Source organism: Prionailurus bengalensis, chromosome D4 (genome assembly GCF_016509475.1).
Source record: "Prionailurus bengalensis isolate Pbe53 chromosome D4, Fcat_Pben_1.1_paternal_pri, whole genome shotgun sequence".
Lineage (NCBI taxonomy): Eukaryota > Metazoa > Chordata > Mammalia > Carnivora > Felidae > Prionailurus > Prionailurus bengalensis.
The window spans coordinates 52,466,074-52,538,162 of record NC_057359.1 but is presented as its reverse complement, the minus strand read 5'-3'; positions in this window follow the sequence as shown (position 1 = coordinate 52,538,162).

The window sequence follows — 72,089 nt, the reverse complement described above, 5'->3', positions numbered from 1 at the left end:
AAATAAAAAGAGGTTGTAACTCTTTGTTGCTAGCATATAAAAATACAGGCAATTTGTCTATTCTTTCCAATGTTTAATTTATTGGTACTTTTCATAATATTCACTTAAATAATTTTTAGTGACACCAGGTCATACAGTGATAGCATGTTTCAATTTTCTTGTTAAAAATTTGTACAGAGATATCAATTTTGTTAGTCTTTTCAAAGAATAACTTCTACCTTGGTAATTTTCTTTATCATGTATTTTCTCTATTTTAAGAACTTTTACACTTAGGTCTTTAGGATTACATTTTTTCTACTTTTTTTTTTTGAGTCTCATTTGTTGCATTTTTAAAATAACTTTTTGAGCTAAATGTCAATAATCATAATTTTCAGGACACTCTTTACTTAAATATGTATGAATCTCTTCCTCCAAACACAAATTTAGCTTTTTTCCGCAAGCTTTGGTATGTGGCATTTTAGTTTTAAATTCAGCTCAAAAATATTTTTTTTTAATTTTACAATATGATCTCTTATTGACCTATGAGTGATTTAAAATTATCCTTTCTAACTTTTAAACACATAGAGATTTTCTACTTACCTTTTTAAAATTTAGTTTTCTGCTCTATTGTACTGGGGTCAAAGAACATATTAATATCATTCTATCCTCTGAAACTTCTGCACATTTAATTTATATCCCAGCATATGGTTCACTTTTGAAAATATTCCAGGTGCACTTGAAAATGTGCAAATGCATCCATAGAATTAGGTGCAGTGTTCTCTATCTGTCAAGAAGCTTGATTTAAATAATCATCATGTTTCTTGTTTAAAACATTTTACGGAGAAGCATAAAACCAAACAAACAGAATACTGTGATTCTCAAGTTATATTTAACTTCTAGCTATCCCTTCTTCCTAGAATGCCTTCTTTTACATACATTTACCTAAAAGTTCCTAGTCTTTTCAAGCCTAGCTTATATGCTATCTTCTCTAGGAGGTTTTCATGCTTCCCTAACTGGAAGGACTCTTCATTTTCCAAAATCTGTAGGGCTTAATTCTTAGCTCCATCTAATATTGCAGACATTTATGTATGTATTTTCTTCACATGTTAGATTATAGCTTCCTGAAAGTCTGGAGGGGGAGGAATTCATGTTTAATTCCCAGAAATCTTTGCCTTGACTTCTTGCCTCAAAAAGCTTTTTATGGTAGAGTCAAGGGATAAAATAACAAAGACTCAATGTCTAAAATGAAGATCAATAATTCTACTTAAAAGTTTTAGTCAATTTTTATAGTCTAATCTTCCTTTGTACTTCTTATCTTGAATAATTATTATCTTTCTCATTTAGAAACTAGACTTATTTTTTGAATTTCTCTCTTGCCTTAATAAGATATAGTTGTGTAACTCAAACCCTGAAGCTACTGGATTCTTTCAAAACCAATGTGTTTTAGTTGAATGACAAAGAATTGCCAGCAAAAATGAACTAGAGAATATTGAAAAGGTCACACAGCTTTAGCACATAAACATGTATATAAGCTCTCAATGCTCCAATATTTTATTAGTGACTTTAAAGACTTAATGAGAAAAGAAAATGAATACAGATGAATGTATTACCGTGAAGAAGTTTGGGAGTGCAGTGGAGACCAACAGAGCAGAGGAATCAAACCTGGTAACACATAATTACAGGAGTTCACACCTGAGTTTTTGATCCAGGAAATGTTTTAAATTGAAAGCCTCACTATCTACAATTAGATAAAGCCTATTGCTGAAAAATAGGATACATTAGTGAAAATGCTAACATTAAAATCTGCCCTTTTCAAACTTTTTGAATCATTGGGGAATATTAAATGAAAATTGTTCTGCATACAAGTAAAATGCACATCAACTCAATAATTCATTTCATAATTAACTTAATGAAGTAGTTAGGAATATTGAAGTCCTTATTTGATTCCATTATTCTTTCTCATCTCCTAAAATTTGAATAGGTATAGTGAAATTTTGAATTCCATCCAACTTTTTGGCTAGAAGTAGTGTTTAGAATCCCAATTATGCCATGGAGCTTTTATAGTACCTCACACTGAATATTCTGTCATTAATTCTGTGGTATAAAAGTACAACCTTATGTGCTTTTTATCTATGAAAAGTGTACAAGAGCAGACAAAGCTTTAGCCAACCCATACTTAACTTCATCTCACCAAGGTTCAACTCTATTGGAGTTCAACCAAGGAAAACTTTCGTCAAGATTATGATGTTAAAATTTCAGGGTCCCAAGTCTGATAATCCAAATGAGAAAATCTGCAAAGTGAAGTTGATCAGACAAAACACTAACAATGAGAAATGAATACTTTAAGGAACAATAGCAACATATGTGGACAGACTACAACGCTGGGAAACACTGGACTAATGCATATAAATAGCACTCCTGCTCCAAAAAAAGACTTGAATTCACAAGTAGAGAAAAAGAAAACATCACATAATTTAATCAACTGCAACAATTGTTGAAAAGAGTAAAAATAAAGCTCTTTCTGTGTGTATAACCATGTGTATAAAATCACGCTCTAAGATGTGCAAATTAAAATTGACTTGTTTTCCTCCCCAAGTTATAATTTTTATTTCATGTTCACAAAGTATGTATTAAGAACTGAAGATACTATGTGTACTGAGCAGTGGTGAATAAAATGTTTCATTTATTTATTCAACCGGAAAATCCTAAGATTTGTTTAGCACTTACTATGGATCTGACACTACCTTTGTTTCTGTAGCTAGATACAAAGACGCTCAAAGTAAAACTTGTCTTCCTGTAACACAAAAGACATATTTTAATTGAAAGCACTAACAATCTACTACATATACATTCTGTAGTTTTTTGGTTTTTTTTTTAATTTTTTTTTTCCAACGTTTATTTATTTTTGGGATAGAGAGAGACAGAGCATGAACGGGGGAGGGGCAGAGAGAGAGGGAGACACAGAATCAGAAACAGGCTCCAGGCTCTGAGCCATCAGCCCAGAGCCCGACGCGGGGCTCGAACTCACAGACCGCGAGATCGTGACCTGGCTGAAGACGGACGCTTAACCGACTGCGCCACCCAGGCGCCCCCATTCTGTAGTTTTAAACATAAAACAAATGGTCCCAAATTTACATGCTTGTCTATTTTTTTTTTCTCAAAATGCACATTGGAGTGTTTTGCATTAAGAATAGAATCTACGAAAAGAAATACTAAAATAATCATTATACTTTCTTTCAAAATATTTGCTTCCCAACTATTATTAAAATGCTCCTATCAGTGTCTCCGTAAACAACAGCACAGAAATTTATTTTATAATCAAGGGCTACAAAAACTTTTTTTTTTTTAATCTAAGAGGACACGGAGCTCAGAGACTTCACCATCAAAATTACTATTATGCTGGACTTTTCTCCTTATCAGTCTTTTTTTCCTCTGTATTAGTGATTTTCAACTTCTCTTCTTTGAATCTGTTAAAATTCACCTCAATTATGTTGTGGCACAAACCAGGCAGTTATTTAGAAAATAAGAAAATCATGAAATACTATGGAAGTACTATAATGGAGGTGTGAGGGGGGTCCTGTGAGAGCCTAGTGGAAATAGTCATGCCCCTTTCCCTCCCAGAAAAGAAGTTTCTGGGAATGCTATAATGTAGTTAGGTAAGTGGGTAATTGGACAAAAGCTTTGAGAAGGGTAGAAATGGCAAAGGTTCACAGAATGAATGTTATGAATGCTAAGCAAATTATATAAAAGCAATGGTCTGCCTTCTGATAAGAGGTGAAAAGTGACTTAGTAACAATTATTGCATATGATAGGACATTTCAAATGGAACACATGACATGTGTACAACACATTCACTCTGTAATTTCAGGCCTAGATCCAAAATAATATGATTATGAAAAATAACAAATATGCCTGATTGTACTTTAATAAACTGAGATGTTTAATTTATAAAAATATTTATGCTATTTTAATATTGTTAGTTACAATGAAGTTTTAACAATTTATTATTTCGCCACATGCAAAGAGATTGTTCAACTATATGTGAGTCCTAGATTATGCCACTATGGAAATCCTATTTATCTAAGGCAACCAAAGTTTGTGGTAGTTATTAGCTAATTAAGACCTGCAACGACACAAAGAAGGTACAGTTGACTTTACTAACCAACAATTGCAATTGAATGTTTAAATGATTGGTGAATGATTTCTGTCTTGAATCAAAACCCAGCCCAATTCTGTTTGCTACAAATTTGAAATGGGTATAGTATTTGTTATCTTTCTTTCCATATATGAATTTGTAATACATAAAAATTAATGTGAGTAAAGGCTCTATTCAAAATGCATATAATCAGAAAACTCAAACCACTTAAAATATTGGCATATATGGTAGATCTAGTGGTAGATCCAGAACAAATGTTAAGGCAATTTACTAAAGATAATTTCTTGGAAAGTTTCTACCCTAATCTGAAGAAAGACGTGTATTGACTGACATCTAAAGTGATCACCCATGTTCACATCAATAAATTCGATCCCAAAGATCCTTCTGAATCATTACAGCAGTCTAGAATTATTTTAAGATGCTGTGGTGTAGAATAAATATGAACCTTTAATTTCGTGTTTAAGTAGATATTCCACAACTGGCTATATACCTGGGATAACTGTCTATGCCGATAAATCTTACTTTCCTATTTATGAAACTAGATTAACTTATTAGAGAAAATTAAAGTAAAATATTTGGCACAGAACATTTTATTATTAATTTTTACTTTTATTTAATATTGTACTGTATTTTATGCTAATTGTAATGGGTAAGCCAAATAGAGCAAAAACCTATTCAAAAAATATGCTAAAATATGTCCAGATAAAATTCAAAACATATTGCCTAATAAACAGTAGCTAATAGAATAACCCCCCAAATCTAAAGACTTAATTAAATAGTTTATTTCTTGCTCAGATAAATTCTGTGTGTTCATGATCAGCAAATAATTTTCTTCTGAGGAAATACACATGTATCCAGCATCCCTACATCTTAAGGCTTTTCTATTCGTTATGATTGCAGGAATGAAAAAAGAGCAAGAAGACCAAACACAGAATGCCTGGGATCAGACCACTTCAGTTCACCTTCCAGAGTAGAACAAAGTTATGTGACCTTACCTAGCTGCAAGGAAGTCTGAAAAACTGGGAAATTTAATTTAGCCCAGGAAGAAGTAGAAAATAATTTAGGGAAAATCTAGCACCTTCTGCTAAATTATTAAATACCTAACAAATATATTTTAGGCATTTGATAACAATGGAGATGTCAAGACGGATAAAATTGTTCTATGCTAAAGTTGGTTGGAAGAGAATAACAGACAAACAATTCTCAAGCAATGGTATAAGTAGCCACTTGTGTGTTAAATTTTGTCATATAACAGAGGAAATAATCACTACATCAAAGTAGTCATTGTTTCACTACGAATAAGACAATCCTTATAACTGATCTTTAAAGTTAAAAAAGCAAGAGATTTAAAAACAGACAAAAATAAGGAAAAGTATAGAATATTTCCAGAAAACATGAGGTTCAAAATCATTAGCTACTTTGGGGTACAATGTTGAATATAAACTAACCTTCACATCTGAAAGAGATCAAGGACAAAGGATAGATCAGCAGAATCCATGCTTGCTATAATTATGTGATTGTACTTTATACTATGAATAATAGGGCTCTATTAATGAAGTTTATAACGATAGTGACATGATCAAGAATCTTAAAAAAACATTAACACTAGTCATTAGAGGAAATCGAAGGAAGGCAGACAAAGTAAGAAGTCATCCTAACAGTTCACTTGTCAAGTACTAAGGGCCTAAATGAAGTGATTGGCAGTACTAGTGAACTCAAAAGGAGGATTCAAAATATAATGAGTTCAAATCAACATATTCAGCTGATTGGTTGGAGGAAGAAATACTGGAAAAAATTTCAGCCCGAACTTTCAGTTGACCAAACTAATTAATTTATCAAAAAACCATCTTCCTTACCTAGTGTAGACAAAGGAAAGGTTACCATTAATATTTAAATATTTCCTATTTTACGTTATTAACTTATACTTTGATTCATTATCAAATTTATATTGCTTCTTACAAACTGTTTATTAAATCTTAAATTTATAATTAGTGTATTGTTTACCTGAAAATACAAAGGCATTTTTAATAAATATTTTATTCTTTTGACATAGGTTCATTTTTAAGATAAATAAGAATTAACACTGAAATAAATGTTCCTTTTGTAGTATCAAAACATAAAGAGAAAATGTTTTAAGAATTATTAATTTCATTGCAGGATTTTAAGTATCTACATATTTTATATCACTAGCTCTTTCCCTACCAGCCAGCTGAATTTGCTATCTGGCCACAACATGGATATAATGTATAATTTCCTCATAAGGTTTCAGTCTAATATTGCATTTTCTTTTTTTTGAATTTATATTGTTATGCTGCCACTTAGAGTATTTCATACTCTTTCTTTTTGTGGTAATAAATTAGAGGCTAAAAAATGAGTTTAAGTGCTGAGGAACCAATTTTAGATAAAAGATTATTTAAAGCAGTACATGGTTTTATGTATCTAAAATATTAATGGCATGACAGCTAAAAACTGAATAAATTAGCCTAAAAGATAAAGAATATTTAAAGGTCCAAAATAGTGAGTTACACTCATCCAATACCATGTCATCTCTGAATAAAGGGGCAATACTAGGTGTTTGCTGCACTGGTTTCCAAATGGCTCCTTTTAAAATATTATTGAGAAATGCTAGCTACTTATGACTGTTTCATATTGAGAATATAGCTCAACCTATCAGAACATCTAAGGAATCATTTAGCTTTGTTTTACTACAAATTTCTGAACATAAATAGCCACACCACTTGATTAACCCAAGATACATAAAACACACTCTGGGAAACATTAACCTAACAAGGTATCAGTGCTTAATTTTTATAAGAAACTTGTTCTCATTCTTATGTCATTTCTAATCCTACTGCCTGACATTTCAGTGGGTAAAAACGTCTGCAGTGTCTGAATTCACTGAAACTCTTACTTTTTCTCTCATCTTTTCTATTATTCTCCCAACACACACTGATTTAATAGTTTATTGTTAGGCCCTCAATAGAAAATTATCTTCATCACTTCTCTCTGCTTTAAGTTTTCTATATTTACACATTTATCTAGTCAAAAACAGGACAAAGGAGGTGGAGAAGAAAAGACTCTAAGAGGAGAAGGAAGAGGAAAGAGAGAAAGGAAGAGAAGGTGAGGAGACAGAGCAAAGTAGTAAGAGGAGGAGGAAGAGGAAAAAGAATGAGAAAGTCTTCAAAGTAACAATGGCTATCAGAAATGAAGAAAATAAATCTCTAACTCTAAGAATGTTACCTAAAGGAACAGACATAAAGTTAAGTTCTGTCAATACTAGATGTGGAAAGAGATACCAGGGTATAACAAAAACAAAGGAAGAGCTTCGCAGATTGATGGTTTTTCATGTAGTAAAGGAAGAAAGAAAACATATATATGTGTGTGTGTATATATATATATATATATATATATATATATATATGTGTGTGTGTGTGTGTGTGTGTATACATATATATGTGTGTATACACACACACACACACACACATATATATATATATATATATATATATATATATATATATTAGAAAAGTATGTAATATTATCAGAAATGCTGTTGGATTTGGCAATTTGACCCGTAGAATGTCATTAAATACCTTGGTAAGAACAGATCCAGTAACAAAATGCCATCAATTTAAATGCAGAAAAATATAAAAAGAATTATATAACATGGTAAAGCAGGATTTATTCCAGAAATACAAAGTTAGTTTTGCAGTCAAAATAAATAAATGTAATACACTACAGCAATAGATTGCAAAAGAAAAAAATACATAATTATTTTAATCGATGAAAATCAGGCATTTGAAATATTTCAGCACCTCTTTGTGACTCAAAAAAGCCAAACAAAATGCCAACAAAGTAGCAACAGAAGGGAATTTCCTCAACAGTATAAAGGGTACTTATGAAAACCCATATCTAATGTAATACTTTGTGCTGAAAAATTGTTTTGTTTTTTTTTTAACATTCAGAGCAAAACAAGGATGTCTGCCACTGCTGCTTCTATACAACCTTTCAGTGGACATTCTAGTTAAAGAGGTTGAAAAGAAAATTGAAAGCATCTAGATTAGTGGAGAAAATATATAAAAGAATCTTTTTTGGTAAACTATATAATCTTGCAAAGAGAAAATCCTGAGGAATGCACACACAAATACTGAAATAATAAACTACTTCAGCAAGGTTACAGAACACAAAATAAATAGACATCTTTGTATCCATACATATAAAAGGCTCTCAAAATTCCACTACAGTAAAACAAAAACAATTCAATTAGAAAATGATCAAAGAGGGACCACTGGGAAGGTAGAGTGGGAAGACCCTAAGACTGCCTAGTCCCACAGACTAGATGACACTCCCATCAGCCTAAGTTACCCAGAAAATGACTTCAAAACTGGCACAACAAACTCTACAACTCAAGGTAGAGAAGAGGTCATATAAAAGAAGGTAGGAAGGTAGACATGCAATCTGGGAGTGAAGGGGACCATGGTTTTCCAATATGGGGAGTGAGCTGGGAATTTAGACTATCAAACCAGTGAGGGTGCATGGGGAGGATGAATTCCTTGAACATTTGGCTTTGAAAGCAAGAGAAGCTGAATTTGTCAGTTCTTCAACCAGTGGGACTTAAAGCTTGGTATTTGAAAAATCAGCAGGCTGGGCTCTATGAGAGCCCAGAGGGCTTTAGGAAGCTGAGTCCCCACCCTTAAAGAGACAGCACAAAGAACAGCCAGTAGAGATACAGCTTAGAAGCAGTAATTTGAAAAATGTCTAGGGCATATAGGATGGAGAGTTATTTACTCATCTCAAAGGTGGCCTTGGAGAGGCAGGGATAAGAGAGTCCCCTCCAGGAACAGAAGAGCTACAGGCACAATTTTCCTCCCAACCCATCAACATAAACACACAATCATCTGTGGGAACTCATTCCATTGCCACACTCACTACCTAACTGGCTGACACCAAGCCCCGCACCCTTTGCTCTTCACTGGATCCACCCTTCCAAGTCAGGTTTGCCTCAGTTCTGGGGCTGCAGGTCCCATCACCTAGAAGACCAGTCCAAACCCCTACCAAGACTTCATCTCTTGACCAGGGGCCTCAGTTCTGGTAGTGATGGCAACAGGCCTCATTCTGTAAGCCTACCAGTGTGTACCTTGTTAAGATGCACCCTACCTGGTCAAGGATCAAACACTGTCTACAACATATAAAGAAAGCCTCTGCAGATGATTGTAATGAAGGAGGAAATGGCCAGAACACAATAGCAGGGCATATACAACACATGTATGAGGCATTTCCTGAGGCACCAATTACTAGGAAATGGGGGACATTGCATTGTAGGGCAGTATAGGACCTCTTCATAAAGCCATTGCCTTCAAGAGCAGGAGACATAGTTAACTTTCCTAATATACAGAAGCAGATACAGAGAGGTAGACAAAATGGGAAGACAGAGGAATAAGTCCCATATGAAAGAACAAGACACAATCACTTCAAGAGACCTAAGTACAACAGATATAAATGATACGCCTTGTAGAGAATTGAAAGTAATGATCATAAAAACACTCACTGGACTTAAGAATGGAGGGACATCAGTGAGAACCTTAACAAAGAGATTAAAAAAAAACAGAGATGAAGAACACAAATAAAATTAAAAATAGACTTGATGAAGTAAATGGAAGACTAGAGGAAGCAGAGGAATGAATTAATGACCTGAAAGACAGAGTAATGGAAAGTAATCAAGCTGAACAAGTGATAGACTTAGGGAACTCAGTGATTCCATCAAAAGTAACAACATTTGCATTATAGGTATCCAAGAAGATAAACACAAGGGGGCAGAAAATGTATTTGAAGATATAATAGCTGAAAGTTTCCCTAATCTGGGAATTTTTACCCAGAAATATCTATTTATCCACATGCAGGAGGTACAGAAATCTCCCAAAAAAATCAACCCAAGGAGGTCCAGACGAAGACACATAGTAATGAAAATGTCACAAGTAGTGATAAAGAAATAAATTATAAAATCAGCAAAAGTAAAGAAGACAGTTACATACAAGGGAAACCCATAAGCTTCTCAGCTGCTTTTTTAGCAGAAATTTTGCAGTCCAGAAACAGGGGCATAATATACACCAAGTGCTGAAAGGAAAAATCTGCAGCTGAGAATACTCTGTTAACAAGCAAGGCTACCATTCAGAATAGAAATAGAGACAATTTCTCAGGCAAATAAAAACTAAAGGAATTAATGACCACTAAACCAGCCCTCCAAGAAATATTAAAATGGACTCTGAGTGGTAGAGAAATATTGAAGAGGACTCTGAGTGGAAAGAAAAAATCCTAAGTGAGAATACTAAAAGTAGGAAACACAAAAGCAATAAAAATAAATGTATATGTAAAAACCAGTCAAGAGATTCACAAAATAAAAGGCTGCAAAATATGGCAACACATACCTAAAATGTTTGGGAGGGGGGAAGGAGTAAAGAATAGGTGTAAACTTAAGTGACCATCAACTTCATATGGACTGCTATGTGCACAAGATGTTATATACAACCCTACTTGTAATTGCAAATCAAATCAGTAATAGATATGTAAAGAATAAGCAAAAGGAACTCAAGTATATCACTAAAGAAAACCAAGAAAGAAATCAAGAAATGATCAGAGAAAAACCATAAAAAGAACCACAAAACAAGTAACAAAATGGCAGTAAATACATATACATCAATAATCACTTTGAATGTAAATCAACTAAATAATCTAATAAAAAACATAAGGTGACAGAGTGCTTAACAAAAGGCCCACTGATATGCTCCCTACAAGAGATTCATTTCACACCTAAAGACTTCTATAGTGTGGGGCGCCTGGGTGGCACAGTCGGTTAGGCTTCCGACTTCAGCCAGGTCACGATCTCACGGTCCGTGAGTTCGAGCCCCACGTCGGGCTCTGGGCTGATGGCTCAGAGCCTGGAGCCTGTTTCCGATTCTGTGTTTCCCTCTCTCTCTGCCCCTCCCCCGTTCATGCTCTGTCTCTCTCTGTCCCAAAAATAAATAAACGTTGAAAAAAAAATTTTAAAAAAAAAGACTTCTATAGTGAAGTGATGGAGAAATACTTATCATGCAAATATGATGGTGTAAAGAAAGCCAGGGTAACCATACTTTTACTGGACAAAACAGACTTTAAAACAAAGACCGAACAAGAGACGAAGATCACTATATGATAATAAAGGGTAATATCCGACAACAAGATATAACAATTGTAAAAATTTATGCACCCAATATGGGAGTACCCCAAACCATAAAACAGTTAATAATAAACATAAAGCAACTAATTGATAGTAATACAATAATAAGAGGGGACTTTAACACTCCACTTACATCAATGGGCAAATCGTGCAAAGAGAAAATCAACTAAGAAACAGTGGTATGAAGGACAAACTGGACAAGATAGATTTAACAGATATATCCAGAACATACCATCCTAAAACACCAGAATACAATTGTTTTTAAGTGCATGTAGACATTCTCCAGAGTAAATTACACATCAGGCCACAAAGCAAGTCTCAACAAATTCAAAAAGATAAATGTCCTACCATGTATCTTTTCTAATCACAACACTATGAAACTAGAAATTAACCACAAGAAAATATCTAGAAAGAGCACAAATACATGGAGACTAAATAACATGCTACTAAACAATGAGTAGGTCAAGCAAGTAATCAAGAAGAAATAAAAAAATTACATGGAAACCAATGAAAATAAAAACACAATGGTCCAAAATCTTTGGGATGCAGCAAGCACAGTTCTGAGAGGGAAGTTTTCCCTCAGTACAGATCTACATCAAGAAGCAAGAAAAACCTCCAACAACCTAATCTTACACCTAAAGGAGCTATAAAAAGAAAAGGGACACGTGGCTGGCTCAGTCAGTTAAGCACCCAACTTTTGATTTTGGCTCAGGTCATGATCCCAGGGTGGTGGGATCAAACTGCACATCAGGTTACACGCTGAGCATGGAGTCTGCTTAAAATCCTCTCTTCTTCCCTATGCTCCTCTCCCTCGCGCGCGCGCTCTCTCTCTCTCTCTCTAAAAAGAAAATGGTAAAAAAGAACAAAACGAACCTATAACCAGAAGAAGGAAGGAAATAATAAAGATTAGAGAAGAAATGATATAGTAACAACAACAACAACAACAACAACAAAATAGAACAGTTTGATGAAACCAAGAGCTAGTTCTTTGAAAAGATTAACAAAATCGAGAAATCTCTAGCCAGACTCATCAAGAGAGGGAGAGAGAGAGAGAGACAGAGACAGAGAGAGAGAACTCCAAGTCACAAATGAAAGAGGAGAAATAACACCACAGAAATACAAAGCATTGTAAGAGAATATTATGATAAATTATATGCCATTTGATGATCTGGTAGAAATGGCTACATTCCTAGAACGTATAAACTACCAAAACTGAAGCAGAAAGAAATAGAAAAATTTCAACAGGCCAATTAACAGCAATGAACTTGAACCAGTAATCAAAACACAAACTTAAGTCCAGAACCATACAGATTCACAGGTTAATTCTACCAAACATTTAAAGAAGAAAAATGCCTATTCCTCTTGAAATATTCAAAAAATAGAAGAGAAAGAAAAACTTCCAAATTCATTCTGAGACCAGTATAAAGACAACACACAAAAAAAGACACCACAAAAAAAGAGAACTACAGACCAATATCTCTGATGGACATGGATGCAAAAATCTTCAACAAAATACTAGCAAGGCAAATCAAAAAATACATTTAAAAAATCATCCATGATGATCAAGTGAGATATGCTCCTGGGATGCACGAGTGACTCATTATTTTCCAGTGTATCAATGTGACATATCACATCAATAAGAGAAAAGATAAGAACAATATGATCATTTCAATAGATGCAGAGAAAGCATTTGAAAAAAATACAACATTCATTCATGATAAAACCCCCAACAAGGTGGGCCCAACATAATAAAGGCCATGTATGAAAAATCCAGAGCAAACATCATACTCAGTACAGAAAAACTGAGGGCTTTTTCCTAAGCTCAGGAACAAAACAAAGATGTCCACTCTCACTACTTTTATTCAACATAGTTCCGAAAGTCCTAGCCACAGCAATCAGACAAGAAAAAGGAATAAAGGGCATCCAGATTAGTAAAGAAGATGGAAAACATTCACCATCTACAGATGACATGACTCTATAAAGAAAACCCAAATGACTCTACCAAAAATACTACTAGAACTGATAAATTAATCAGTAAAGTTGCAGGATACAAAATCAATGTACAGAAATATGTTGCATTCGTATACCCTAATAATGAAGTAACAGAGAAATTAAGAAAACAATCCTATTTATGATTGCACCAAAAAAAACCCTATGAAAAACTTAACCAATGAAATGAAAGGCCTGTACTCTGAAAAATATAAAACTTTGATGAAAGAAACTGAATATGACACACAAAAAAATAGAAAGACATCCCATGCTCATGAATTGGTACAGCAAATATTGTTAAAATGTCTATACTATCCAAAGCAAACTACACATTTAATTCAATCTTTATCAAAATACCAACATTTTTCACAGAACTGGAACAAACAATCCTAAAATTTGTATGGGACCACAAAAGACCCTGAATAGTCAAAACAATCTTGAAAAAGAAAAACAAATCTGGAAGTTAACAATGCCTGATTTCAGATTGTATTACACATGTGGTGATCAGAACAGTATATACTGGCACAAAAGTAGACACATAGATCAATGGAACAGAACACCTAGAAATAAACTCCATCTATATGGTCAACTATTCTTTGACAAAGCAGGAAAGAATACCTAATGAATGAAAGACAGTCTCAACAACAAATGTTTTTGGGAACACTGGACAGTTGTAAGCAAAATAATGAAACTGGACCACTTTTTACACCATACAGAAAAATAAACTAAAAATTATTAAAGACCTAAATTTGAGATTTGAAACCATAAAGATCCTAGAAGACAGGCAGTAACTTTCCTGACATTGGCTTTAGAGACGTTTTTGTAGATATGTCTCCCAAGGCAAAGTAAACAAAAGCAAAAATAAACTATTGGGACTACATTAAAGTAAAAACCTTCTGCACAGCAAAGGAAACCATCAGGAAAACTAAAAAGCAACCTGTTGAATGGGAGATGATATTGGCAAATTACATATTTGATAAAGGGTTAGTAATCAAAATATATAAAGAACTGAGAACTCAATACTAAAAAAACAAAAAGCTAAACTGAAAAGTGGGCAGAAGACATGAACAGTCATTTCTCCAAAAAAGATATATTGATAGTCAAGATACACATGGAAAGATTCTCAACATCACTCATCAGGGAAGTGCAAATCAAATCTACAACGAGATATGGCTCAAATAAACCACACATGCAACATAAGTGTTGCCAAAGATGTGGAGAACAAGGAACACTTATATACTGTTGGTGGGAAGCAAACTGGTGCAACCTTTGTGAAAACCAGTATGGAGTTTTCTCAAAAAAATTAAAAATAGAGCTATTCTATGATCTGGTAACTGCACAACTGAATATTTACCCCCAAAATACAAAAACAGTAATTCAAAGGAAGACATTCACCCACATGTTTATAGCAGTATTACTGACAATAGCCAAATAATATGGAAGCAGCCCAAGTGTTTATCAATAGATGAATGGATAAAGAAGAGGTACTACACACACACACACACACACACAGAGAGAGAGAGAGAGAGAGAGAGAGAGAGAGAGAGAGAGAGTGAGAGAGAGAGAGAGAGGGAGGGAGGGAGGGAGGGACAGGGGCAATTATTTATCAATAAAAAATAATGAAATCTTGTCATTTGCCACAACATAGATGGAGCTAGAGAATATCATGTTAAACAAAATAAGTCAGAGAAACACAAATATCTTATATTTCACTCATGTGGAGTTTAAGAAACAAAACAAATGGAAAAAGGTAGGGGGGAGACGGAAAGATACAAAGCAGGAAACAGACACCTAACTACAGAGAACAAACTGATGGTTACCACAATGGAGAGGTGTGGGGGATGGAGAAATAGGAAGTGTGGATTAAAGAGTACACTCATGATGAGCACTGAATAATATATATAGAATTGTTGAATCACTATATTATGCACCTGAAACTATCATACCATATGTTAATTATACTAGAATTAAAATAAAAAACTTAAAATTATTTTTTAAAGTTTTTAAAATTATTTTGAGAGACAGAGAGTGTGAGTGGGGGGGGCACCTCAGTGGGGGGGGTGGCAGGTAGAGAGAGAATCTCAAGCAAGCTCTGCACTGCCAGCATGGAGCCTACCACAGGGCTCGAACTCACAAACTGAGATCATGACCTGAGCTAAAAGCAAGAGTCAGATACTTAACTGAATGAGCCCCCCAGGTGCCTCTAATATTATTTTTTAAAAATAAAAATTATTTCAGAACCAAGAAAAAAGAAAATGGGCAAGTACATGAAAAGACAGTGCATTGAAGAGCATATATAGGTGGCAAAGAGAGCACATGACAAGATATCCTGTATCATTACCCATCAGGAAAACGTAAATCAGAACCAAACTGAGAAGCACATCAAACTTATATGAATGTTCAGAGTGAAAAAGATGGGATAAGGGATAATAGCAAGTTTTGGAGAGGATGTGGAGAAATTGGAACACTTATACACTCCTGGTGGTAGCGTAAAATGATACAGCTGCTTTCAAAAATAATGTCAGGTCCTTAAAATGTTTAACATTAAGTTGCCATACGATGCAACATTTCCACTTTTACATACATACCCCATATAAATGAAACATGTCTGTATAGTAACATGTACATAAGTGTTCATTGCAGCATTATTCATAATAGCCAAAGCGGAAAAAATTCAATTACTCATCAAATTATGAAAGGTTGAACAAAATGTACATCCATTATAGTATACCCATACAATGGAATGTTATTTGGCCAGCCACATGTAAAAAGTTAAGAAGTACTGATATATGCAACAACATGAATGAACTTTGAAATTATTACCCAGAATGGAAGAAGCCAGGCAGAACTGACTGTGTATCATATGATTCCTTTTATATGAAATATCCAGAATAGGGGAATCTATAGTGAGAAAGTAAATTTGTGTTGCCTAAGCTAGGCAACTGTGGGTTGGTGGTGTGGAAATGTAAATGCTGCCCACTATTGAATATGGGGTTACTTTCAGGGGTGATGAATATGTTTTGGAAATAGAATAGTGATAGGTGAAAAACTACAAATATAATGAAACTATTTAATTGTTTACTGTAAATGGGTGGATTGTATGGTAGGTGAATTATATGGCGATATCAAGTTGTTAAAAAATAATAGTTCCAGTAGATTAAAACAGGCTATGAAGTATATAATAAGAGATGATATGGAGAAACCGTCTATTGAAGGCATCAAGCTCTGTCATATTTCACTGAAAATTACCTGCCCATTTTTCTTTTCTCCAAATTCTACACTTTCACACCAAGTGATAATGGCAGTGGTTATGAGTAATTTGCTAGGGCAAACAGTCCCATACCATGTTCTCCATGGATTTTTATGCTGGCTACTCTAAAATTATGCCAATTTCTAGCATAGAAGTACTTGCAAACTTTAATTTTGAAATGTCTTTAGGAATGACTCACCTTTTCCCAAGTTTAATGTATTTGGGCCCTGATAAAATTACAGACCCACAGTGCAGCTATTTTACATTTGAAAAACTCTCTAGCAGGTGTGTCTTTCTCATTTTCAATTGTCTACTTAACTGTCTGCTCAGAATGCAGTAAGTAGCACATTTAGTATACTCAGGTTTTATTTTGCTGAGTAATTTGCTTGTTTTATCTCTATTTGAGATACTCCTAGTAAGTTATGTATTGAAAAAATGTCTATGAACCAAATTATCTTTTTCAACTTATTTCCATGGTACCTTTGGGATTGTGTTCCTACAGGAAATCTTTTGTGGCTGGTACCTATCAACTTCCAGCTCACACTAAAAACAATACTCTCTAGAATGAGGCCATGCCTATCACCCACAGTCAGGACATTTTGTTGAGGGGACTGGATTGCTGATGAATTTCTCAGAATCTTCAAAAGGAATAAGTATTTAGCACAATGTTACAGCACACAGGATTTAACATCAGAAAGATCCGTGTTCAAATTATAGGTCCAATGAAAAATAGCCAAGGCAAATAAACAGCCTGTCTATTGACAGATGAAGAGTGTGGGGTGTACACACACACACACACACACACACACACACACACACACACACAGGAATACTATCTAGTCATAAACAATAAGGAAATCTTCCCATCTGCAACAACATGGATGGACATTAGGGCATTATGCTAAGTCAAACAGATGAGACAGTGAAATACACTTGTGGTCTGGTCTCACTTAAAAGCAGAAACTAAAAACCAAATTCATTAAAAAAAATTGAAAGATCAGATTTGTGGTTACCAGGGGTAGGGATGGGGTATGAGGGAATTGAATAAAGGTGATCAAAAGATACAACTTCCAGGTATAAATAAGTACTAGGGATACAATGTATAATACGATAGTCATAGCTATCACTAATATATGTTATATTTGAAATGTGCTAAGAGAGTAAATCCTAAAAGTTCTCATTACAGGGAAAAATAATTTTTGCCAACATATAAATAAGTGAATTAATAAATATACTTTCCAGCACAAGAGCCTATGTCTTGCTCCTCATTGGAAGAGTCCAGCACATTTTGCCTTGGTAGCAGTATATACTAAATAAGAACAACAATCTGGAGTCAGCCAGACCTGGGTTCCAGTCCTAGATTTCTCACTGATGGTTTAAGTAAGATGATCACCTTGAACTTCAAACTCTTCATCTACAGTAACAGAGGTAATTATTGTCCCCCATTCATACAGTTATTGAAAAGGCTCAATGAAGTAAATTATATAAAGTTCTGAGACATATGCCTGACAAACATCATTAAATGATCATAGCTATTTTTATTACACTTGCAGCTATAGCAAATTCAGACACAGTCTTTTGTGGACCCACATCTAGGTTTATGAAGATGGAACTACGTCTATTCCATACCTGAGAATACCGAGAATTTGGTTCAGGTAGAAGGTCATTTATCTAACTCACTCAGGAACACCATTTAATTTTTTCTAAAAAAATCAAAGGCACAAAATACACCCCTGCTTTTTGTTATTTATTTCTGATGACTAGTCTTTCTGGACCTGACCCAAATTGTTTTTAGCATGCAGATTATGTGACACACTCTTAGTATTTGAAAGTAGCATATACTCTTTACAATCTGTATCAGATACAGAAGTCTTCATTTTCCCAGAGGCCACAGCTACCATTCCACTCCTATTACAAAGGTACTTTCCACTGCTTCTCAGTGGAAAGCAGTGATGCCAAGTAATGATAGCTTTTGTATGACGGCCATTTTTTTTTCCCTAGTAAATTTCTCTTCTTGCCCTCCAGATAGCACACTATCTGTTGCAATACATGTGGTTTTCATATGTTTTTTTCCTACCCAATACTAAAAGCTTTTATATCTTTTCTATCAAATATGAGCCAGTCAGGATGCCTGACAAATGAATCCACTTCATATAGCTCCATCAACCAACTAAATATGTCAACAGAATGTATTAGATCTAACATACCATCAAAAATGTTCAATTCTTTGCCTGATCCAGCTATACTCCAGATGTTCCTAATCATCACTCCCGGGCTCAGTCCTGCCAGGCTGTGGAGTGGATGATATTTACAGCTCTCCCTCATAACAGGGAGATTATGGTAATTTTCTAATTTACAACAGCATATCATAAGTATTCAAAACATAATTTTAAACAAACAATGCCTAGGCATTTATACTCTCTTAACCAACTCCTACAGTGATCTTTCAGATGGGGCTATAGCCAGTCCTTTGGTCTGTATCACAAGTTCCTAGATTTGCTGATAGGTCCTGGTCTCAATGCCTACCCACCCCGTCTGTCCAATAATAAGGAACAAACTTGTTGTCTTTACTGTAAACCATTTGTCTGCCCTCTATCATTAGAAATATTTTCATATTTAAGATATGTTTTAGGGTAAGACTCCTATTTGTGCTTGATTGACCATGGACCTTTCTATATCATTGATACCAGTTCTCCTTTCCCTCCCCCAGAAAACATCACTATTAGTTTGATGGTAAGTGGAATACAATTCCTTTAAGCACTTAATAAATTTTATCAATTTTAGGTGCAGCCTTTGTTTGTCCTTTTATCACTTTTCTCCTTGATATGATGGAATTATTCTGAATTAATTTCTGAAAAATTAGTTCTAAAAATATTACAACCATGGGAATTATTAATATTCAGAGACGATGTTTCTTTTTCTTTGTTTTCTGAGATATTTTAAAGAGTGTTAATTCTTCATAATGTGACTATTATGTGTATTTTTTTTCCATATTGTGAAACTGCTAAGATTCTCAGCATCTTAAAAAGGCACTGCAATCTGGGAACAAATAGAAGGCTTATTGCACTGCTATGTGGCTACTGGGTGCTCATTAAATATTAGTTGATGTTTGAAAAGTTAAGTGGAATGTAATTGCTTTCTGCATAAGGAGACTGCAAAGTAGAACTCTGGCCATGCTGGAAGCTGAAGGAAGTGATTTTAAAAATCAAGAATAAGGCCTCCCTTATTTTATTATTTTGGTACCTTGGATGTTATAAAATGTCATAGAGAGTAATTATGATTGTGACATACCACAATATTTTTTCTGGAAACTGGATGTTTTGACAAATATAGATCTTATTCAAAACTGAAAAGCTTTTTTTTTTTAAATACTCTGATGACTTTCATTTTGTATTAATTTTTTGGGATAGGAGTAAGGTTACCAATAATGATTAATCTATATTCTATAAAATTCTATGTTAGCAAATCTGTATTTCAAGTGAATCTTGACTCCAAAGTGACTTGCCTCTATAATAATTTATCTTAGATTGGTGACTGAAATTCACTCACCATTGACCCAGTGTTCATGCCCTCATTTTTCCTTAGAAACATGGTAACTACTAGAATACACACTAATGACATACAAAGCACAATTATATCCACCTATACACTGCTGATATTTACATAACTATCAGTCTAATACAATTCTTTTAAGTACTTAACAAATTTTGTCAATTTTAGGTGCAGCCATTGTCCTTTTATTACTTTTATCTACAAGGACTACAGGAACTTTTTGACATCCTTCATTCTCAGGTTGGGATTCAGTAAGAAAGGAATGCCTGGAATGGAGTTAAAATATTATCCCTAATCTGTCTTCTCAGCAGAAGCAGGTTGCAGCTCTGAAAATGTTGTACATCTTTGTGATGAATGGGTATTTTCTCGCTGTTAGGATCCATGTTTTAGATGTGCTTCTCATATCATACTTGGTAGACGTGTTGTTCACATCTTCTGTTTTTCCTAATTTTAGTGTAATGTTCAGAGAAAATAGTGATGTAGGTGGTACTCTGGGCATTTATTTTCCGCATTTGATCTACTATTGGTTTCTGCCCATTTCCAAGCTCTGTTGTTCAGATATCCTCTAAATTTTCTTTGTTGTTTGCAGCTGTGATGATTTCTCTTGATTTCAAATGATAACCTGTCTGATTCAGACTTTGGAACCAAGAATGCATTGTAGATAAGAGACTTGCAGTCTCTGGAAGAAATGTAAGCTTGTTCATCTGCTTTTACTGAAAATCCCGTTATCATTTATGGATAGACAGCTGGGTGACCATGACTTTCAGTTAATAAGAGCAAATTAAATTACACTCTATGATAACCAGGATTAAAAAGCTGATTGAAAGCAAGTTTGGGGGAATCTTTGCTGTTCTCATGATACATTAGAATGATGGGCAAATGTAATTCAAGAAATGCTGCATAGGGTGGCTCTAAGGGAATTAAATAATTTAAAGGAAAAAAATGACAAAAATGAATCCCTAAAATATGTCTTTACATAGGTTGAAACAAGGGATAATATATAACTTTAAAAATCTGTTATCACTAGCAGCACCAGCAATCTAGTAGATAATAATTAAGTTATTATTTTATAGGTTGCCAAACTGCAATGACAATTGAATTTACTGACTCTCCAGATCTCTTCTGTCAAAGTCAGGACATGGATTTTAAAAATGTGGGCTCTACGAAGAGAAATATAGGCACACAGGAAACTTCCAAAGTCAGGATTTCCCCAAAACCTCAGCTCTCCCTGAGTCTCCTCTGTCAGCTAAAACAGACTCTTCTTCACCTATTTGATAAGTTTGTTTGTCATTTTAATGCTTTATAGAATGCTCAAATGAGGCACTTGCTTTTCAAGATAAGGTCAATTCTCACACACTCAACTCCTTAGTAACGGAATTATAATTAGAAAAATACTCCCCCTTATACCACAGATAAATAATAAAGTAAAGCCTGGAGAGACAGGCTTTAAGAAAAACACACCTCTGAAAATCTTATCTAGATAATAAGCATAAAATGTAGAATGAAAAATAAAATTAGTAATAAAAGTGATTTTCTAAAGAAGGAAAGCATTACATCAGGTTGAATACGCTTATAGTGCATTCATACACATCCACATATTCTGGATACAACATGCCAGTTTGAGCAGATAGGGTCAGTTCTAATACTTTATTTTACTTTTTAAAAATTGATTTGCTGGCGGGTCTTCTCTTTGAAGTTAAAATGTTAAAATCTCATACAAATGCTTTATTTTGAAAAATGGAAATTCAGACATGGCTATGACTAACAACAATACGACATCCAAGAATATTTTCCTTTCCACATGTCTTTAACATGCATGGACATGAGAGGAGCATTTGCATGTCTAAGAAGTGCTTCTGAGGTTGTTCACTTTAGTGTAGTCATATTGACAAGATATACTACAGAAGAAATCATGATAAGTGTATATTAGGTGTCCACCCACCCCCAAAGTAATGTATTTTAAGTCACAGAAATAAGAACAAGGAAGGCTTAATTAACACAACAGGGTGCAGGGTAGTACAAAATTATTTGATCCATGAGAAATGATTTCTTTCTTGCATATTACTTGACTATGGGATACTCAGGAGTAAACATAGATGCATCCCATTGATGTTCTATTTCCCATTTCCCAGAATTGAATCAATTCTAAATTCTATAGCCCCTTTAACAAAGTAGAAGTTGGGTATACTTAAGGAAAACCAATACAGCATCCATATATTTGGTGTATTTTTATACCAACGGTATGTCCAAATATTTTATAAAGTTACTTATGGATTTAGATTATTGAATGCTTGCCAAAGTAAACACTATAATCTAGAGACCTAAACTGTTTCTCTATTATTTTCCAGTAAGCATGGGAATTTATGAAGACTAGGTCATCAACAGAGCCCAACATGAACCCACCTCCCCATACCTCCTGTGGAACATCCAAATTATCCATTGTTTATTAAGTTATTTAGTATATACTATTGTAGCAATCATTAGCACCTAGGCACAACATTGCATGGGTTCTCTGATACTTAGAGCAGTGGTTATTATGGTAGGAAGGACCATGTAGAAATCTTTGGTACTTCTCTTTCCTAACTCTTTCCTTGTACATCAAAAGCTAACACATGACTAGAAGATAATTTAAGAAACTAATGCCACTATCAAAGACTTACATAGGAAAGTAACTTTATCATTTCGTATTTTGCTCATTAACTTAACTGATACCCAAACATATGGTGTATAACTATTGACCTGGGGAATGTTTCCCCCCTTCCCTCCAATTTAATGGAAAACACCAGAAGCTGTCTTGTTTATTTTAGCAGGAATTACAAGATATTTACCATCTTGCTTCTAGGGTGTCAGTTCTGTACCATATTGTAGACTGCAGGGGCTTTAACTGTCTTACCATCTAGACAGCATTATGCTGGTCTTCTACATTGACGATTTAATGCTATAAGAATGCAAAATATAAATACTGTAGAGGCTTTGGTAAGACATTTGTATGATGAAGACAGAGATAAAGTCTTCAAATATCAATGAGACATTTAAATAACAAAAGAAATAATGAGAAGGATATATTATTGTCATAGAACAAAATAAGAATCCATGAATCCAAATAGATATAAATAAATGGTAGACAACAAACGCTTCTTCCTTACAGTCAATTCCTGACTAATAAATATAGAAGAAATGATAGAACTAGAAAACTACCATTTGGTGCTCATCTTATTATTAGTTGTTTCAGACAAGAATCACCATAACCTAAAATTAGTGCCCTAAAATATGAGAAAAAATATTTCTAACCTATCTCTAAAAGATACTTATTAATTGGGATGGAAAATATAGTATAAAAGTCTGGCCAACAATACTTTAATCAAGTGATCAAATTAACATCACAATTAATGGCAAAAGTTGAGGTCAAGTGCCTCCCTCCTATGATGATTTCTTCCAAAAATCCACACCTAAAATTCTAATCCCCATGAAAATCAGGTGAACATAAATTAAGGAATAGTCTAGAAAATAAATACCCGGAACTCTTCCAAAATATGTTAAAGTCATGAGAGAAACAAAGAGATTGCAGAATTTAAATTTATCGTGTGACCCTGGATTGAATTCTGAGAAAAGAAGATCTTTTTTTTTCTAAAAAAGGTAATTAAAGGGACAATTGGAGAAATTTGCACATAGTCTGTAATTTTGATATCAACACAAATTCCCTGGTTTGATAACCTTACTTTGATTATGTAAGAAAACATCATATTTCTAGGCAATATACCCTTAAGTATTAAGAGGCATCTTATCTTCAAATTTCTTTTCAACTTTTGAAGGAAAAAACTGCATGTAGATACATAAATACATATGTATACTCATGTGGTCTCATAGTTTGTGTGTGTGTGTGTGTGTGTGTGTGTGTGTGTGTGTGTGTGTGTGTGTCTATATGGATTCAGAGAGAAAAAAAGAGGGAGGAAGAAAAGTTTATGTGAAAAATGTAAATATTGGTGGACTTGAGTAAAAGTTTAGGTGAATTTATTGTCCTACATTGCAATCCTTTTTATAATTTTCCAATCATTTCAAAATCCAAAGGAAAAGAAAAGCCAGTTGGATTGCAATCTTGTGAAAAGCTGAAGAATCCAGTGGTTCATTCTAAAAAAATTCACTCTTAAGAGAAAAACAATTTGCTGAACATTATCACTAACAAAGAAGCACATTTGTTTCTAATTGCTTGAAATTAAGAACACCAACTGATACAACAATCTAGAGAGAATAGCTTAAGACCAGATGAGACTAGAAAGGGAAGCAATGAAGGAAAAACTACCAGTAATATGAAAACAGCAAAATACTGGTCTCGTGTATATTTCCTTTTTTTTGCAGTTTAGACAGTGTCCATAAATGGCTATCAGTTATATATGCCAGTACCATCTCAAATTGTTTATTACCCTTCACATACCTCTTTGAAATTCCTTTATTCATTTGGTATTATACACCTAATTTATACCAATCATTGCATTAAGTCTTAAAATACCCATCAACAAAAGGGTCATCCTTTCCACAATAAATAGACAGTGTCATGGGGAATAAAAATAATTATACAAATAATTATTTAATATTGCCACCATAAATCCTATGAAGTAAATCAAAAGACAGGGCAATGATAGTTTAGCAAAGGAAACTGTTATAGTTTCAGAAGACACATGATTTTTTTTTTAACAAAGTGACTTTAGTTGGAGATTTGATAAATAAAATCTAGTCTATTTATGGATACTCTTTTTAATTTAAAAAGTTATTAAACATTTATTCATTTTGATCCACCAAAAAACTGCTAGACTTGATTCATGAATTCAGCAAAGTTGCAGGATATAAAATCAATGCACAGAAATAGGTTGCATTCCTATACACCAACAATGAAGCAACAGAAAGAGAAATCAAGGAATTGATCCCATTTATAGTTGCACAAAAAAACCCATAAAATACCTAGGAAGAAATCTAACTGAGCAGGTGACATATCTATACACTGAAAACTATAGAAAGCTGATGAAAGAAATTCAAGAAGACACAAAAATTGGAAAAAGATTCCATGCTCCTGGATAGGAAGAACAAATACTGTTAAAATGCAGATACTACCCAAAGCAATCTACATATTCAATGCAATCCCTATCAAAGTAACACCAGCATTCTTCACAGAGCTAGAATAAATAATCCTAAAATTTGTATGGAACCAGAAAAGACCCCGAATAGCCAAAGCGATCTTGAAAAGGAAAACCAAAGCAGGAGGCATCACAATCTCAGACTTCAAGCTACACTACAAAGCTGTAATCATCAAGACAGTATGGTACTGGCACAAGAACAGACACTCAGATCAATGGAACAGAATAGAGAACCCAGAATTGGACCCACAAATGTATGGCCAACTAATCTTTGACAAAGCAGGAAAGAATATCCAATGGAATAAAGACAGTCTCCTCAGCAAGTGGTGCTGGGAAAACTGGACAGCGACATGCAGAAGAATGAACTTGGACCACTTTCTTACACCATACACAAAAATAAACTCAAAATGGATGAAAGACCTCAATGTAAGACAGGAAGCCATCAAAATCCCCAAGGAGAAAGCAGGCAAAAACTTCTTTGATCTTGGCTGCAGCAACTTCTTACTCAACACGTTTCCAGAGGCAAGGGAAACAAAAGCAAAAATGAACTATTGGGACCTCATCAAAATAAAAAGCTTCTGCACAGTGAAGGAAACAATCAGCAAAACTAAAAGCAACCAGCAAAATGGGAGAAGATGTTTGCAAATGACATATCAGATAAAGGGTTAGTATCCAAAATCTACAAAGACCTTCTCAAACTCAACACCCAAAACCCAAACAATCCAGTGAAGAAACGGGCAAAACACATGAGTAGACACTTCTCCAAAGAAGACATCCAGATGGCCAACTGACATATGAAAACATGCTCAACATCACGCATCATCAGGGAAATACAAATCCAAACCACAATGAGATACCACCTGACACCTGTCAGAATGGCTAACATTAACAACTCAGGCAACAACAGAAGTTGGCGAGGATGTGGAGAAAGAGGATCTCTTTTGCGTTGTTGGTGGGAATGCAAGCTGGTGCAGCCACTCTGGAAAACAGTATGGAGGTTCCTCAAAAAACTAAAAATAGAACTACCCTATGACCCAATTGCACTACTAGGCATTTATCCACTGGATAGAAGTGTGCTGTTTCGAAGGTACACATGCACCCCCGTGTTTATAGCAGCACTACCAACAATAGCCAAAGTATGTAAAGAGCCCAAATGTCCATCGACAGATGAATGGATAAAGAAAATGTGGTATCCACATATATGTGTATATATATGTATATGTATGTATGTGTGTGTATATATGTGTGCGCATGCACACACACACACACACACACAGAGTGGAGTATTGGCAATCAAAAAGAACAAGATCTTGCTATTTGCAACTACGTGGATGGAACTGGAGGGTATTATGCTAAGTGAAATTAATCAGAGAAAGAAAAATCCTATGACTTCACTCATATGAGGACTTTAAGAGACAAAACAGATGAACATAAGGGAAGGGAAACAAAATAATATAAAAACAGGGATGGGGGCAAAACAGAAGAGACTCATAAATATGGAGAACTGAGGGTTATTGGAGGAGTTGTGGGAGAGGGGTGGGATAAATGGGTAAAGGGCACTAAGGAATCTTCTCCTGAAATCACTGTTGCACTGTGTGCTGATTTGGATGTAAATTTATAAATAAATAAATAAATAAATGAATAAATAAATAAATAAATAAATAGATAGATAGATAGATAAATAAATAAATAAATAAAACATTTATTCATTTTGAGAGACAGAGAAAGAGCACAAGTGAGGGAAGGGTAAAAAGTGAGGGAGACACAGAATCTGAAGCAGGCTCCAGGCTCTAAGCTGTCAGCACAGGGCTTGATGCTGGGCTTGAACTCAAGAACCAGGAGATCATGACCTGAGCCAAAGTCAGACGTTTAACAAACTGAGCCACCCAGGTGCCCCTGGACCCTCTATTCTGATATACTATTCTATTTGATCATCTTTTCACCAATACAACACTCACTCAGTTACTGAGTTTTAAAGCAAATCTTCAAATCAAGTAATAAAGAGTCGTCAACTTTGTTCTTTCAGATGCCTTAGTGATTTTTTGATTTTACATTTCTACATAAACTTTAGAATCAGATTTTCAGTTCTTAAAATGAGCAATGTATTTTCGAATTTGGATTGGGATTGCATTTAGATTGCTTTGGGGAATGAAATTTTATAAATAATGAGTTTTCCAAAAACACAGTTGATGCATCTCTCCATTTACTTATGTATTTTTAATTCCTGTCCACAATGTTTTATTGTTTTCAGTGTAAAGCTCTTTAACATTTTGTTAAATACATCTCTCCATGATTCATGTTTTAAAACTATTATTAATAGTAGCATTTGGGAGGGGCACCTGGGTGGCCCAGTTTGTTAAGTGTCTGACTTTGACTCAAGTCATTATCTTACCACTTGTGAGTTCAAGCCCCACATCAGGCTTTGCTGACAGCTCGGAGCCTACACCCTGCTTCGGATTCTGTGTCTCCATCACTCTCTGTCCCTCCCACATTCACACTCTGTGTCTCTTGCTTTCTCTTGCTCAAAAATAAATACACATTAAAAAAATTAAATAGTATTTTTTATTTTTACTTTCCAATGAATGGCTAGTATGTACAAATAACTAATTAGACTCCTACTTCTGCTTAAAATAGAGAATGTCAAAAACACATCAATTCTACCATAACAATGAACACATCATATAGTGTATAAAATTCTTATTTTTCAGGCCATGAAGGAGCTGAGCTTCCAAGGTAACATGAAAAACTGAAATCCAAAGAGTTCCAAACCTCTCCTATGAGAGACAAGAGTACAAATTATTTTCCTTTTTGTCAAACAGTAGAAAGAAGAGGTCATCACCATAAGAGCAAGTAAGAAGAAAACAGTTGAAACATAAATGAATTATTAAAAGGCAAAATATGTGCTACCATGACAGTTTAGAATCCCAGGGAACCTTACATGCAACATAAGTCCACATCATTCATCAAACTTTTTTCCTGAGCCTCCACTGATTACTGATATGACAGAATTCAAGACTGAAACACCTGGAAGAGAACCCCTCTGTGGTCTACACATGAAGACTTCACTACATTTAAGGTGATACTTCATCTCAACTCTACAGACCATTTAGAGTACAAGGTACAGGTTGGCTCCTGATGGAGGATGGGCACAGAAAACAGGCTGTGTCCTAGACATTTGTCAGGTACAAGGAAGAAAATGCCTATTGATGGGCATGGAACAGAAAAACACTCTGCCCCTAACCCTGTACTGACATGAAGCAGAAGTTATCTACAGCTGGAGCAAGACTAAGAAACCCACCCATCTTGGATCCTTTTAGGTTAATTCTAAAATTTCATTTACATAGATTGCTTAGAATTTCCTAATATGGAAAATCATAAGTAAATATGAAAAGAGTTTTAATTTTAAGGATATTAAATTAAAATTTCAAATGAGTGCTAGCATCACTAGGCTTTAGAAAAAAAGAACTACTTTAAAGTATTAAGAGAAATAATATCACTATTCTAAAGTGAATACACTGTTACACTTCAAGTTATAATACCTTTCAATTCAAATTACCATTATAGTTTATTCTGGTAGAAAAACACTTTCAAATGCAAATTAACAACCAAGAAATGGATACTTCTTTTTTTTTTAATTTTTTTTTCAACGTTTTTATTTATTTTTGGGACAGAGAGAGACAGAGCATGAACGGGGGAGGGGCAGAGAGAGAGGGAGACACAGAATTGGAAACAGGCTCCAGGCTCCGAGCCATCAGCCCAGAGCCTGACGTGGGGCTCGAACTAACAGACCGCGAGATCGTGACCTGGCTGAAGTCCGACGCTTAACCGACTGCGCCACCCAGGCGCCCCTGGATACTTCTTTTTTATATCCTCTTTCAACGTTTGTTGCATCATTTAAAATATATGTCTAGCCCAAAGTATATTTTCAGGTTATTTGGCTAAACTAGGAAATTATCCATACAATCAGATAATCTATCTCTGTCTTTGACATTTTCAGTATTCCCCAATCTCATCTAACTTTGAAATGCTTCAAAAGCAATGGTATTATTGGGATTTATCAGTTTTCTTCAGAGACATTAAAAATATCCATACATAAATCCCATTTTTAAATATGCAATAAAAATAATTTGGTAACTCAACTTTCACTTTAAAGGTTTAAGTTTCTAATTTGGGTTACAGACACTGAGAAAAACTAGACACGCCTGATAATTAAAAATCAAGACACCTCATTATAATATTTTTATATTATATAAAATATAGACACAAACCTTCCCAATGACAATCCATCAATTACTACAACATTCCCATTTTTTATCATTTTAGGCATTCCAGTTCTGGTTTTTATGAAAAACTCTGTATTACTAAGTCAACTGAGTTTGTAAAAGGCATTCTTCCATTAGACCTAGTTTTATCCTTAAGTGACTTCAGAAATTACTCTTTCTCATGGAGAAATGGTAGCATTATAAATGGTAGCTTTTACTTAAATACTAATGAGAAAAGTATGTATTTTTGAACTTTGAAATATGTGGAAAAGAGGGAAGATGAACATTGAAATAACTTGCTATTCTGCCAAGCAGTGATATCCACTCAATATTTTGATGCATTTAATAATATTCATGCCTATCCATTCATCTATTGATGGACATTTGAATCAATTACCTATCTTAGCTATTGTAAAGAATACTGCAATCAACATTGGGGTGCATATATCTTTTCAAATTAGGTATTTTCTTCTGCTTTTGGTAAATACCCAGTAGTACAATTTAGATATATAAAGATGTGGTATATATACATAATGGAATATTACTCAACTATAAAAAATAAATGAGATATTGCCATTTGTGCCAGACAACATGGATGGATTTAAGGGTAAGTGAAGTAAGCCAGACAAAGATAACATGATTTCACTCAAATGTGAAATCTGAAAAAAACTAACAAACCAAAAAAAAAAATGGACTCATAAATACAGAGAATAAATTCAGGAACAAAATAAAAAACAGAACCAGACTCCTAAGCACAGAAGTTGCCCTAGGGGAGGATGTTGGGAAGATGGGTTAAAGAGGTGAAGGAGTCATTGGAACTTTCCTGAAGAAATGATATCTGAGGTGAGAATTAGAGCAAGACAATTTGGCCATGCAAAGGGCCAGGGGAAGAGTGGGTTAGTCCAAAGTCATTCAGGCAGCAAAGAACTTTGCACCAGTTCAACAGAGAAATGGGGCTATGGGATTAGAGTTTAATAATCTGTGGTGGGAAGAGAGGGTACATACAGTGGGGAAAGTTAAGATGTCTAAAATCATATACCAAGAAGTTTAGATTTTATTCCAATAAAATTGGGAAGTCTCTGAATGTTTTATGCAAGGGTGTGATGGTTAATTTTATGTGTCAAGCTGACTAGGCTAAGGGATGCCCAGATAGGTAGTAAAAAATTATTTATGGGGGTATCAGCATGGGTGTTTCTGGAAGAGATTAGCCTTTGAATTGGTGAACTGAGTAAAAAAGATGGTCTTCCCCAATGTGGATGGGCATTATCTAATATACTGCAGGCCTGACTACAACCCAAAGAGGAAGTATGAATCCCCTCTCTCTCTCTCTCTCTCTCTCTCTCTCTTTCTATCTCTCTGCTTGAGCTGAGACATCTATCTTCTCTTGCCCTCAGACATCATCACTCCTGGTTTTTGGACCCTTGAACACAGAACCCAGATTTACACTATTAATCCTCCAAATACTCAAAGCACCCCAGATTATTAGGCCTTCATAATTGAGAACAAAATTGAATATTACACCAACTTTCCTGATTCTTCAACTTAAAGATGGAAGATCCTGGGATTTCTTGTCTTTCATCACTGTGTGAGCCAATTCCTAGAATAAAATTCATATACACACATACGCACACACACACGTACACACACACATGTGTACGTGTACATGTGTGTACGTGTGTGTGTGTGTGTGTGTGTGTGTGTGTGTCCTGTTGGTTCTGTTTCTCTGGAGAACCCTAATACAAGGGGGCATTGCGAATTAAGGTTTCAATTTAATTGATCATTGACTTCTGTGGAAAATAGCTTTCAGGTTCATTCCCCAAACGAGCACAAGCATTATTCCATTAATTGCAATTTCTTTGGGGATGTGGTAGTCTCCCTTTATCCACAGTATTGCTTTCCATGGCTTCAGCTACCCGTGGTCAAGTATGATCCGGAAGAAGATAATCTTTCTCCTGAAAGTCAAACAGTAGCCTGATGCTATGTAACAACATCTCTATTCACCTCACTTTATCCCAATGCAGGCCATTTAATCATCTCACACCATCACAAGAAAGGTGCTTACAGTACAAGAAGATCCTTTGGGAGAGAACCTTATTCACATAACTTGAATTACAGTAAGTTGTTGCAATTGTTAGATTTCCTTATTAGTTGTTGCTAATCTCTTACTATGCCTGATTTATAAATTAAACTATCACAGGTACACATGATAAGAAAACACAGTGTATAGAGTATCCGGTACCATCTGTGGTTTCAGGCATCAACTGGGAGTCATGGAACGTATCCTCCCAAGGATAAAGGGGACTACTGTGTATCATTGTGTCTTTCACTATAAAGTAAACTCTGTTGGCCTACAACAGCCCATGACCGTAACTTTCCAGTATCAGAAACATTGCTAAAAACTTCCTACGATCCTACTCTGCTTCTGTGATACACTCTTCCTACCAGTAATGCTGCTGTGTGACAGAGAACAGTAAACTAAGCATAGATGCCTTGTCATCTTAGGAATGCCATTCTAGTTACACTTCTGTCATCCACATACTCTAGTAATATTTATTGAACAAATAACATGTGCTAGACCTTTTTGTAGGTAGGCAGTGGAGAATAAAAAGGCATGGATCCTACTCTATGAATTTTAAAGTCTGCTTAAGGAGAGAAAACATCTAAAACACCAACACACACACACACACACACACACACACACACACACACACACACTCACTCACCAGAATCGAAAGTTTCAGAAAAAGAACAGAGTGCCATGAGACAGTAACAAGAGGAAATAAATTTCATTGGTTTTCCAGGAGAGAGGAGGAGAGTTAGAAATTGTGTCCTTGAGAAGTTATAATTTAAATTGAAAATTAAGCAGATGCAGAGGTTGAGGGAAGAGTATTCTAGTTAAAGCGAACAGTATGTAAGAGATTTTAAAGCATTTGAGGAACTCAAAGGTGGCTCATGATCTTAGTGAATAAACAATAGTGGTATAACAGGCCTTTGTGGAGGAAGGCAGAAGCCAGATAATCATCAAACTTCTAAGGCCATTTAGGAATTTGTAAATTTTTTGTTTTAAAAAAATTTAAAAAACTCCATTGGATTCCAAAGCAATGGTATTTTAACAGCAATAGGGACACTGAGGGATTTTAAGAAGGGCAATGACATTCCCCAACTTTAGCACAAGCCATCCTCACTGTAAGTTCACGAACTGCTTTTACTGATCTACTTTCCTCGAAGACACAGGCAAATTTATTTTAAATGTGTCATCAATGTAGTGATAATTTCCAATTGACACCAAAACTAACGAATAGAGAAAAAAGATATTCCTGGGGAAAGAAGAATAAATTATTGGTACAATAATAGCAAAGGAAAGTTTATTTTTATTTCTGTGTTTTCCCTAGAATCTCTGATGGTCTCAATTTTATTACAATTAAAGACGATACAAAGTTAAGACAAACAGCAACCATTTCATAAGTCTTTACTGTGTCCTCTTTTATTTGCTCTACAACCATATAAGGAATATAAAATTAGCCCAATTTTTTAAGTGAGGACACTAAGGTTTGTAAGCAGCAAAGATCAAAGTGATGGAGCCAGGTGGCAATGGCTCCCTAATAACTTTGAAGTTCTCTGGCCAATTTATACAAATATTTTTATTTTGCTCTTTCCAATTCTGAGAGAAGTTAGAACTTCCGCCCAATTTCAATTACAAACCAAAAAGCCCTAGCCTTCCTCAAGTCTACAAGTATTCCTCTAATTTATCTTTTCTCAGAGTTTGAGGATGCTTACCTCAACATTTCTCCTACTGTTAGTGTGAGGATTCCTGGTATTAGTTTTCTCAACTATGTCAGTTTTCAGGTTCAAAGTATCATGGAACAACACCTAGGTGTTAGACTAGATAACTATTTGGAAGCCCCTGGGAATATTTCTATAAGCGCAATAGGGACAATGTCCGTTGAGGATACAAGACTCACATGTGGTCTCCTGAGTCACTAAGGCTTACTACTGTGATCAGTTACACTCACCTTCTCTCACATCTACTTCCTATACCATTCTCCCCAACAAAAGCCATGGTTTCTACCATTTCCTGTTTCACCTTGAACATGAACCTGTCCCTAAACATATTACAGAAGCACTAACTGAACCAACAAAAGATGTCACTCACAAGGACTAGTGACTTAAAAAAATATTTTTTAAACCAAAGCGTAGGTATTTCTCACTGGGACTTAGATTTGTGGAGAGGGAGAATTCTTGGTATCAACTCCAGCTCTTCTCCAACCCTGTAGCTCTCATAAAATCCCCAGTTGTTATTTACATTGCTACTTGGTATGTCTTGGAATAAAGGACAGAGTCACATTTTTCCACTCTCAATCGCTTGATTCCAAAGCCAGTCATCCACCTTAAATGCATCACCTGAGCTTTACACCTACTGTGCCTCACATAATTAAAAATGTTATATTCAGTAAATAAAGGGGCCAAATTATCTGAATGGAAAAATAGTGACATTAAAAGCAGTTCTGGAATGGGAAACATGGGGGTCTCCAACCAATTCACACAAATTTCATCACAAAGGCCATCAAAAATCTCAGACATGGTCCCAGATGCCTTTTTCACTCTTCTTTCACCTCATTAACTGGTTTTCCTAACTGAGGACTGACAAAGATGTCACATACCATGGGTTACCTTGAAAATAGTGCTTTGTAAATGAACTCCCACCCTAACATCAGTATAAATAAACAGGAAAACATCTAAGAGGGAGGGATGGAGAGATGGCAAAACAGAATTCTCTAGAGTCATCAGGATGAACCCTCATGACTCAGAGCCCGGGTTCCTAATGTTCTGTCTTCTGCTATGTGCCTTCAGAGAAACACTCAAGAGGGGATCTAAGCTCTGTTGCCATTATTTTGCTTTAAATTCCCATTAAGATTTTTAGCTGGCTGACAATTTCTAAATAGTCTAAATGTCTCCATAACGTCTTACTATTACTTGACTACTTAGTTTCCCAGAGGACATGCAAAAATCCCACAGGGCAAGGATTTTAATATATCATAACCCACACGAGACTTTGGACTCAGCTTTTCATAGTGGCATTCACATCTGTTTGTCAGATAAGAATTAAATTCGTCTTAAGGAAATTCTATACACTTTTACCAGGGCCTCTTATTTTTTTCTTTTTACTAAAACATAATTAAAACAATAAAAACCCTAACTACCTTTCATGTAACACTTTCGCCTCTCTTCAGAGTACATGTAAAGTGAGGGGCTGATCTGCTTCCCTAGCCTCTTCGCATGCACAGGACTGGCCTGGAATTCCAAGTTCCCAGGTAAACTAGATACCTTCACAAAAATCAGATGTGTTACATGAGCATTCTTGTAAACTTTTCACCTTCTTCTCTTCACCCCACAACAGAAGATCCAGGAACTGGATCTAGACAATAGACCCTTCCAGATCTCCTCTGTAGCACTGGCTTTCTTCTATTGCAGGGATGGCAAACTGGGTCTATAGGCCGAATCCAGACATCACCCCGTTTTACAAATAAGGTTTGATTGTAACACTGCCATACTCCATCATGTACATACTGTCTATGGCTATCTCAATAAAAGAACAGATTTGAATAGTCATTACAATGACTATATGGTCTGTAAACCTAGAATATTTACTACCTGGCCCTTTAAAAAAAGTGTTGATAGATGAAAAAGCTCTGGAGGCTTTCTGAAGAATTTTAAATCATTTTTTCAATTTTTTTAAATGTTTATTTTTAAGAGAAAGAGACAAAGCATGAGCGGGGGAAGGGAAGAGAATGTGGCGGTGGGGGCACAGAATCCAAAACAGGCTACGGGTTCCAAGCTGTCGGCACAGAGCCTGATGCGGGGCTCGAACCCATGAACAATGAGATCATGCCCTGAGCTGAAGTCAGAAGCTTAACCAAATGAGCCACTCAGGTGCCCTGAATTTTAAATCTTTTACCTCATTCCATCAACTCCCCCACAATCTGATATCCCTCAGTGCCCAAGCTAACAAAACTTTCTCTGCTCATGAGATTACTCCAGCACTCCAGCAAATTCATGTTTTTTGACCTCTGGAATCCAACCAGTCAATGTGAACAGGGACTTTTTGTGTTCTAATAAAACAGCATTATTAAGTCTCAGATAATTACATTGATCAGTCTATGACATATTCCTCAAAGCACTTAAATCTCTGGCCTCCTCATATTCCCTAAGTTTCTGCTTAGAAATACTAGAATTTGAGGTCTTAATTCAGATTTCTCTGGCATACTTTGAATATTACGCTTTTCAGGGGAAGGTTGTGGCAAGATGGCGGCTTAGGAGGACGCTGGGCTCACCGCACGTCCTGCTGATCACTTAGATTCCATCTACACCTGCCTAAATAACCCAGAAAACCGCCAGAGGATTAGCAGAACAGAGTCGCCGGAGCCAAACGCAGTCGAGAGGCCCACGGAAGAGGGTAGGAAGGGCTGCGAGGCGGTGCGCGCTCCACGGACTGGCAGGAGGGAGCCGGGGCGGAGGGGCGGCTCACCGGCCAAGCAGAGCCCCCGAGTCTGGCTTGCAAAAGCGGAGGGGCCTGACGGACTGTGTTCCCACAACAAGCGTGACTTAGCCTCTGGGAGGTCATAAGTTAACAGCTCTGCTCGGGAAGCGGGAAGGCTGGAGGACAAAGGGAGGGAGAGCTGCTGAGCCCCCTGACAACAGAGCTCAGTTTGGTGGGGAACAAAGGTGCTCGCCAGCGCCATCTCCCCCGCCCATCCCCCAGCCGAAATCCCAAAGGGAACCGGTTCCTGCCAGGGAACTTGCTCGCTCCGCGCAAACACCCAACTCTGCGCTTCTGCGGAGCCAAACCTCCGGCAGCGGATCTGACTCCCTCCCGCTGCCACAGGGCCCCTCCTGAAGTGGATCACCTAAGGAGAAGCGATCTAAGCCTGCCCCTCCTGCCCCCGAGCACCTTGCCTACCCACCCCAGCTAATACGCCAGATCCCCAGCATCACAAGCCTGGCAGGGTGCAAGTAGCCCAGACGAGCCACACCACCCCACAGTGAATCCCGCCCCTAGGAGAGGGGAAGAGAAGGCACACACCAATCTGACTGTGGCCCCAGCGGTGGGCTGGGGGCAGACATCAGGTCTGACTGCGGCCCCGCCCACCAACTCCAGTTATACACCACAGCACGGGGGAAGTGCCCTGCAGGTCCTCACCACGCCAGGGACTATCCAAAATGACCAAGCGGAAGAACTCCCCTCAGAAGAATCTCCAGGAAATAACAACAGCTAATGAGCTGATCAAAAAGGATTTAAATAATATAACAGAAAGTGAATTTAGAATAATAGTCATAAAATTAATCGCTGGGCTTGAAAACAGTATACAGGACAGCAGAGAATCTCTTGCTACAGAGATCAAGGGACTAAGGAACAGTCACGAGGAGCTGAAAAACGCTTTAAACGAAATGCATAACAAAATGGAAACCACCACAGCTCGGCTTGAAGAGGCAGAGGAGAGAATAGGTGAACTAGAAGATAAAGTTATGGAAAAAGAGGAAGCTGAGAAAAAGAGATAAAAAAATCCAGGAGTATGAGGGGAAAATTAGAGAATTAAGTGATACACTAAAAAGAAATAATATACGCATAATTGGTATCCCAGAGGAGGAAGAGAGAGGGAAAGGGGCTGAAGGGGTACTTGAAGAAATAATAGCTGAGAACTTCCCTGAACTGGGGAAGGAAAAAGGCATTGAAATCCAAGAGGCACAGAGAACACCCTTCAGACATAACTTGAATCGATCTTCTGCATGACATATCATAGTGAAACTGGCAAAATACAAGGATAAAGAGAAAATTCTGAAAGCAGCGAGGGGTAAACGTGCCCTCACATATAAAGGGAGACCTATAAGACTCGTGACTGATCTCTCTTTTGAAACTTGGCAGGCCAGAAAGAATTGGCACGAGATTTTCAGGGTGCTAGACAGAAAAAATATGCAGCCAAGAATCCTTTATCCAGCAAGTCTGTCATTTAGAATAGAAGGAGAGATAAAGGTCTTCCCAAACAAACAAAAACTGAAGGAATTTGTCACCACTAAACCAGCCCTACAAGAGATCCTAAGGGGGACCCTGTGAGACAAAGTCCCAGAGACATCACTATAAGCATAAAACATACAGACATCACAATGACTCTAAACCCATATCTTTCTATAATAACACTGAATGTAAATGGATTAAATGCGCCAACCAAAAGACATAGGGTATCAGAATGGATAAAAAAACAAGACCCATCTATTTGCTGTCTACAAGAGACTCATTTTAGACCTGAGGACACCTTTAGATTGAGAGTGAGGGGATGGAGAACTATTTATCATGCGACTGGAAGCCAAAAGAAAGCTGGAGTAGCCATACTTATATCAGACAAACTAGACTTTAAATTAAAGGCTGTAACAAGAGATGAAGAAGGACATTATATAATAGTTACAGGGTCTATCCATCAGGAAGAGCTAACAATTATAAATGTCTATGCGCCGAACACCGGAGCCCCCAAATATATAAAACAATTTCTCATACACATAAGCAACCTTATTGATAAGAATGTGGTAATTGCAGGGGACTTTAATACACCACTTACAGAAATGGATAGATCATCTAGACACACGGTCAACAAAGAAACAAGGGCCCTGAATGAGACATTGGATCAGATGGACTTGACAGATATATTTAGAACTCTGCATCCCAAAGCAACAGAATATACTTTCTTCTCGAGTGCACATGGAACATTCTCCAAGATAGATCATATACTGGGTCACAAAACAGCCCTTCATCAGTTTACAAGAATTGAAATTATACCATGCTTACTTTCAGACCACAATGCTATGAAGCTTGAAATCAACCACAGAAAAAAGTCTGGAAAACCTCCAAAAGCATGGAGGTTAAAGAACACCCTACTAACGAATGAGTGGGTCAACCAGGCAATTAGAGAAGAAATTAAAAAATATATGGAAACAAACGAAAATGAAAATACAACAATCCAAACGCTTTGGGACGCAGCAAAGGCAGTCCTGAGAGGAAAATACATTGCAATCCAGGCCTATCTCAAGAAACAAGAAAAATCCCAAATACAAAATCTAACAGCACACCTAAAGGAACTAGAAGCAGAACAGCAAAGGCAGCCTAAGCCCAGCAGAAGAAGAGAAATAATAAAGATCAGAGCAGAAATAAACAATATAGAAACTAAAAAAACTGTAGAGCAGATCAACGAAACCAAGAGTTGGTTTTTTGAAAAAATAAACAAAATTGACAAACCTCTAGCCAGGCTTCTCAAAAAGAAAAGGGAGATGACCCAAATAGATAAAATCATGAATGAAAATGGAATGATTACAACCAATCCCTCAGAGATACAAACAATTATCAGGGAATACTATGAAAACTTATATGCCAACAAATTGGACAACCTGGAAGAAATGGACAAATTCCTGAACACCCACACTCTTCCAAAACTCAATCAGGAGGAAATAGAAAGCTTGAACAGACCCATAACCAGCGAAGAAATGAATCGGTTATCAAAAATCTCCCAACAAATAAGAGTCCAGGACCAGATGGCTTCCCAGGGGAGTTCTACCAGACGCTTAAACCAGAGATAATACCTATCCTTCTCAAGCTATTCCAAGAAATAGAAAGGGAAGGAAAACTTCCAGACTCATTCTATGAAGCCAGTATTACTTTGATTGCTAAACCAGACAGAGACCCAGTAAGAAAAGAGAACTACAGGCCAATATCCCTGATGAAAATGGATGCAAAACTTCTCAATAAGATACTAGCAAATCGAATTCAACGGCATATAAAAAGAATTATTCACCATGATCAAGTGGGATTCATTCCTGGGATGCAGGGCTGGTTCAACATTCGCAAATCAATCAACGTGATACATCACATTAACAAAAAAAGAGAGAAGAACCATATGATCCTGTCAATCGATGCAGAAAAGGCCTTCGACAAAATCCAGCACCCTTTCTTAATAAAAACCCTTGAGAAAGTCGGGATAGAAGGAACATACTTAAAGATCATAAAAGCCATTTATGAAAAGCCCACAGCTAACATCATCCTCAACGGGGAAAAACTGAAAGCTTTTTCCCTGAGATCAGGAACACGACAATGATGCCCACTCTCACCGCTGCTGTTTAACATAGTGCTGGAAGTTCTAGCATCAGCAATCAGACAACAAAAGGAAATCAAAGGCATCCAAATTGGCAAAGATGAAGTCAAGCTTTAGCTTTTTGCAGATGACATGATATTATACATGGAAAATCCGATAGACTCCACCAAAAGTCTGCTAGAACTGATACAGGAATTCAGCAAAGTTGCAGGATACAAAATCAATGTACAGAAATCAGTTGCATTCTTATACACTAACAATGAAGCAACAGAAAGACAAATAAAGAAACTGATCCCATTCACAATTGCACCAAGAAGCATAAAATACCTAGGAATAAATCTAACCAAAGATGTAAAGGATCTGTATGCTGAAAACTATAGAAAGCTTCTGAAGGAAATTGAAGAAGATTTAAAGAAATGGAAAGACATTCCCTGCTCATGGATTGGAAAAATAAATATTGTCAAAATGTCAATACTACCCAAAGCTATCTACACATTCAATGCAATCCCAATCAAAATTGCACCAGCATTCTTCTCGAAACTAGAACAAGCAATCCTAAAATTCATATGGAACCACAAAAAGCCCCGAATAGCCAAAGGAATTTTGAAGAAGAAGACCAAAGCAGGAGGCATCACAATCCCAGACTTTAGCCTCTACTACAAAGCTGTCATCATCAAGACAGCATGGTATTGGCACCAAAACAGACACATAGACCAATGGAATAGAATAGAAACCCCAGAACTAGACCCACAAACGTATGGCCAACTCATCTTTGACAAAGCAGGAAAGAACATCCAATGGAAAAAAGACAGTCTCTTTAACAAATGGTTCTGGGAGAACTGGACAGCAACATGCAGAAGGTGGAAACTAGACCACTTTCTCACACCATTCACAAAAATAAACTCAAAATGGATAAAGGACCTAAATGTGAGACAGGAAACCATCAAAACCTTAGAGGAGAAAGCAGGAAAAGACCTCTCTGACCTCAGCCGTAGCAATCTCTTACTCGACACATCCCCAAAGGCAAGGGAATTAAAAGCAAAAGTGAATTACTGGGACCTTATGAAGATAAAAAGCTTCTGCAGAGCAAAGGAAACAACCAACAAAACTAAAAGGCAACCAACGGAATGGGAAAAGATATTCGCAAATGACATATCGGACAAAGGGCTAGTATCCAAAATCTATAAAGAGCTCACCAAACTCCACACCCAAAAAACAAATAACCCAGTGAAGAAATGGGCAGAAAACATGAATAGACACTTCTCTAAAGAAGACATCCGGATGGCCAACAGGCACATGAAAAGATGTTCAGCGTCGCTCCTTATCAGGGAAATACAAATCAAAACCACACTCAGGTATCACCTCACGCCAGTCAGAGTGGCCAAAATGAACAAATCAGGAGACTATAGATGCTGGAGAGGATGTGGAGAAACGGGAACCCTCTTGCACTGTTGGTGGGAATGCAAATTGGTGCAGCCGCTCTGGAAAGCAGTGTGGAGGTTCCTCAAAAAATTAAAAATAGACCTACCGTATGACCCAGCAATAGCACTGCTAGGAATTTATCCAAGGGATACAGGAGCACTGATGCATAGGGCCACTTGTACCCCAATGTTCATAGCAGCACTCTCAACAATAGCCAAATTATGGAAAGAGCCTAAATGTCCATCAACTGATGAATGGATAAAGAAATTGTGGTTTATATACACAATGGAATATTACGTGGCAATGAGAAAAAATGAAATATGGCCTTTTGTAGCAACGTGGATGGAACTGGAGAGTGTGATGCTAAGTGAAATAAGCCATACAGAGAAAGACAGATACCATATGGTTTCACTCTTATGTGGATCCTGAGAAACTGAACAGGAACCCATGGGGGAGGGGAAGGAAAAAAAAAAAAGAGGTTAGAATGGGAGAGAGCCAAAGCATAAGAGACTGTTAAAAACTGAGAACAAACTGAGGGTTGATGGGGGGTGGGAGGGAGGAGAGGGTGGGTGATGGGTATTGAGGAGGCACCTTTTGGGATGAGCACTGGGTGTTGTATGGAAACCAATTTGTCAATAAATTTCAGAAAAAAAATAAAAATAAAAAAAATAAAAAAAAAGATTATTACGCTTTTCAAAACAGGCTTGTTGAGATACAATTCACATGCCAAAAAATTCACCCATTTAAAGTTGACAATTCAATTATGTTTAACATATTCTCAGATTTGTGCAACTATCACCACAATCTAATTTTTACAACATTTTCATCGTCCCCCAAAGAAATTCTGCACCCATTATCAGTTGCTCCCAAACACCTTACACCACCTGAAGCCTGGAGCAAACACTCATCTATCTTCTGCTCTATAGATCGATTTATAGGGAAGGTCCAGAAGAGACAATTTCACTATTACAGTCTTTTGTGACTAGCTTTGTTCACTTAGCGTAATATTTTCAAAGTTCAATTGTGTTGTTGCATGTATCTGTACTTCATTCCTCTTTGTCTATGTCTGAGTAATATTACATTGTAAGGATATACTACATTTTAAAATCCATTCACCAGTTGGTGAACATTAGTTTTTCCCCTTATGAATAATGGGAGCTATGACCATTCACATACAAGCTTTTATGTAGATATGTATTTTTTTTATTTCTCTTGAGTACATACCCAGGAGAATTGCTAGCTCACACAGTATACAGTATACTAACATTTATGGAAGTGCCCAACTATTTGCCAAAGTCACTGCATCCTTTTACATCCCAGTCAACAATGCAAGAAGGTCCCAATTTCTTCATAACCTCAGCAACACTTATTGTCTTTTCCATTATAATCATTTCAGTGATTGTGAAGTGATGTCTCATTGTGGCTTTGATTTGCATTTTCTTAATGACCAACAGTGTTGAGCATTTTTTTCCTGTACTTCTCTAAAGAAGAAATAAAAATGGTCAACATCCATTAAATCATTTGTTCATGTTTTAGTTGGGTCAGTTCCTTTTATTATGACATTGTAAGAGTTCTTTTTTATGACTCTGAGTCCATTATAATATATATAATTTGCAAATATTTTCTCTCATTCATTGAGCTGTTTATTCAACTTTCTTGATGGTATCAAGTACAAAAGTTTTAAGTTTTGATACGGTCAATTGATCTATTTCTCTCTGGTTGGTTGTGCTTTACTATCATATCTAGCTAATCACTGCCTAACCCAAGGTGGTAAAGATTCACTTCTGTTTTCTTTTAAGAGTTTAATAGTTTTAACTCTTATATTTAGGTCTTTGATCTACTTGGGAGTACTTTTTATATATGGCAGGAGTTAAAGTTCCAACTTCATTCTTTTGCATGTGGATGTTGGTGTTACTGCCATGTGTTAGCACTATTCCTTTCCAATTAATTATATTGGCATCTCTGTTCAAAGTAAGTTGAACAGACATGTAAGTTTTTTTTTTTTTCTGGATATTCAATTATATTCCATTGACTATATTCCATAGTGTGTCTGAGAGGTGAAACTTCCAACTTTGTCTGGTTGAGTGCCTCCCATATTATTTTGGCTACTGTACAAATGTTTTGCATTTTCATATGAATTTGTGGATCATCTTGTCAATTTAGGCAAAAGAACCAGCTTAGATTTGATATGTATTGTTAAACACTGTTTTACATGTTCTGTGAGAAACTTAGGATAACCTGCTAAGGTTAGAGTGGATAACAAATTGCGGTCAGCTACAGTAGGTAGAAAATACTAATTTGGGGAGGAAAGTCTAGGACGGGAAATGCCAAGACCTCTGAGCACCACAGAAAGATTATTGCTTCCCAGACTGCTAACATGATGTAACTTTGGCATCACTCCATTACTCTAGGAAAAACTTATTTCAATCTAATCAATTTCTCACGAGGAGTTCCTCTTCTCTCTCCCTAGTATCTCTCATTGTTACTTAACCACTGATGTACAAATAACAGCATTAGCTACCATATGCATACCACTCATTGTTCAAAAGACAGTGTTTATACGACATATTTAATTCTTACAATCAACTTAACAGGTAAATATTAGTTTTATTGTACAGATCAATACCTAGAGGGCCAGTGGATAACAGCTTTGCTATCCTTTGTTTAGGAATGAAGTTTTAGAGATGAGATTTGGACTCAAACTGATAGAGCTCTTATATTTAAGCTATTAATCAGTATTTAAACTTCCCCCCATGAAGCATCCTTTTAACAAATATTTTTGCAATCAATTAATTCATCAAAATTAAGTCAAGCTTCAGCAGCAGTAATTCTTTGCACTGCCTTTCTAAGCTCTCTGAGTGACTCTGAAACAAAAATCTTAACTCCACTATTTTTATAAAGCTAAAGATCTAAAGAAGCCTGCCTATCATTTTATAAGAGCCTACCCCATAGTAAAATTATTTTATGTGTCATATGTGCTTCCAAATAGTCCATGTAGATGAAATAGGGGATGCAATTTGATTAAACAAGTTTTTGAAAATTGTCAAAGACAGGGATTAATACATCGGGTTCGTTATACTATTTAATCTGCTTTTAAAAATCATTATGTCCGGGGCGCCTGGGTGGCGCAGTCTGTTAAGCATCCGACTTCGGCCAGGTCACGATCTCGCGGTCCGCGAGTTCGAGCCCCGCGTCAGGCTCTGGGCTGATGGCTCAGAGGCTGGAGCCTGTTTCCGATTCTGTGTCTCTCTCTCTCTCTGCCCCTCCCCCGTTCATGCTCTGTCTCTCTCTGTCCCAAAAATAAATAAATGTTGAAAAAAGAAATTAAAAAAAAAATCATTATGTCCAGAGTAAAAGTTTGTTTTTTTAAGCAGAAGATTTGAAAGTTTTTTCTTTAATCTCAATTGCATTTGGTGAAATAATGTCTCTTTTACAGAACTAGTACCCTTGAGGAAAAATAAGGTAAAATAAAGTACGACACAGAGTAAATATATAAATAATCAACATCAAGGGCAACTAAATTAATTATTTCAAACATTTAAATTGGTGGTCCTAGGATTCCATGTCATTTTAAAGGTTCCAGTTTTCTCTCTTCTCCCTGTCCAGGTCACGGTTGCTACTGGGCTATTTGGTCAGTACCAACCTGCTTCAGTCATGTCCTAGATCCTGAATAATTTTTCTCCTGTTCTTATGAGCTGATCAACTTATCTGATGTACTCACTTTACTGATCAGTCTTAACTTGTGCTCTGCTCTGTAGAGCAGGACACTAATGGACACCAAGTCCATTCCTGGGAGACATGGAATTTTTCTAACAGGCCTTATATAACGACTCCCCACTTTGCTGAAGCTTCCCTAGACTGCTGATCATGACATTTTCACCCAATGACCTCTATCCTTCACTTGGAGTTAGTCCTGTGCTCTCATTTGACAACAAGCTCCCCCAGATTTCCCAGGCTTCCTCTCTACTTTCTCTCATGGGTGCTTCTTGTAATAAAGACCTTTCCTTGTTTGATCACCATGACACTTGCTTATGGGGGGACTGCTAGTAGCATGACTACATACTGGACAGATTCCCTAACTTCGAGTCACTTTTAAGTTCTTTAGACTTGTTTTAATGTCCAGTCTTATATGGCGCTTAATTTTATCTCTCTTCTTCCTCCAGACTCCTGCCAAAGAATCTTGGAGAGTGAGGAGCTGTAGCTCTTTATTCTCAGCCTGCTTTTAGAGCCCCCTTTGGCTGCTGCTCTTTCTTTCCTTAAATAGTGACTATAAGTAGCTCAACACTCAGGTTTGTTGGAAACGTGGATTAGATACATGTGAGTTCCTTAAGGACTTCTCCAGAGACCTCTTCCTGGCTGCATGGTTTTCTAGTAAGGGATATCCGATTCCAACTTCATTTCATTCCACTCTCTGCTACATTTTCAACCCCTGATCATACAATCAGTTCAGACAGCAAACAACTTTCTTGGGTGGGTACTTACAGGACAGCTCAAGCTCATCTTCTTCCAAGCACTGAGGGTGGGAGGCTGACTGCTACATGGCTCCCCAGCCCCCCCCCTTTTTTTACCTTGTCCTCCCCCACCCCGCCGGTTACCTTAGTGCTCTATTCAAAAAGGCATAGATTTCAGATCAGCAAATCCTTCATAGGAACACTTCCAAAAGGGAAATGAAATGCCAGTATTTATTTTCTTCTCTATCAGACTTCCTTCATCTCCACAGACTATTCTCTCAGAACCACATTTACTTAGCTAGTGGGTGGTGGACACATACTTTCTCTTCAATAGGAAAGGGTAGCACAAGCCACATCACTCATTTCTAGGTTCTTATATAGGACTTCAAAGGAGTTCTTTGATATATTTAACCTCCCTGTGGTGGTTTTGTATAAATGAAATAGAGGAAAGGTGATGGACAGTTTGAGTAGCAGAGCTTATCTGACCATGACTAAGTCCTGGAAAGATGTCAGACCTCAATTATTTTGGGCTTTTGTTAGAAAACGGTGAGTATTTGAAACTTCTTTGTCATCAGTTTGAGGTTCTATAAATCTCCATGGAACAGTTAAGCTTCATGAAATAAGTTCTGTGACATTAATTTGCTCCCCTGCAAAGCCCGGATTCAACCCTCTTTGACACTGTATTCCCATTTTAAACTGTTAACACTTAATACTGTCTCTAGCTTTTAATTGTACCTAGATGCAGTTCACTGTTGCCCTCTTCAATTACATGTTTTCTAGATCTGCCACTCCTCTGGATTAACTCAGGAAATGGACGGAGAAAACTTAGATACTAGCCTACATACACACACTCCTTTGTTATTTTTTTTAATGAGATTTAAGTGATTACTACACTTTATCTTCTATCCATCTTGTTTCCCTTGCATTTCATTAAAATTTGACAGTGGAATGATCTCCAAATTCAGACATCTTTGCCTTATGACACCCCTACGATAGTTAAAAACATCAGTTCTAAGTCATGGTTTTTCTCTTCTGAGTTATTCTGGATGCCCCAGCTACTGATTTGTGATTTTCTTTGTGAAAAGGTAGTCTGTTGAGTAATATGATTCTAAGGGTAAAGGGGACTTCCCTTCCATTTTCTTAAACATTATTTCTCAGTCATCAGCATGTCCTGAAAGATCTCATATGCTGTGTCTGGGATTTTTGCTGCAAGGGCCCAACTCTCGCATGACACATGAAGCAGTAGGCTTAACTGCACCTCTCTGCTTATCAATACCCACCTCCATGTCTCCAAAGATTACTGATTTCTCCTACATTCTGTCTCTAAGACATTCCCGATATTTCTGGTCTTCTTCAAATCAGTAACTATATCCCTTTTGTAGGAGTATTTGGAAATACTAGAATTGAAGAACCTACAAATTCACTTTTACTTTGTCAGACCAGGATTCCTAACCTGTATAGAAAATGGTATTACAGGAAAAATGCAAGCCTTGAAGAGGAAATGAAGACACTGCCTTTCCACTAGTGTTAAAGAGAACCAGGCAACAACAGATGTTGGCTAATGTTAACAATCCAGGCAACAACAGATGTTGGCGAGGATGCAGAGAAAGAGGATCTCTTTTGCACTGTTGGTGGAAATGCAAGCTGGTGCAGCCACTACGGAAAACAGTATAGAGGTTCCTCAAAATTTTAAAAACAGAACTACCCTATGACCCAGGAATTGCACTACTAGGTATTTATCCAAGGGATACAGGCATACTGTTTCAAAGGGACACTTGCACCCCAATGTTTATACCAGCACTATCAACAATAGCCAAAGTATGGAAAGAGCCTAAATGTCCATCGATGGATGAATGGATAAAGAAGATGTGGTATATATATACAATGGAGTATTACCTGGCAATCAAAAAGAAAGAAATCTTGCCATTTGCAATCACGTGGATGGAACTGGAGGGTATTATGCTAAGTGAAATTAGAGAAAGACAAAACTCATATGACTTTACTCATATGAGGACTTGAAGAGACAAAAAAGATGAACATAAGGGAAGGGAAGCAAAAATAATATACAAACAGGGAGGGGACAAAACATAAGAGACCCTTAAATATGGAGAACAGAGGGTTCCTGGAGGGGTTGTGATAGGGAGGATGGGCTAAATGGGTAAGGGGGATTAAGGAATCTACTCCTGAAATCATTGTTGTACTACTATATGCTAACTAATTTTGTTGTAATTAAAAAAAAATGAAATTTAAAAAATAATAATAAATTTAAAAAGGAGCACCATTCTTGCTACTCATCAGTCACTGTACCTCTGTCATTCTTCACATTTCATGGAATTTTCTTCTAATTGAAACTTTAAGTAAGCACTCCCACATAAGCTCAACTTAGGTATGAAGCTAATGGAGTGAAATTTCTGTAAATAGAAAGACAGCAATATTCCCAACTTAAAAAACAGATTTTACAGTTGCAGATTTAATAGTGATGCTTCTTGTTTTATGAACATTTTAAAATAGAAATATTTGTCGCTTAGTCCAAAAAAATTGTCTCAATAGAAATCTTAGGATAACTTTCAGTTACAGATTTAGTCCTCAACTGATTGTTTTCTTTCTTTCTAATTCAACCTTGACAGGTATTATTTGGAATCTTATTCATGGTAGATTCTAAAATTTCCACTGAGACACACCTACTAAAAGAAATTTCCAGCTGAGCAAATATTTTTACCACAGATCGTGTTCTTTTTACTCATTCGCTGACATGTCTTGTGAGACCCTGTAGTCTGCCCCACCTCTTTGCCCCTGTGACACAGCTCACCCCAGATCTGACATGTTTTTTAGGCACTTCCAGGTAAAGGACCAGGAGTCAATTTAGAGCTGTAGAATTCCTTAGTCATCAACATGTCTATTTCTCTCCCAACAGCATTATGGAGACTTCATTAAATTCTCCTTAATTTATTCACTCCTAAAGCTTATTTTTCATTATTTAAAAAATGCCAGGTTGGGATGAACTAAAAACATAATATTACCTTTAAAAACAAACAAAAAAGACTTAGCAAAGGAAGAGAATGGGAAGAGAGAAAGATAAAGAGCTAAGAAAGATAAAGGACACAGAAACCCTAACAGTCTTTCTGAACAGAGGACTGCGGTCCACACCAACAAATGACCACTCTCCCAGGTAATCAAAACACACCCTTCCCTTAGACGCTCCAGAGACAGTGTCTAATACATCTTCATGCTTCTAGCCCAGGAGTCTCCCACAGGTGATGGTACCTCTGCATTTAACTTCTTCCTGTCGATCACCATGTTTCTGTGTATGCTGGATGTGAAGGGGAAGAGTATCAGCTCTATCTTCCCAGAATAAGCTATTTGCCATTTACTATGAAGAAGTTTGTCCTTCCCCACATGATTCAAATATACTGAGTATAATTTCTATTTGTTATTTGGTTCAACTTCAAACATATTATTTATTGTACTTTCTCTAACATATTCTAGGAATCATGTGTATTCAATATGGTTCAGTGCAATTTTCTTATTTTGTTACTGACAAGAGAACTTAATTTTCAATGGAGGGCATCTTACTCTTGGAAATAGTTTATGAGTTTCCTGTTTCAATCACTCATGAGGGACTCCTCTTTAATCTCCCCAGGGTCTCTGTTCGCTTTATGAAGGATAATGAAAAACGACTATAGCTACATCTAGTGAGCCCCTGCTGCCTGCAGCACTGTAAGCAGTTGACAAGTATCATCTCATTCATTCTGCAAAGTAACTTATGAAGAAGATAATATTCATTCTATTTTAGAGACTGCAAAACTAAGGCCCGAAGGTTAAAAAAATGTTATAAAGCAGTAAATTTTCAGACTTTGGAATCTTTTCCCCATGCATGGTGTGTGTGTGTGTGTTTGCCAACAAACTTACTCCTGAGAAGTCTTTCCCTGAATTTGTCTTTCCTTTCTTCAGAAGACTTCAAAAAGTTTGGGTAACTTTAAACTTATTTCTCAATTCTCTAGTCTACTTCACATCAATTAGTCTCCTTTTGTTTATGTTAGCTAAGAAATTCTAGTGTAGTGAAATGCCTATGTATGTTATCATGTCCATATCTTCACAATATCACTTGAAACCTTGTTCCCTAAATGAATGTCCTCATCTTCAGACCTCAAAACCACTAATAGGCATAACACACATCACCAAACAGTAATATAGACAGGAAACAGGGCCACTTGCCCAATGGGGAAACAGAGCAGGTCAGACGACAAAGAGGAGTCTTCCTTTCCAGTACAGGGAAGTCTCTGGCCACCTAGATCTCAGAAGGACTGAAATCTGGCTATTCCTCCTACCCTCTCTTTCTGTTTTCACATTTCAAACCCTGAAATTTGTGGTTAAACCAACTTAGTAACAACACACACATTTTTACCATGATTATATATAGCCAGTTGGGGTTACCATATTAACTATCATTAATTGAACAAGGTGAGTCATCACAAATCTGGGAAAATAAAAAGGCAAGAGAGAGAAAGATACACAAAAGATACTGATATTGAGGGGGCGTCTAGGTGGCTCAGTCAGTTAAGTGTCCAACTTCAGCTCAGGTCATGATCTCATGGTTTGTGAGTTTGAGCCCTGCATCAAGCTCTGTCTGACAGCTCAGAACCTGGAGACTGGTTTGGATTCTGTGTCTCCCTCTCTCTCTGCTCGCACCCTATCTCTCTCTTAAAAAATAAACATTACAAAAAAGATATTGGTATTGAGAATAGCTCTTATAAAAGGAAAAAATAGCTTATTTCTTAAGTTTTATTTCTAAATATCTTATTTCTGAAACATTCCCTCTGTTCCTTGAAGCAAGAAACATGTCGGGGTGGAGGACACAGCAAAGTTGCACCAGAAATAAGCAACCTTCTAGTTACTATTAGAAAATGTATTCCTATTGACAACTCTTCTCCCCACCCCCACTAAGGTTTATACACAGCTAAGATCCTCCTATATCTTGCTACTTCTTATTAGGTATATGTTCTTTTAGAGGATGTCTATTAGGAAAGCCCATTACTCTAAGTCTGTTAATATTTTATAACACAATGGAAAATTTTACTCTCATCATTCAATATAATGTGACACTCTGGAGTGAGCTGAAAACATAGTTACACATAGGCTATCCTACCTGGTCTGCAGTGCAAAATAAACATTGCCTACCAAGTCTGGGACACACAGTTCTGGAAGGAGGCAAAACCTATTTCCTCTGTCTTGTTCAATGGATCTACCTATCTGTATGATGAGCTGTGAGTGGGTTTCCTGGTTCCTGTACTTGCAGGTGTTTGTCCTATTTCCACAATGTTTCTCAAATGCATAGGGTTCATAGATGCTGTTAATATCTGCTTAGAGAGCTTGAAGATTGAATGCTCAGAAATGTATTATTTTTCTCCAACAAAACTGGGACAAATTAATTTGGTATTTTTATCTGGAATAAAGCTTCTTAAATAAAATACCTCTTAATGTTAAAACACACTGTTCACAAAGCAGATCTTAAGACCAAAAAATGGGTCCAACAGTCCTACATAGAAAACAATGGACTTGAAGAAAACATCTCAAGGTTGCAATGGAGAGGTTACATTCTGTACATCCCAAAAAAGTTCCTGCACCTGAGTCTCTAGGAAATACCATGCTGCTGACTCTCCCAGATAGCTTCCTTCCTGTACTCTTTATCCACTGATATTTTTTATTTTTTTAATTTTGTAAAGTTTATTTTTATTTTTGAGAGACAGAGACAGAGCAAGTGGGGGAGGGGCAGAGATAGAGAAGGAGAAAGAATCCCAAGCAGGCTCCACACTGTAAGTACAGAGCCTGATTCAGGACTCAAACTCATAAACCATGAGAACATGACCTTAGCTGAAACCAAGAGTCAGATGAGCCACCCAGGTGCCCCACCATGGATTTTTATATTTGAAAATTACTGGTGACTATTAGACAATGGAAAATTTGAGTAGGAAGACAGGATATTAAAACACACTTTCAGAGTCAAAATGATTAGAAAATAATACATAGAGAGATTAACGGAGAATAGTATTGCTACCATAGCCTCTCCTTGGGATCTCGTACTTTAATGAATAGATTTCACAGATTATTCCTACTGTAACATAATCTACTTATAGATATTTCAGGAAGATTTTACATAATTTTTAAAGACCACTTCTTATTTTCTGGCCGTTCATGCCAGGTCACTATATGTAATATTTCTGGGACTTTTACAACAAAGTCACCACAGCTGACTTTAGTCACCACAGCTCAAAGAAATGAAGGAACCATATTTTCTGTGTGCCATGATATTAAGACACACTCAGACTGACGTGGGGTGGGAAAGGGCAGCAGCAGAAGACATCCTATCTGCCTTATCCATTAGGATTCTCCAGAGAGAAAAATGTGAAAATGTGTGTATGTGTGTACATACGTACATCAGCATCTATGTGTGGTACAGGTGGTACAGGCAGAGCAGTGAGACATATACTCAGATTATGTTGGATGAGTGTCAACTCAAGCCTTCTCTGCTCAGCATGTGTAAAATTAATTAAGAGTAAAGTCTCTTCCCTCAACTACATGCTAGTATCAAAATCTTTCTGCACATTCTTTAATTTGCTATTTTCCAGATTCTTTAGGTGGACACTTAGATCATTGATTTTGAAATCTGTCTTCTTTTCAAATATATACATTTTAGACCTGCATTTCTCTCTAAAGAATCCCTTACCAGCATCCCACAAATATCGAATTTTCAAAAATGTATCAATTAATTTGAAATTCTTCCTATATTTCCTTGTTACTTCTTTGGCATCGTAGTTATTTAAAATATTTTGTTTCCTTTTCAAATGTTTGGAGATTTTTCAGGATGTCTTAATGGTACTGATCTTTAAATTAATTCATTATGGTCAGAAAGCATACTCTAGGATTTCAGTCCTTTGCCATTCTGTGACATCTTACAAACCAGTATATTAACTATCTTAAAGAACATTCTATTTGCATTTGAAAAAAATATGTATTTTGATTTTGCTGGGTTTAGTTTGAAAATATCTACTAGATCATGTAGGTGGGCAGTGTTATTTGAACTTCTCATATTCTTACTAATTTTTTTTATAATCTTTCGATTACTGGGAAGAAGTGTTAAAATCTCCAAATGTAATTGTTTTTCTATCTAGTTCTTCTCCTATACCTGTTAAAATTTGTTCCATGTACTTATAATTTCTGTTATTACAAGGTACATACACATTTAGGATTCCTGTGTTTTCTTTTTCTTTTTTGATTCCTGTGTTTTCTTAATGAAATATCCCTTTTATCATTATGGAATGTTGTTTTGCCCTAATAATATTCCATTACTGGCAGCCCTCTGCCTAATAGTAATATGGTCATATTATCATGAGTATTATTTTCATGGTTTACATTTTTTTATCTTTCTACTTCTAACCAGACGTCCTTTTACATTTAAAAAGAATTCTCTAGGGGCGCCTGGGTGGCGCAGTCGGTTAAGCGTCCGACTTCAGCCAGGTCACGATCTCGCGGTCCGTGAGTTCGAGCCCTGCGTCAGGCTCTGGGCTGATGGCTCGGAGCCTGTTTCTGATCCTGTGTCTCTCTCTCTCTGCCCCTCCCCCGTTCATGCTCTGTCTCTCTCTGTCCCAAAAATAAATAAACGTTGAAAAAAACCAAAAAATTTAAACAGAATTCTCTAGTGGCTTTGTACCCAATCTTATTTTGTATCCTGACATCCTGCCTTTTAACATGACTGATTGGATGATTTTCATATAATTAAATTATTAATACTATCAGGCTTAAGTCAGTCATCTTCCTAATTGATTTCTATTTGTCCTATCTATTCTTCGGGTCTTTCTCCCTCCGTGCCTTTATTTTTCACTGAGTTGTTAAATTTTTTTTTACTCCTTCATTGTCTTTTGAGCTGTATCTGTGAATATTTAGTGGTCACCATAGGAATCAAAATGTTCCTTCTGAACTTATGACAGTCTATTCTGAAATATACCACTTTGCATAAATAAAACCTTAAAACAATGTATTTCAATTGATCTCTGTGTTATCTTTGTGCTATTGTCATAGTCTTTACTTCTACTTATTTTATAAACTTTACAATGTATTATTTTTACTTTTGTTTTGAAGAGTTTTAAAGAATTACTAAAAGGGAAAAATAATTCTTTATAATTGCACAAATTTTATAATTTCCCACTCTCTATATTCTTGCTATTAAGATTCCAGGTTCTGTTATTCTTTTGGCTTTAGCCTGAACAATTTCTTTTAGCATTTCATATGGTGTTAGTTGGCTAAATACAAATTTTCTTAGGCTTTGGTTATCTAAAGTATCTTATTTGCTTTCATTTGTGAAATATATTTTCACTGGATAAAGACTTTTTCACTAGATTTTCACTGGATAAAGTCGATTTTTTTTTCTTTTCAGCATTTTAAGATGTCCTTTTCTTGTTTCCTGCTTTACCTTGTTTCTGATCAGAACTTATAGTTCTTATTGTTATTCATCTGTGCGTCTCTTATAGTCACTGGTATTTTTGTTTGTTTGGTTTTAGTATTTTAGCTTTACTCGTGGTTTTCCACAGTTTGATTATAGTGTTTATTTAACCTGTTTGGTGTGTGCCATGTTCTTGAATCAGTGGGCTGATGATTTTCCTTGGAACTGAAGAAAATCTTTAAAAATCTTGCTTTATTCTCTCTTCCGTCCCTAACTCTGTGACTCCAATTGCATATATGTTAGTCTGTTTGCAATTATCCTGCAAGCCATTCTATTGAATTTTTTTTTACATACTTTTCTCTCTGAAATTTTGATAATTTCTACTCACTGGCCTTCAAGTTCAATGATTTTTCCTTCATTAGTCTCCAAGTTGTTCTTAAACCCATCCAATGCATTTTTTGTATCAGATACTGTCTTATAGCTATAGAATCTTTACTTCATTCTATCTTACTTTTCTTTTCTCTACATGATAGTCCTAATTTTTTATTTAAATCTTATCCTATTTTTTTAAAACATATTTAGAGTATGTTTTAAAAGTCCTTGTATGATTGATTACATAATATAGTCTTCTAATTATGTCTTCTCTTGATTTGGGATCATAGTTTACTATTTATTTGCACTTTTTAGAATTATTATATGCATTGTTTAAAAAGGTAGAGCTAGAAGTATATCGTGTTATTTTGTTTATTATAGCACAAGCCATGTCCTTTGTTGGACAGGATGAGAGGCTGACCATTCAGGTTCTTCCTCATCAAATTGAGTGACATTTGAACCACTTTAATTAGGTTGAGTTCACTCATGATTAGTTCAACCCAAAACCTACTTGGCTTTTTGTTGATCTTGCCATTATTCGAACTGGGAGCAATTGAGGCTGTAATTTCATGTAATTTTAACTTGATATGCTTGGAAAACATGCTTTGATTTAACACAGACACTGCCCCAGCATTTAAGTGCCATATGAAAGTTTAAGAACAGATGATTTCCCTCCATTCTCTAACCCCTTCCCCAGCACTACTCTCTGTGCACAAGTTAGAAGTGAAGATGTCCTGAGAATTATTAGCCCTAGTGATTTACTTTTGCATACTTTTGGGAATCTTCATGGTAATATGCTCTCCATCTAATTTATAAGCCATTCAGTACCACTATATCATCATTGCCCTCTAAATTCTCTGCTTCTGTGGTGACCCATTCCCCCCATCCCCAATCCCGCTCACTTCCAGAAAAAGCAGGGCAAGTATGCTGTCCTATGAAGGGTTTTGCTTTCTCTGAAATTCAGTTCATCAAGGCTTCCTTGAGTCCCTGTTCATTATACAATTAGAAAAATGTTCATTTGTTCCAGCTTTTCTTCCCTTGTTTTTACCATGGGAATCAGAGTACTGTGAGGCCTTTAACAACATAAATGAAAGCAGAAGTTGCCTGTCCACAACCTTTGAAAATTTACTTTTAAGATTTCTCACTCTTCTTCCATATTCTTAGCTTCCTTGTCAATTTTACCACCACTGTTTTTTGATGCTTAAAATTACATGCCACAGAATATATAATCCCAACAAATTAATGACAGTGTTTCAAGCTCTGAATGAGCATATTCATAAATATTTTCCATTTTATTATCACTAATTTAAAACCCATTTTTTATGCTATTTCATATACTCTATCCAATCTCAGCCATCTCTCAAATTCCCTGGGTTTCTTCAAGTTATTAAGGCCCTCAACTTTTATTCACATGTACTAAGAACTTCTAAAATTTAATGAACACTCAATAAAATCTTGATTACTACTTTTTTATATTGTGTTTGGAATACAGTTTTTCAGGGAATAGCCTCCCAATCTATTGTCAGAGCACTCTGTGCACAGAACAAAGGCGTTAGCCTAAATAAGATTTTCTGACAGTGTAGAAAATCCTACTGTGTATTTGTCTGGTAAAGGTATTCATGTGGCCCCTATTCACTGAAGACAGGAGAAATCCACCCACTAAGGCCACAAGGAGTATCTTTCTAACAAGTCCACAGATACCATCTTTCTGGCCTCAATCATAACCTTGAATGCTCTTCCTGATCAAATCTTACAGGTGACATCCATGCTCAGATTCAGCATATATATGCTAACAGTGGAGTAAAAAATGTGTCTAAACTATACATTCCTGTATATTTTTTAAAAAGCAACAGTAAGAAAGAGATAGGAAAATAACAGAGCAATATAGTCTCAAGCTAAATCTTGTTGATTGTAATTTTAGGAAACTTTCACTCCCTACACGAAATGTCTCACACACTCTCTATTACAGACTTTTCCTCCTGACTTGCTTTTTTCCTGCTCTGAGCACTTCATTCAATAATACAAGAACATTCATTGAGTTATTTTATTAACAGAGAAAAAAATTTTAAATAATTTCAGCTGGGATGTTGACTATTCCTAAGTCGAAAGGTGCTTTTCACTCATTTCTCATGTCTTCTGCCATTGTTCTGTGGCAGGTCATGCATCCTATAATATTCAACACAACTGGCACATGTTGGTAGTGATGCCTCTGCTCATGCTACTCCTTTTTTTAAGTTTATTTATTTTGAGAGAGAGAGAGAGAGAGTGCACACACACAAGCGGGGTAGGGACAGAGAGAAAGGGGAGAGCGAGAATCCGAAGCAGGCTCCACACTGTCAGTGCAAGGCTCAATGTGGGACTCAAACTCACCAACGGTGAGATCATGACCTGAGCAGAAACCAAGAGTCAGTCACTTAACTGACTGAGCCACTCAGGTGCCCCTCAATTCTCCATGATACCAGTAGTCCTCATTTGTCAACTGGGTTGTTAGAAACATACTTGTCAAGGTATTGTTTTGACGATACCCTGATCAGCAGCACTCCTCAAGTCTTACATACAAGGGGAACTATTATTTCATTATTATGAAGCACACAGATAAATTGAGAACAACACTTTGTACAACCTAGCTGTCTCATATTTGCCTCATTTCTATTTTAGGAACTACTTGAGTAATCCCGTATTGCACACCAAACACATAAGCAGCAAACTTGAAAGAACAGAAGATCCAGAAGAGAAAGAGAAGAAACCGTGGGAACAAAACAGCTAACTATAATGTCAGTACTAGAGATAATGAGTTTCTAATAGTGCCCCATCCATATACATGTACTCAAATATGGATTATCTAGAAATATGACTATCAGTTTCTGCCCAAATTCTCTTGACATCATCTGAGAAATTTCACAAACTAGTTCTAGACCATTAGAGTAAAAATACATTCCAAACGCATAAATCACAACTTCCAAAATTTAAGTAAACAAGAAGTAATTAAGAAAGATGAAGAAACCAAGTTACAATAAGATGGAAAGACAATTTCAAAGATAATCAGTCAATATTGTTGCTGTCATTTTTAACTTTTTACAACAGTAGTTTCTGTTACCCAAAATCTTTTACTCTCGGGATGCATTAGGATATTAACAAACATAAGGTTTATAAACTTGACTTGTGATTTGTCTGAGTCACCCTAGAGGCCACATGGCTTGGTACACACTTCCAGTGTTGGAGTAGGTTTTATTTGATTACTATTGACCTCTTCCTTGTTTGCCATTTTAAGATTGTTTTTAAAATATACAGCAAAGGTACCTCACAGTAATAGGAAAACTATTCCCTAACAATCCAATTTTTAAGGAGTCTTCATAATTTAACATTGGAAAGCTAACCTTATTCAAATCAAGGTGTGACAGTCAGCCTCCCCTCCAATATTTCCCTAAAGGGAACTCAATGTAGCCATGGCAGATATCTGAGGGCCAATTAAAGGCTTCAATTCCTTCAGTTAATTTCCTTGGAGAATTCCCATGGCAAGATTACAGGACTGCGACTTCAGAGTTTTGATTGTTTTGTTTTTGGTGTCAGAGGCGTAGGTCTAATCTTTAATACCTCTGATTCCATCTCTAAATAATCCTTTTTCCCAAGTATCTGTCCTTGACTCATTTAATGTTTCAAAGTTGATCTGTTTGCAGAAAAGATCATCAAATTAGTAACAATAAAGAAGAGAGTGAGAGAGAGCTAGAGACAGGCAAGCAGCCCTAGAGAGTACACAGCCCAGAATGGGAACGGCCAGTGGGCACAGGAGCAGCATACCTTTTGCTTTAGGACTCAGAACCTCACAGTGATGAGGAGCTACGTGGCTTTGTGCATAAGTGATCTCTTTCTCACCCCTTCCTGCAAGTAACCCTCAAGAAAAGAGCCTCACCTCATGTTATCCAGTGTAGCCATAGATCTCACCCTGTGAATGTTTCCCTGTTGCACAGGCTTCAAAAATACCCACCTTCCCTTCCCTGTGTGTTGCCATAGTTTCTACATGACATACTGAATGGTGATCTATAACACATTGCATAGCTGTTTATAGGTCACATTCAACTTCAAGATTTACACTTAACTTCCAATGGGGACATTTACGCTCTTGGAAATAGTTTTGAGCTTCACCTATGGGTCACTCATGGGGTGGTCCTCTATGTTCTCCCCAGCAATTCTATTCCCTTAGTGAAGTGGCAAAAGGTATTGATATTTTTACTGAGCTCGTTTTGTGCTACAAGTTTTTCTTAATTGACATGCAATAGGTCTCCAGCATGGTATGTGGGAGCTATGATGTACTTCCTTTAATACATGTTGAAACTGAGATGCAGAAGTTAACTATTTCTCAAAAAACTCCATGTTGTTAATTTTAAGAGCTGTGATTTGTGCAACTTCAAAATCAGGGTTCTTAGGCATGACACACTACTTACTGATAGGCACAGAACAGGTTACCAATTAATGTCTGTTGCTTGAATGAATGGCTCTGTCAAACAATCAATCAAACTATGAGAGTGTCCCAGAAAGAGTGACCTTAGCAGCCTCTCCAGTCACATCAATAGCTCCACAACAAAAAAGTCTCTTAACCAGCTTAGTTGTTGGAACACTTCACAGCAGGAAGCTGTATGCAAATAGGTTTTCCCCCCTGCAAAATAGATTGCACAAAAACATTCCAACAGGGCCATTGCACACTGTTGAATATTTCTAATTTTTAAAAGCACTTACTCCATTACTAATGGCCTGTCCTCAACACTTGACACATCTTGCACCTTTCTCTCTTGCAGTCAATCCTGGAATACTTGCCACAAAGCAACACTTTCCCTACAGCAGCCTGGTTATCAAAAGCTTATTACTATATATTCTTGGCTCTTGATCTCAAACTTGTCAAGCCAGAGCCTGTGTACTGTTTACCTTACTGAACAGTACATGATAAATGCTAAAATTTGGATATATTTTATGTCAATCCAAGCCAGCTGACCTACCAGCTAAAGTAAAAAGGCTCAGTAATTTATTCTTACTAGAGCTCTACCCTGTATTATTTTCAATATTATTCTTCACTTCGGAGTCAGACCTTTCTGCCTATTCATCTTTGCTAGATTATTAGTTGCTTACTATTTACATGTGGGAAGTTCCAGTTTCTCTGCATAGTCTAGATTCCTGAGGGGCATCTCTTAGCTCCTAAACTCAATCACATTCCCTGTATATACTGAAGGAAGAAGTTCACAGATTCCCTCTATAACCTTCCCATGTCCATTTCTTACTCATTGTGTCTACTACCTTCCAACTGGTCTCTAGAATCCTTTTCAAGCTTTCCCTGCATTACAATAGAATTTTTCATCCTTTTTACAAATGTTTATTCCACACCTACTTTTTGCAACATATCTTTGGTTGTGTGGAATGCAGTCTTGAACAAAACAGGATATCCTTACCCTAATAGAACTGATGTTCAATTAGGAGAAAGGAGTAATATTATTTTATGACTTTAAAATAATGAAGTAAAACATACATTATATTATATGCTGGTAAGTGAGAGGGGAAACTAAAGCAGAGAAGGACAAAAGGAATGTATGGATGTGGGAATAGATTGTAATTGTAAATACTATGGTTGGGAATACGAAATAGAATATGCTACATAGTCTACAATATATAATAAAGTGAGAAATGACTGTTACTGGAACAAATTTATTTATCTGATGTTTTTATCCACTGCAGTTTGAAAAATATGATATTTCAAAAAGTATTCCACTTATACTTAAAATAATGTTTCTCAACCTCTGAACTACTGACATTGGCAGGGATGGGGTTTCTTTACATTTGTAGTATGTTCAGCAGCATCCCTGACCTCTATCCATGACATGCTAGTAGTACCAACACACACACACACACACACACACATACACACACACACACACTTATGACAACAAACACTGTCTCTAGATATTGCCAAATCTTACCTGGGGAGCAAGATCACCTCCCATTAACAACTACTGGGTTAAAAGCATGCGGGCCAATAGTCTCTACAACTTCTGTCATTGAGAATTCAGTAATCCTAATAAGGGGCAAGTTTTTCCCTTAAAGAAAAATGTATAAACAAGCATAATCAGTAAGCTGCATGATTTAGAATGGCTCAAACAATCATTAAGGGAAGCTACTCCCAATCAGTGCTGCTGTTTGCACATTATCCCTTTGTCACCAAGAGGATTTTACAACTTGGAAAATGCAATACTATAAGATTTGGGTTAGGTGAGGTAGGGTGGGGGTTATGCCCTTATGCTTTAAAGTACAAAAAAAGGCTAGTGTGAATGTATGCAAGTTCTAAGGGAATATTAAAACAGTATAATGAAGGTGAAGAATCTGGTAATCGATTCCCTTTAAACAATCCATGTTGCATATCCTGCTTTTCTTCTCTGATCTATTTTCCAATTGCTGTATTTTCCTCCACAGGTATTTCTTCAGTGATTTCACAACTCTCCTCCTATCTCAGTATCATCCACACGAGCTAACCCTTGACTCAAACTAGACCATAAAAGCATTTTTATGGGTTGGATTCATTATATCCCACAGAGTTCTTGCACATGTTCCCTGGACTCTGAACCATCTTCAACTGCATGCTATCCTCAGACAGCTTCTGAATGAGAATTTCCCAAAAGTATTCCTAACTTCAGAATTCTTTTTAAAAATATTATCTCTCTAACCTGTATCAAATATTTCTCAAATCTGTCATCTTTCTCAAATTCATAAAAGTTTGCAAATTTTTTCTCCTTCCATTAGATCTTGAATTCAAATTTAGGCATCTATTTCCATTCAGCTGTCTTTAACCTTACAGAAAGATATCCTAGGAATAAACCTAACCAAACAGGTAAAAGATCTGTACACTGACACATATGAAAGAAATTGAAAAAGATGTAAGGAAATGGAAAAACATTCATGCTCATGGATTGGAACGGTATTGTTAAAATGTCTATTCTACCCAAAGCAATCTACACATTCAATTCAATTCCTAACAAAACAATACCATCATTTTTCACAGAGCTAGAACAAACAATTCTAAAATTTGTATGTAATCAGAAAAGACCCCCAATAGCCAAGGTAATGTTGAAAAAGAAAATCAAAGTGAGACACATCACAATTCCAAACTTCAAGTTGCCTTACAAAGCTGTAATCATCAAGACTGCATGGTACTGGCACAAAAGCAGACACAAACATCAATGGAACAGAATGGAGAGCCCAGAAATGGACCCACGACTATATGGTCAACTCATCTTCAACAAATCAGAAAACAATATCCAATGCGAAAAAAACAGTCTCTTTAACAGTCTTTTCAACATCAAATGATGTTGGCAAAACTGGACAGTAACACACAGAAGAATGAAACTGGGACACTTTCTCACACTATATATAAAAGTAAATTCAAAATGGATGAAAAACCTACATGTGAGACAGGAAACCATCAAAATCGTAGAGGAGAGGGGCACCTGGGTGGCTCAGTCAGTTAAGCATCCTATTTCAGCTCAGGCCATGATCTTGCGTTTTGTGAGTTGAAGCCTCAGGTCAGTCTCTGTGCTGACAGCTCAGAACCTGGAGCCTGCTTCAGATTCTGTGTCTCCCTGTCTCTCTGCCCTTTCCCCACTTGCACTCTGTCTCTCTATCTCAAAAATATATAAACATTTTTTTTTAATTTAGAAATCCTAGAAAACATAAGCAGCAACCTTTTTGACCTCAGCGGTAGCAACTTCTTACTAGAGAAGTCACTGAAGGCAAGGGTAACAATAGCAAAAATGAACTATTGGGACTTCAAGATAAAAATCTTCTGCACAGCAAAAGAAACAATCGACAAAACTAAAAGACAGCCTACAGAATGGGAGAAGATATTTGCCAACGACATACTGGGTAAAGGGCTATTATCCAAAATCTATAAAGAACTAACCAAACTCAACACCCAAAAAACAAATAATCCAGTTAAGAAATGGGCAGAAGATATGAACAGACACTTTTCCAAAGAAGACATCCAGATAGCTAACAGACCCATGAAACAATCCTCAACATACTTATTATCAGGGAAATACAAATAAAAACCACTACGATACCCCCTCACACCTATCAGAATGACTAAAATTAACAACTCAGGAAACAACAGATGTTGGTGAGGATCCGGAGAAAGGGGAACCTTCTTGCACTGTTGGTGGGAATGCAAACTGCTGCAACCACTCTGGAAGACAGTGTGGAGGTTCCTCAAAAATTTAATAATGGGACTACCCTCTGACCAAGTAATTGCACAACTGGGAATTTATCCAAAGGATACAAAAATACTTATTCAAAAGGGCGCATGCACCCCAAAGTTTGTAGCAGCGCTATCAACAATAGCCTAAAGTATGGAAAGAACACAAATGTCCATCAACTGGGTGGATAAAGACAATGTGGTTTTATATATATATATATATATATATATATATATATATATATACACACACACACACACACACACACATGCATATATACACACATACATACGTATACTTATATATGTATACATACATATGCATATATACACACACATATACGTATACATATATGTATATATGTACATGTATGTATATATACACAGTATACACACACATATACATATATACATATACACATACATATGCACACACACACACGCACACACTCATGCATGCATGCCATCAAAAAGAATGAAATCTTGCTATTTGCAATGATGTAGATTGAACTTAAGTGTATTACGGTAAGTCAAATAAGCCAGTCAGAGAAAGATAAGTATCATATGATTTCACTCATACATGAAACTTAAGAAACAAAACATATGAACATAGGGGAAGGGAAGCAAAGATAAGATAAAGACAGTGAGGGAAACAAAACATAAAAGACTCTTTACTACAGAAAACAAACCACAGGTTGATGGAGGGGAGGTGGGTGGAGATGGACATTAAGGAGGGTACTTGTGATCAGTACTGGGTTTTATAGGTAAGTGATGAATCACTAAATTTTCCTAAAATCAACACCACACTACATGTTAACAAACTTGAATTTAAATAAAATCCTGGAAGAAAACAAATACGATATCCAGCATATGGCAGGATAATAGACTGGACAAATACCCCCTTGTGCACAACTAGTACTAGTCCTGGAGAACGGACTGTAGGAAGCACCTCACCCAGAGGGGCTGAGGAACTGGCTCCAGCTCTTCCAGTCATTCTTCCACCACCTCATCAGGAGGACCCATCCTACTAGTGACCAACATTTGTGATTCCATAGTGAATTTATACTAAGGAAAAAAGAAAATAAAAATAAGGTAAGCATATTAAAACAAGAAAACAAAGTAGTTAGGGGCTGGGAAGGGAAGGAGAGGTGGAGAGGAGAGAGAAACTCTAAAAATTCTGAACCTCAAATGAAGAATGGTCAAATGAGTCACAGAGTGAACCAAAATCCTCTGTTTATAGCTCCGTGCATCCTAATCAGCGTTGCCACATAACAATAACCCACTGGGCACTGTCCATTTGTAACTTATTCTTGAAAGTCCTTGTCTTTCTGCTTGAAACAAACAGAGGAATCTATAAAAATGGGGTTTAGATCAGGTCCCTTACAGCCAATCCTCCTCTGCCAAATCTCCTAAAGCTATTCTTGTGTTACGGACTCTAAGACCCTTTTATGACATTTTCCTTTCTCCCCATAATTTTCTTCTCACTCTGTTATCTGTATCTAAACTGATAGTCTCTAATATTCTCCAAATTACTCCATTCATGTACATCAAAGATTTGATTAAGCCCATTTTACCTCCCCAGTGCCCCAAAATAAAAAAATGTTTGTTGAATTTTTATAAAAATTTGCCTTATGCTCTAACTGCCTCAGTAGAGATCCATATTCTGAGCCATTTGTCTACTTCCATCTCTACTTCCTGACCACCTTTCCCATGCTTTAATTTCTTTTATTCTTTATCTAAGGACTATATTCCTATACATTGGAGTCTGCCCTGGGAAATGGCACAATTCTGCATTTCTGGTACTGACTTGAAGCTTCTGCCCTAGTTTCTGCTCATTTTGATGATACACCTTCTGAGCATATCCAGAAAATACAAGACAGTAACAAAACTCCTGGCCAGACAGACACAGGCCCTCTAACTACATAATCTTTTTTAAACTGCGTCACCAAACACTAGAATGAAGAATTTTACATGGGTCATCACCCACTGTTTAATTCTAATTACTGTTTGATCATCAGTTAAGATAGAGAAGCTACCAGTTTCTCGCTCGCTCTCTCTCTCTCTCTCTCTCTGATGGCATCTATGCTGTCTTGATATTCTTGGCTTGTTCCATCTTTGAAGCTTAAAAAAGTTGGCTAAAAAGGCTATGGCCCTTCCTCACTTCCATTTATAATCAGTGAGCTCATTCATTGATTTAGGATTTACCGATCATGGGTTTTTCTCCCTCTAGTGTATATTATGTTTAATTTATTTCCCTCAAAGACCAATTCTAAACATTCTGGGAGGCACCACTGCCATTTCAGAAATCGTTTCAACTAAAAAACATATGTCTTTATTACATTTCAAGTGTGTTGTTTTTAAGTTCTGCATGAATACCAGATATGCTCTGTGTGGCACATGGACATCAAGACATAGATTCCCTCACCATGAGCACAATGAGTTGCTTTCCAGTGACCAGCAGTGTACAAAACTGGCTATTAATCTTGGCCATCCCTTTTAGTGAAACATTTTTATGTGACCCGTTTGTATTCCATGGAATCCTTGGTTTAGGGAATTTATTTTTTCATATGTCTTCACTTTTGTGGTCAAAGACGGTAGATATTTGTAAACATCAGAATTCTTTACCATCTGTGTCTTTCCTGTTTAATATATTCTTGCCATAGCACAAGTGAGCTAAATAATTGATGGGGCCATATGAATGGGTATCAAAGATGAGTTTTAGATAACAGATACAGAAAGGAAAAGAGGGAAGCCTGGGTACAACAGACAGGTTTCTAGTGAACAAGGTCTTAAGAAAACAGGATAATACACAATGCCATAAACAATCAAGGGATAAAACATCCCATCCTGTCATAGGGCAGAGAGATAGTTGTAGAAGTTAGTCTTACAGAAAATATCACTTTGGTTAAATCTTTAAAGTCAAAGAAAATGTTAGGTAGGTAGATGAGGAAGAAAACCATTTATAAGAAAGGAAATGTGAAATCTAAAAAGGCAAATTTGAGTAGCCACAGAAAAAGCCAGTGTGTATGGCACTAGATAAATGCTTGAATATGTGGATGGAAAGGAAGCAAGAGACTAGATAAAAATAGCTGAATGAAATCAGTATGGATATAGATACGCAACAGACTATAAAAGTATTTATGTAGTAGGCTAAGTAAAATTATCACATTATTTCTGACTAAAGTGATTATAAATATATTCCTGAGCCCAGGAAGGAATAAATAATTTGTGTCATTTTTTACTACTTTACTACTTTACTACAGTACTACTTTACTGAGGTATGGCTGACATACAAAAAGCTATACATATTTAATGCCTACAACTTCACTTTGGAAATAAGTATATTCTTGAGAGACCACCACAATCTATGCCATAAACATGTTGATCATCTTCAAAAATATCCTCCTACCATTGCTATTTATTACTATTTTTTGGTGTGAGAACACTAATGTCTACTCTCTTAGCAAAGTTTTAAGTAAACCATGTTGTTAACTATAGGCACTATACTATATAGCAGATCTTTAGGACTTAGTCATCTTATATAACTGAAACATTATACCTCCTGACTAATAACTTCCCAGTCCCTCATCTCCCTGCTCCTGGCAACTACCGTTATACTCCCTGTCTCTAGGAGTTTGACTATTTTTGTTTGCTCATATAAGTGTTATCACTGGTGCAGCTACTATGGAAAACAGTACAGCAGTTCTTCAAAAAATCGAAAATAGAAACAGCGTATGAACCAGCAATTCCACTTCTGAATATAAATCCAAAGGGATGGAAATCAAGATCTTGAAGACTTATCTGCACTCCCATGTTTATTGTGGCATTGATCATAATAGCCAAGATGTGGAAAAAACCCAAGTCTCCAATGAATACAGAAATTTGGTACACATAGACAATAGAATATTATTCAGTCTTTAAAAAGAGGGAGATCCATTTGTGACAACATGGATAGACCTGGAAGACATTATGCTAAGCGAAATGAGCCAGACACAGAAGAAAAAAATTGTTGTATGGTTTTGAAACTGTAAGTATCAGAACTGAAATTTGAATGTATACCTAGTTTAAAGCATGATTTATTGCTTATAACATGCTGCATCTGATTTAACTGGATATGGAGTAAAATGATTCCCATATATTTCATACATATTACTTTCAGATTTATCTTTCCTTTAGACTATTTTAATTACATGGTCTCTTTGTTACACAATTTTCAATCATTCTCTGTTATACAGAGAATAAAGTATGCCACAGAATGAATTCATAGCCTGATATCCATTATTCTTCACAATCTTTCCAAAAAGTTTCACCACTCATATTCCTATCCCATTGTTCACATGATTAAATTCCACTTTCTAGCTAACCTGCTCTAAAAATTATGCTTCAGTTCCATGACTTTTTTCTTCCATTAGTTAGAATTTTTTTTACAAGTTTTTATTTAAATTCCAGTTAGTTAACACACAGTGTAACATTAGTTTAAGGTGCAGAATCTAGTGATTCATCAGGTACATACAGTGCCCAGGGTCCATCACAAGTGTCCCTTTTAATACCCATCACCCATTTAGCCCATCCCTCGCACACTTTCCCTTCATCAACCCTCAGTTTGTTCTGTATAGTTAAGAATAAATGTTTCTTGGTTTCCCTCTCTTTCTCCATTTTCATCTTTTTGGTTTTTAAATTTCACATGAATGAAATCATACAGTATTTGTCTTTCTGTGAATGACTTATTTCACTTCCCAGGATACTCTAACTCCATGCACATTGTTGCAAATGGTAAAATTGCATTCTTTTTGATGACTGAGCAATATTGCATCATGTGTATGTGTGTGTATACATTGGAATCAGTGTGAGATATGATATATGAACCCATTTTTCTTTCCACTGGGTATCAGTGTCCTCACATCAATTTCATTGTGGGTATTTAGCTCCTCTGAGTGTGATCTTCTTTTAGTGTTTTTTTTTTTTTTTTGAGAGAGAGAGAGAGAGCACATGCACATGTGCAAGAGAGAACAAGTCAAGGAGGGGCAGAGAGAGAGAGGGGACAGAGGATCCAAAGCTGACTGACAACAGAGAGACCCATGCAGTGCTAGAACTCATGAAACAAACTGCGAGATCGTGACCCCAGCTGAAGTCTGACACCTGATGGACTGAGCCAACCAGGCACCCCACTCTAAGTGGGATTTTAATGTGGAACATATTTTTCATACTTCATGGTTCTTAAATGCAAGTCTACCATTTCTTTTGGTGCTTCTGAAATAAAACAGGAATCTTCAACACTGGAGGAAAAATCCGGTTGTCCTGGACTTACTGAAAATGGCACTATTCTATTCTACTTAGGTAAGAGCTCTAATTGATATGAGTCAACTATTGTATTGTCAAAACTTTTCCTCGAGTTCAAGATGGCCATTCAAAGTAGTAGGGACATCATTATTACTAAATTCTTTGAGCACCACTACATGATAGCCATAATGGTGAGTGCTTTACTTACGTTATCCCATTTAAATTTCACAGCTATCCCAGGAAATACTGGTATTACCCAGTCTTACAGAAAAAGTTACCTGCTATAAATTGAAGAATCTGAGGTTCAGAGAGATTACCCAACTTGCTCAAGTTTATAAAATTACTAAGCAGTTAGCTCTTACCAAGTGTATAATTAATTTTCTCCAAAAGTTAGGAATATAGGTTGAAATGAGAAAGCCAACCATTGACTGACTTTCAGATAACATTGTTTTCTTCTATTGTAACTTTGTTGTATTTCATCTTATAATAATTAGAGAGATACTAGGTGATTTTATATCATCCTCAAACTAGGGAACCAAAGGGAGAAATATATTCTGTTGTTGTTGTGTTATTGTTATCATTGCCTTAAACCTAGTATTTCATATACTAAAATATGCTTACCTTATCCATCATTACATATCAATTTGCGGGGGCTGGGGGGGGTAGATGTGTACAAATGGGCATTAGAAAGACAAACAGAAAAATTGTGTGTGTGGGTATCTCTGCATTTGTATGTTTTTAGGTGACTGCTATAGACTCCAAATTTTACCACTATAAAACAAAATTTTACATGAAGTTCAACATAAAAAGGACATTTTTCTTTTCCTAGGATGTTTCTACAAGTAACCAACATATTGACCATTTTTGGCAGGTTTTTTTTTTCCCCCTTTTAGGTGCCTCAAATGGCACAATCAATCAAATTGACTATACAACGATCCAGAATAGCCATTAAGAAACAACTCTGAGGTGAAATGCTTTGACCTTTAAAAAACTTTAAAGATTGACTTCCCTAAGGATCAATTCCTGACCCTAGACTTTACCTTTGGAAGTTGACATGGTGAGGCTCTCTATCAATGTAAAATCTCATTGAAGTCTTTCACTTTCTTAAGAGTTATATGCAACTCCATTTATCACTTTCTTTTGGTGGAAAAATACCTCCCTCCAAATACCCTTGAAATCTGTAAAAATTCCATGATAGCACCTTTTTCAAAATTTTGGGTAAAAAAAAACACATTTATAGATTTTTTTAACATAAAGAGTTGCAGTGGCAGCTCTCCCATAGCTAATATATTTCATATATACACTTCTTATTTCAGGGAAAAAGAAATCGCTCCAATTGAAGAGTAACATTAGGCCACCAACAAATGCATAATACTTATGTGTAATTGGAGTACATTGGTTACTCAACCTTCTTGGAAGTGTAATAAGTACGTGATATGTCTGCTACATGAAGGGCAATATTCTCCATGCTATGGTTGGAGTATTAGCAGATGATTTGGGTTTGAAAGAATAGAGACTGATTCTGAATAGTCCCGGCAGAAATTTACTGAAAGGATTCTGAATAAAGAACTCAGAGGGGCGCCTGGGTGGCGCAGTCGGTTAAGCCTCCGACTTCAGCCAGGTCACATCTCGTGGTCCGTGAGTTCGAGCCCCGCGTCCGGCTCTGGGCTGATGGCTCAGAGGCTGGAGCCTGTTTCCGATTCTGTGTCTCCCTCTCTCTCTGCCCCTCCCCCGTTCATGCTCTGTCTCTCTCTGTCCCAAAAATAAATAAACGTTGAAAAAAAAAATTAAAAAAAAAAAAAAGAACTCAGAGAACATCTAGAAAATCAGGCTGTGTCAGGATCCAAACAGAATCTTCTGGCAAGGAGTAATCCCACTAGCTGTTACTGCCAGCACCATTAACACTTCCACCAGTCAGCTCTAACGACACAGTGGATACTACATATTCTCTATGCTCTTAATTGCACTTGTGGACCCTGCACTCAGCTATAGCTACAGTTAAAATCACAGTATGACCCTGTCCGTTCATTTCACCCCCTCCAAAATCAAAGTACAGCGTATATGTATTACTCATCACCATGTTTGGATCATGTACCAGCTGCTAGATGAAGAATGGAGAAAAGGAAATGCATAAGATATCCCCTTGTATCCTTTAGTGGAAGGGGCTACCAAGATTATTCAGCTTTATGAAAGCCAACATTGAGATGAGTTTGTGATGAAGACATTTTGGAAATACCAACATAGGGTATAAGGTAAAAAGGAGTGGCGTAAGTCAAAAATTTTTACATGGTCCCAGACAAAGAGTTTCACTTCAGGTGGCAGGTGATAAAAGGATCTATTAAATGGCATTAGATATAAAGTTTGAAGGTGCATAATTCAAACGTTAAATGGAAAAATACCAGTTTTAAATGCTTTGGGGAAAAAGAGAATACTTTCAATACGGTCTATGAGGCAAGTATAAGCCTCTTACCAAAATAGTAGGAAGACATTAGAAGGAAAAATTAGAGACTAATATCCCTTTTGAGTATAATCACAAAGAATAAAATATTAACATATTTAACCAAATAATATATTAAAAACACATTACCTCATGACCAATTGTATCTTATCTAAGGGATATAAGGTTAGTTTAACAGTTGAAAAGGCAACAAAGTAGTTCATGGCATTAGCTGAGTTAAAAAAAATACATATTCTCCTTAAAAAATACACAAAAACCACTTGGCAAATTCAGTGTTCATTCATGTTTTTAAAGAAAATATTGGGGCGCCTGGGTGGTGCAGTCGGTTAAGCCTCCGACTTCAGCCAGGTCACGATCTCGCGGTCCGTGAGTTCGAGCCCTGCGACGGGCTCTGGGCTGATGGCTCAGAGCCTAGAGCCTGTTTCCGATTCTGTGTCAGCCTCTCTCTCTGCCCCTCCCCCATTCATGCTCTGTCTCTCTCTGTCCCAAAAATAAATAAACGTTGAAAAAAAATAATAAAAAAAAGCAAAAAAAAGAAAATATTCACAGCACCCTAAAATATAAGACAACCTCCTCAATCTGTTAAGTATCGGCAACAAAACATGAAAAACTAATATATATTTAATGTTGAAACATTGAATACTTGCTCAAAGGTCAAAAACAAGTCAAGGCTACCAGTTACTTAATTCTACTTAACATTGTGCTAGAAGATAATTAAATGAAAGGCATAGAGATGAGAAAGGACAAACTAACACTCTATTTTCAGATGACATTGTTGTATAAAAGAAAATGCTATTCAATTTATAAAAAAAACATACTAAAAATTAGGTCAACATGCAAAAAAATCAATCGTTTTTCTATATAGTAGCTGAAACTAGTAGACATGAAATAGAAGAAATATCACTTATGAAATTATCAAGTAACAAATAGCTAGGAATAAATACAAAATCTCAAAATGAGAAATTGAAAAGGACAAGAAAAAGATCAAACACGTTCATGTGTTGGAAGGTCAAATTATTAAAATATCCATTCCCCCCAAATTTAGGTATACTAAATTCAAGCTGATGTCAACTTTTATAAAGTATACAAAATCTCAAATAGCCAAAGTCATCTTGATGAATAAGAGCTAAGTTAGAAAACTTGAACCACCTGATTTCAAGACCTACTATAATCACGACAGTGTGATATTAGTCTAAAAATAGATAAAACTGGCTAAAATGAACAAATCAGGAGACTATAGATGCTGGAGAGGATGTGGAGAAACGGGAACTCTCTTGCATCGATGGTGGGAATGCAAACTGGTGCAGCCACTCTGGAAAACAGTGTGGAGTTTCCTCCAAAAAATTAAAAATAGATCTACCCTATGACCCAGCAATAGCATGCTAGGAATTTACCCAAGGGATACAGGAGTGCTGATGCATAAGGGGACTTGTACCCAAATGTTTATAGCAGCACTTTCAACAATAGCCAAATTATGGAAAAAAGCCTAAATGTCCATCAACTGATGAACAGAGAAAGAAATTGTGGTTTACATACACAATGGAATACTATGTGACAATGAGAAAGAATGAAATATGGCCTTTTGTAGCAACGTGGATGGAACTGGAGAGTGTTATGCTAAGTGAAATAAGTCATACAGATAAAGACAGATACCGTATGTTTTCACTTTTATGTGGATCCTGAGAAACTTAACAGAAGACCATGGGGGAGGGGAAGGAAAAAAAAAAGAGAGGGATGAAGGCAAACCATCAGAGACTCTTAAAAACTGAGAATAAACTG